The sequence below is a fragment of the Myzus persicae genome, unplaced genomic scaffold (assembly GCF_001856785.1).
Source record: "Myzus persicae strain clone G006 unplaced genomic scaffold, MPER_G0061.0, whole genome shotgun sequence".
NCBI classification, from domain to species: domain Eukaryota; kingdom Metazoa; phylum Arthropoda; class Insecta; order Hemiptera; family Aphididae; genus Myzus; species Myzus persicae.
This window is the reverse complement of record NW_019101136.1, coordinates 160084-232172: the sequence shown is the minus strand read 5'-3', so window position 1 is coordinate 232172 and position 72089 is coordinate 160084. Positions and strand designations below refer to the sequence as shown.

General features: G+C 33.6%; 2 protein-coding genes and 1 pseudogene across 10 annotated transcripts; 1 reads left to right on the top strand and 2 right to left on the bottom strand.

Annotated features, from left to right (window-relative positions):
* The first annotated feature begins 7708 nt into the window (after window positions 1-7708).
* Window positions 7709-19641, top strand: LOC111027904. Its single transcript, XM_022306403.1, has 4 exons — window positions 7709-8068; window positions 14597-14773; window positions 15960-16074; window positions 19206-19641. The coding sequence occupies exons 1-4, from the start codon at window positions 7996-7998 to the stop codon at window positions 19357-19359; spliced, it is 519 nt and encodes a 172-aa protein (XP_022162095.1). The 5' UTR covers window positions 7709-7995; the 3' UTR covers window positions 19360-19641.
* A 16632-nt stretch (window positions 19642-36273) lies between these two features.
* On the bottom strand, window positions 36274-71378 carry LOC111027894 (UDP-glucuronosyltransferase 2B7-like). 9 transcript variants are annotated; one of them, XM_022306391.1, is made up of 5 exons: window positions 69366-70634; window positions 66073-66292; window positions 65774-65993; window positions 65644-65662; window positions 54802-55492 (listed from the first exon to the last, which is right to left on the bottom strand). In XM_022306391.1, the coding sequence occupies exons 1-5, from the start codon at window positions 70188-70190 to the stop codon at window positions 55241-55243; spliced, it is 1536 nt and encodes a 511-aa protein (XP_022162083.1). In that variant the 5' UTR covers window positions 70191-70634; the 3' UTR covers window positions 54802-55240. The 9 variants fall into 9 exon arrangements, with proteins under 9 accessions (XP_022162084.1, XP_022162080.1, XP_022162081.1 ...); XM_022306392.1 differs by lacking the exons at window positions 54802-55492; window positions 65644-65662; window positions 65774-65993; window positions 66073-66292 and adding exons at window positions 36274-36847; window positions 36965-37184; window positions 37274-37493 and having other exon boundaries at window positions 69366-71378; XM_022306388.1 differs by lacking the exons at window positions 54802-55492; window positions 65644-65662; window positions 65774-65993; window positions 66073-66292; window positions 69366-70634 and adding exons at window positions 36274-36847; window positions 36965-37184; window positions 37274-37493; window positions 62563-63671.
* On the bottom strand, window positions 48764-52639 carry LOC111027896 (annotated as a pseudogene).
* Window positions 71379-72089: the final 711 nt, after the last annotated feature.

Genomic DNA, 72089 nt, shown 5'->3' with positions numbered 1-72089 from the left:
GTTATCAAAAAAAAAAAAATTCTACACTTCTAATTTTTCATTATTATAACACTTTACATTTCTTATTACTTAGCACACGGGGTCCACGGAACGAAAATTGCTACAAGTATGTTACGAAAATGAGGTAAATTCCAGGTTAATAAACAAAGGTTAGGTTAGGTTAGGTTATATATAGAGGACCATTATTTTAACAGTAAACAGTAAACACACAATATATCAAAAAGTGTTTGTACCTTGCGAAATATTTTTAATACCTACAAAATGTAAAGCATGTAGCCGGTACCTACTTCTCGTTCCACGAAATGACATATTATATATATTATACGATGTTAATGGGAATTTCTAGTCACTCGTATAACATTCGTCGGTCGATCGGAATTCGTGCACACTTCACTAAATTCAACTATACTATGTATATTGACATAATATAATAATAATATAATTATATTGTACAATGAATTTTATGTAGCAGTAAGGTGGTGTTATTATAACGCATATCATAGGTATATTTACCTTCGTTTTTAAGACATTTAAAGACTTACAATGCATTATTAATTATTTTAATGAACAAAGTACTTATCTACGAATGTCAAAACCGTTTAGCTGATTATTGATCGACCTAAAGTAAGTATTATTCAACTCTATGATAATACTAAAATAATATTTGAGAAAACAGATGTTTATCGTATACTAATTTAGTAATATGTACGTAGGTACTCTTATAAAACAATAATTGTATTAAAAATGTTTCAATTAATGTGATTGAAAATATTAATGTTCATATTATACAGACGATGACATCAATGAGTGATGAGTTTACTTAGTATTTTTTGTCATAATTTTTTTTTCCAAAGTTTTAACAAAAAAAAAAAAATGCAACATTATGATGGAATATGAGAATATGACCTATGGAAAAATCGATAATAAATAAGTAAAAAATGATTTCTAGCTATACACTATTAAATAAGCCAACGATTATTATTTACTGTATAATGTATAATATTTTTAATCATCAGTAATTTCTATCTTTAAAAAACTGAATATATGACATATTTTATTAATTATTATTTATGGCTAATGTATTGAACTGTTTTGAAATGTTTTTAATGTTTTGAAAAAAGTTATGATTTTAACGGTGTATTTAACATTTATCATAACAAACAGTTAATAAGAAATGTATTTTCAATTACCATCAGTTCGGGATCCTATGGAAAATGTCCAATATTGTTATAACCTAGTTAAAATAATAGAAACTGTTGTAAAATGTATATTACGTAAATAAATGTTGTATTTATAAATTGTATACAGATTCGTATTAAATGAATAAAACCAAACGAAAATATTTTGTTTTTCATTTGTGTTTCAGCATTATAAAAAAGTTGTGCCATAGAAACACTGGTTTTATTAGATCTTGTTGCGTATACTGTATTTATTTATCTTATATAATTTTCTTTGTTTTATCATAGAAAATACAATAACTTATAGAACTTGTGCGCCACCGATGAATTAATTATATTATTAGAAACCTCAGTGTTAGCGTGAACAATTATTATTGAAAATTGATACGTAACGTTACAATAAAAACATCAAAAAATAAGGTCAAATAAATTCAAGACACATCAAGTTCGAAGGATTCCACAGATTCCTGATAAAAGTGATATCATTCTTCCTTATTAAATTTGTTACATTTCTTTTACAGGTCCCGTTTATTTGTTAAAACAATCCACCCGATATTTTAAGACTTAGTATTTCAAACGTTATAGAACCAATAATAATTCGAGAAACCTATTAGAGAATTTGAAAAGTGTCTAATGTAAGTGAGTTCAACACTGAATGCTCGTTCGAGTACGTAAATGAAGTAAGTAGTGAGGGCCTCGCCTTATTCAAATTACACCGGAGAAATCAAGTTGTAGAGCATAATATTATGCAAGAAATTAAAATAATACATTAAGCTTATTTTAAACACAACTTAGCTCTGAAGAATTTTCAAACTATTCCAAAAACTAACTTACAATTACTTACAAATTAAACTTTGAAACTTACATTTTGTCCTGTATAATTTGGACAAAGTGGTGATAGGGGGCCTAGTGTGAAGTTAGACCCCTTCTTTGAGTTAATTTTGGTAACAACTTAGCTCCGAGGGACTTACAAATTCCAAAAATCAACCTACAGTTATTTTAAAATGAAGCTCTACAGATAATATAATATGGGCATAATAATTGATACCTACATTATACGTATTGGTAGGTACCTAAAACAATATGATATATTAATTAATATTATTATATATTATAAACACGTGTACCAAAATCGGGGCGAATATGCAAACCTTAAATACTTAAATCCTTATTACCACACCACCGTGTACACATGACGGTAAATCCTGAAAAATCCTAAAAGGATTTGCATTTCAACTGTTATTATAGCTTAGCGCGTTTATTTTTTTATATAATATACGCATATATTATGTATACACACGTACGCGTCACTCAAAGCTTTTGCAAACACGCCTTACTCCAGACATGTCGGATTCATGAGTTTATTTCGTTTTACCTAACCTAAAATAATATACCGTTTGTACATACGTGATTCGTTTGTTTTTTATTTGTTTAAAACCGTTTATATGACAATAATGACAAGGATACGTTTTTGAAAATCGTCTGACTATACTATACGAAAATTTCACCTATGTGTATGATACGTCATTAGGATTACGATTCGACGGGGTTATAATCATAATAATAACAAAGTCTATCTCCGAAGGGCGAACTCACTGAATGTTAGTCACGGAAGCAGAGGAAAATCCAACTCCAACCGCCATCAGTATACTAATATACAATATTATAATATAATCTGGGTGATCGACAAAGTATCCTGCATGTCTTGGATAACAATTTTAGACCAAAATATCCAGCAGTATACTAGTTTTAAATCCATCAATGTTTTTTTTATCAAAGTCAAACTCTCATCAGTGATAGTTTGTGATATTGTATATGATGAGTGGAGTGCTCAGGAGAATTTTGTACATGGGTGAGGAGGGGTCGGGGGGAATGTGATAAAATAATTTATGTAAATAATATATAATATAATAAATTATTTGTACTACATTTAACCAGCTCGGCTATCCAGTTGTATTTCTTACATATGTTTTGTAACGTTTAAGTGTAGAAAAACGTGCCAAGTCCGATCACGTTTAAGGAATAATAAATAAAAAAATGCCCATAACGGTATATATCTCTCATTAAAGCCTCCCTCTCCTGCGCACGCCGCTTATCATGATTATTTTGTGGTCTATGACAGCTTAACTAAAAATTCCATTTAATTTTTATAGAGACTAAAAGATTCCATCGTTTTGATGTATACATTTCATGGTTTTCAAATAGGAAAACGGGCGATAAAGTTATCAAACAGAATATAGGCACAAAATCAAAAGCGGATACATATGATCAGCCAATCTCATTCTGTTACACCTCATGGTCCTAATACTGTTGAATTTTCCATATTATCTTCTCAACTTTTCATTTGTCCATATTTTAAATTTACCTTATTCATTGTTTTTTGGTTCGAACGTTTTCCTATGTATTTTCGTTTTGAAAACACCCAATAGTTCTTATCCATTTTAGTGGCTCCCACGACTCGCACGCGTATAATGCTATGGGCCTAATTACAAATTTGTAGTTTGTACAGTGTTATCTTTGATGTTCTTGAAAGTAGATTTAATTTGAACAGTGTTGACAGTCCAAAATAGCATCTGTTTGCTGTTATCAATCTTTCTTTTCTTTTTTCACTATGTTTTGGGTTTTCATTCACCCAAGGTATTTTACATACACTACCTTTTCAAATAAGAAACCTTTTAATTCTAATTTTCTCACTGAATGACGTTGTCTGGATATTAAAAGGTATTATTTTTCTATTATTTTATGTTGAGGACAATTCTTTCTCTACCCTTGTTAACTCTTTTGAGGATTGTTTAAGGTTTTTCTCGTTTTCTATATTCGCTGTCTCTATAATACAAAATATTTTTGATAAAATAAATATTTGATAAATATTATTAGATAAGCGTTAGGTGAGTCTAAATTCCAAATAGTATGTTATGCCACATGGTAATGGCGCAAAAAACGTCATCGCAGTCGTCGAAAACGAGAGCCACGCGCCTACGCATGCACATCACCATAATTAATTATAATATATGACATTATTTACTACATAGTTTGTACACATCTCCATGTGATCAGGCATACCTCAGGAAAACGCAAAATGTAATAATCCCTTATTGACGAGACGTGTACACATTGCGAATACAATTGAAGATTCTAAATGGTTCCCTCGTTTTGGCTGTTTGGCTCAACGAGTAGGTTTTTCTATAATATAGACATCTGCAGACATATATTTCTATAAATGTTATACGTACACAGCCGTCGCTCAAAGCCTTTGCAAACACGACCGTAGTAATATCTACGCGTGTTTATACAAAACCCATCAATCCGTAGAACATTTCCGCTTGATTTATTGTTCCGTCCCAGAAGCGCTCAAAAATCATATACACTTATATATATATATATAAGTATTATATATATATATATTATTATTATTATTATTATTATTATATCCTCTCGTCCTTTGTATACAGGATGGGCTCAAGCGTTTCCCCGTTTTCCCGTGTCGGTTTAACAGCGGAAGGACGTGGCAAAGCACGGCGGGTCGTCCTGTATATATTATTATATACTGTACGTCATCATATGCTAGCGGTCGAATCAAATCATAATTTTTCAAATTATCCTGTATAACTGCAATCGCAGCTGTTTCAGTGTTATGATTAACATAATTTATCAATCTGCGACAACTGTTGTGTACCTACGTATATCCACTATAATTTATAATGCCCTGTAGACAACGTACACAAAAGTACAATAGTGCAGTTACATTGTGCACGCATGTATGGTATGTATGTATGTATGTATGTGTGTATGTATGTATGTATATAGATATGTATATATGTATATATGTACCTATGATATATTATATAATATGGTCCTCGTCGCAGCGGCGTGCGCGTGTTGTGTAGGCAGAACGTATTTTATTTCGAGCGGGGATGCGGTTTTCCACAGAGACATCGAAAAGGATGATTAACTATACTATACATATATATTTTATCATGTGCACATTTTACGATGCCATCAGAATAATATACGCGTCGCTGTGAATGGGATTTGTCGTAGTTCACTGGAACGAAAGAATCGTGGGCTCGTATAGCTTTATATTTATTTTATATTATGCGATCGATTCGGAATAATAATAAAAAAAAAAAAAAACTAAAATTTATAGAACGAGCGATACGTATATAGATGGGCAATTCGAATAAAAAAGGAGACGGATGTCACACCTGTCGTATTTCGTATTCTGAGTGAAGGTAAAATCGGGAGTTTTATAAGTATAAATTATATCATCTTATTCAGTGAGCAATAAATTATGGTAGTTACTGGCGGAGTAGGAGGAGCGGGGTGCTCATAAAGTTTTAAGTTGTCCTCCGTGTAATATTATGTAATTATATATGGACTCGAATATTTTAGAAGAAGTCATTTTCCGATTTATGAAAGTAGGTAGTTTTTGGGACGAAAAACTACAGAAAACCTATTCAAACAGCTTCGGTTTTCAAACTAAAAATGTCTGCAAAGTTTATCTACATAATGTGTATTATTTTTTTAACTAATCTCAGAATCGTCTGGAGAACTTTGCTCCCGCAACGATCGATGACCTATAAATACGTATTATTATTGTATCGCCGCTTTCGAATAATTTAAAATCACAACACGCCGCACGCTAACGACACGCGTCCTGTAGACGTGAGCTAAGAGAAATGATGTATAATATTTTATATATTAGTGTCTTGTCCGATCTTTTTTTGTTTCTTCAATCGTTCGTATTTTTCGCACTCTCGACAAAGTTTTCTGTTCGATAATCGTCTTACGAGTTGCTATCATGCGGCTCACAGGCTTCTACACGAAAATGCATTGTTCCGGTAGTGAGGCAGAGCTCGGTAACGCCGAGAGGAAGCGATGAGGCCGAAGCGGGGTAGACATTTGCGGACAGGAAGGCAGCCGACCGAGGCACCTTCGAGACTTCATAAATGATTTTATGTAGTATTTTGCATTCACTGATTCACCTGCAGTTGTTTCGAACATCGTACACGAGGGAACGCATCTAAGTACGCGAACTTTTTTCATTTTTTTTTTTTTTTACGAAAGCTATACCACTAAGCTGAGGTTTATATCAGACAACTCAGACATGTCGAAATTCGTGTGTGTTTATTTATCTTTTCAAAAAGAAAAGAAAGAAAATAGAAACTCTATTTATAGTTGTATATTACATGTATGTACGATTTGTTTGTTTTCGATTTTGTTTTAAACCGTTTATCTATATATTAACAAAAGACAATGTGTGTGTGTGTAAGCGGTCTACGGCTAAGTATATTGCACTATAACTATTGGTTCTGAAATTTGGTACATAGGTATATATATATATTATATATATATCTTATATCTGAGGATATACATCTAGAAGCCTTTTTTTAAATTGTACATTTTTAAGGGAGGCTTATTTGTTGATCCCGAAAAACGAATAATTTTTTTCGCTTGTAAGTACAGGGTTGCCATTGATAACAGAAAATAAAATAATTAGTAAAATTGTTCATAATTTTAAACTCGTATTTGGTCGAAATCAACCAAATGACTGTGTTAAGTGTAATTTACTTTTAACGGAGACGTGGTAAATCCACTGAAGCTACCTAATTTGTCACGAGCAACGTTGTGCAGGATCTGCCAGCTACAGTACTTTTTAGATTTTAATAACATAACCATAAAAATACGACGATAAGTTTTTGAAAATCGTTTCACTGCTCGTATATATTTTATTGTGTCGTAACGATTACTTCGACTATAATACAGGAATATCGGGAATAGTTGAAAATCTCACACATCTCTCTCTCTCTCTCTCTCTCTCTCTATCACTCTCCGAGGCGGTCGTCCAGGGCACGAAGGGTGGAAAGCCGACTCTCGCAGAGACCAGTTTAATACAATGATTACAATAATATGACGGAAACGTTCATATAGAATCTATATTATAGATGGACACGTTCGTTATATAGGTGCGAGCACAGGGGTCGCCGGCTCCACTCACCCATATAATATTATATAATATCAACACACACACACACACACACACACACACACACACACACACACACACACACACACACTCCCGGGTCGTACGGTATACATTATATTATTATTATGTACACACGACGGCCGGACAAACGATAAAACAGATAACGTAAACCGCCACCGCCACCGTAGCCGTCGCCGCGTCAGGTTTTTATTGATCACTGACGGCGGCGGCGGCGGCGTTGGCGGGCGCACATGGCGTGTGCGTTTTACTTATTAACTGTTGAGTCCCGCACACACACGTGCACGCGCACACGCACGCACACACTCGCACACTCACGCACACTCGCCGCACACTCGCGCACACCGAGTCTCCACATGTAAGGTACACACGCTCGCGGCGCGCACATTATAATGCATAATACGCAAACCGCACGCAAAGGCCTCGCGGAGGTTACGCGCGAAAGGCAGCGCGGTGGCGGCGGCGGCGTAAGTGGCGCGACGCGACGGTTTCGCGCGGCGTGTACGCCAAAATCGCCGCGCCGGCGTCACAGCACAGTCGCGCGCGCCGCAGTGCCTTTGCCACGCGAAATCCGCCGCCGCCGTCGCCGCCGACTTCAGTACCGTTATCGCCGCCGCCGGACGCAGTCGTGGTCGCAGTGTGAGCGCCGCAGCGCCGTGTCCCCTCGACTGCGTACACGCGTACTCCGATATTATAATCGCACGACATAATAATAGTATACGACAAAATCACAGTTCGAATTACGATATTATAATATAGTTGCCGACCTCACGACGACAATAATATTATTATTATTATTATTATTATTATGAAATGCTCTCGGCCAACAGCATCACGTCATTCGTCACCGCTCTCATCTGCACCCTGTCCTGCATAGCCGACGCCAGTAAGCCACCATAATATTATATTGTATTCACACACACTCACATACCTACCCGAGTACCTATAGTTTTATATACGTATGACTCGTAAGTCCCCGACCGTGATTTGATGATACGAAATTATATTGTGGTATTGGTTTGGTCGCGTGATATTTTAAAATCCGCACCATTGATTTGTTAATTAATGTTATAATCGGTCAAACGCATATTACACGCGATATTATGTATAGATACAGTTGAACACCTATCAAAACCCGGGTCGTTTTACTGCTCTTAGGTCGTGGGTATCCTACCCACCCACTTTGTCGCTCACGCTATGATATTATATACATAGGTAGGTAACCTATTAATATAACGATTTGCATCCTCAAACGCGGAAAACGAAATTTTCTAATCATTTCACTACCTATTAGCATCTAGGTGGGATAGTTTAGTGTTTATAATTGTATTTGGAACAGCGTTGTAATATTAATCACATACGATTATTATTTACGCAATGACAAAACGTCTTTGATTCCTATTTGAATAACGAGCGAATATTGTCACTTCGGAGACGTCGCATTGTTCTTACTGCAGGAGTAATGTATTTGGCTGTCATGTTGATAGTAATTATCATTCGTTTCAAAATAAAATATAGCTTACAAAATAATATAATATACAACTCTGAAAATGGATTATTATTTCCTGAGACTTTGGTTGTTCTAGCAGTTGTGTCGTTATTTTTTCATGGTTGTGAATTTTAATGCCACTTGTATTCCCAGGCGAATAAAAAAAAGAAATACCCGGTCGTCGTAATTTTAAGTTATATTAATATATTTTACCGTTTCCCCTCTTTTTTTATTATTATTATTATTTAATTTGCTCGCCGTCGTATAGCAGGTAAACACTTAAATTGTTATCATGGAATGTAATACGTCGTCCGCTAGTCGAAAACTCAAATTTATGAAACGGATAACAAAAATAATTATATACACACACCAAATTGTACTAATAATAATGTATCGATCTACTATTTCCGTCGGCACGATCCGTAAAACAACAATAACATAGTAATATATCAACTGTTTTCGAACGAGCTACAACAGGACACGCGTATACATTCGAATCCGTCAGTATTGCGTTCATGCCAGTACGTAATCGTATTTGTTGCCAAGACCTTAACCCTTGTCCGACAACGTGGACCTTTTTTTTCACTTTGTAATTTAAATGTACTTTTAAATGTACATTTATTTTTTGTTTGTTTTTTTTAACACCCGATATTATTACGCGAGCGGTCCGAAAATAGAAAACCAAATTTCACTATACCTATTCTCCGAATTCGTGTTACGGCGACGGCGGGGTGGAGGTACAACATTTTGTCGAGGTTGATGTAAATATTTTGGCATGTTCTGAACGCGCAACACCTGCTGCGAAAGCGGTAGTCGGGAAGGTAATTAAAACGGACTGCTGTTGCAGATATAACCCGTAAATATCTAAAGATCGACCTAGGGGTAAGATTACATTTTTTTCAAATACAGTTTTCGATACGGATGGCTCCCCTTCGTCCAAGCCCACATCAATCGATTTTAATTTTAATGACATTATTCGATGCCACTGTTTAATTTAATGCTAGTTTGGCGATTACATCGTTGTGGCCTATAACGGTACAGTAATAATAATGTCTACACAAAAATAACCATACGCGTAACTCCTACACATTATATATATATAATGAGTGAGGGGCGATCCACTCATCGACCTCTCCTTCGAAAAAGTCTTCACTGTTGGGTACAACGCAAATAAAATCCGGTATTCCTGTTAAAACTACTATTAAATAAAATATATTACACCGAAGACGATTAATAGTACGAAACAAATAATGTGTCAACGTGGTTCTATTATATTGTGGTTGTCGTGCAATCTGCACAATTCGGTACAAATCGCTTCATATGAGACAAATGCCACGTCTAATCAGTCAATTCCACCACCAAACGGAAAATAAAATATGCCTATTATTAATACTTACGAGTTAACGACATGAAAATAATTTTGCTGTCATTCTTCGTTTTTTTAATTTTTAGCCAACCCTTGTGTGTTTTTTACATTTTAAACGGATGCAGTTGCATGGTTGTAATTTATTTATACTATCCGTGATCGTATGCATGATGAGTTGTAAATCTTTTTAAATTATGTATACCGAATGTTAAACAATAAAAAAAAACGATCCCCTTGTTAGGATATCAGTGACGGGATGAAAATAAATGTGTACAATTCGGGATAATAACATTAAATCACCGAGGGATAAACAAAACGCGTGAAATCGGTCGATGCTCCTTGTGTGGTATGAATCGTCCGGTAAAAAAGTCCAACCCGACGGATATGGACAGGTATAATATGTTATGCCGCCGATTCAAATTCAACTATTAAAATAATTTGAAAATAACGTAAGTCAACACCGTTTTGCTGACGGGCAGACATTCGAAATAGGGTGGTCATAAAAATACTATCATAATTACTATATTGAAACACAATATTATCGTGGGCTTAATTATTCAAAAATACACTTAATTAATTATTTCGCATTAATAGTCAAGCACGTGTACTGTGGGACCGTATAACAGTATTGTTAAGATTTCTAAACAAACTCTGTACCACTCGTTGTCGAAGTGATGACTAAATATGCAGCAGGAAATATATCATAGTATCAAACTATATTATGTCACTATGTCAGTGGCGTATTTGTTAGGGAGGGGGGATTTTTCCCCAGACCTAGTGCTTTTTTTACACTAATGTCCATGATGGTGTATAAATATTATATATATATTACCTCTCTTAAATAGCATATAATTTAATTTATTAAACATAAAACATATTAAATCGTCTATAAGTTTGCATCACTGCATATTGCTTTAATTGATATTAAATACTATTAAAAAAACAAACAAAAAATGTTTGCCAAACATGGAAATTGTACTTGGGTATCCATAGTGTATATTATACACTCTGGCACTCATAATATTTGCATATGATATCATTTGTTGTATTATTATACGCAAAGAGCGAGTGAAACCTTTTATTAAAAAATAATAACGGTATGTTTGTATAATATATTATGTGCCTATACGGTGTTCAAAACTACAGTAAATTTATATTTATTTTGCATTATCTGAGGTTACAACGTGTATGTGGTACACAAGACCAGGATAAACGTTAATCCACTTAAATTATATTATTATATAATAATAACTGATATGTTTATAAACATAATATATCGATGGATACGAATAATTAACTTCGTAAAACTTATTTACGAACCAAAGTCAATTTTCATCACTCGTATAATACTACAAGCAGTATATTGTATATCGATACAGCTGAAGGTTTATGAATAATTATAATAATAAATCGCGATAAATTAAAAATCATAGCAATCATTATAGATTGAATAGCAGCTAAGACATGTGAGTAGGCACACGATTGGTGGGTAAAAATTAAAGCGTTTACCGAGGTAAAAATAAGCATTCTAAAATTATAATCGAGTTGTCCAATGCAGGTACAAATTTTAAAGCGTCTAGAAAAAAAATTAATTTAAGCAACGTCATCTTTATGTTATATCGTATGTATTATGTAAATATTTGCCTAAAACTATTTTGACGATTCTGTAAAAAGTTAATATTATTTTGTATACTTTATAAATTTCTAGCGCGTGTGTTATTTTTCCAAACAATATGCTACGCTTGCAACTACTTATACATATAAAACGGCGGTAAACCTACCGATGATGTTTATCTCCGTACATAAGTGCAAAGTTAATAACAACACGCCTGGAAAAAAATTTCGAATTTCAGCCGCAGACGAGTTATATTAATAATAACCGTAGAGTAAGAAAACTAATAAAAAGTCTACAAGTTTATTTTATGTATCGCACGACGATAAGTCGATAGACATAATAAGTAGCTGACAGCCGAGGAATGTTTAATTAGTGTTCCAAAAAAGTTTTACTTCCGAGCATTATATAGAACGGGATTTATCTTCATATTTATCCGCATTATAATATTCTAATAGAGTACCTGCTGGTGGGTAGGCGAGTTTAAAAAAAATACCGTGTACAGAACATTAACATACCAGCTACATAAAAAACAGGTATATAGGCTGAACTCTAACTTTTTTTAATATTCAAGCGCCATAAATACATGACACGATATCATTGTATCAAATTTTTTATATATAAAAAAAAAAAAATAATATCATATTTATCTGTATAGCACAGTGTTTCCCAACCTTTTTACCACCACGGACCACTTCCACAATATTTTATAGGTCGCGGACCACCTCAATTTTACACAAACTAGGAAGACCTTTTTTTTTTTTTTTTGCTCATTAACAAGAATACACAAAATTTATTGAAAATTTTTTATTATTTTACTGTACTATTATATATAATTATTTAATTATTAAACTTTACTAATAATTTACTTAGTGTGATTTTTGTGGCTGCATTTCTTTGACCAGTTTTTCAATTCTCGGATGAATGTTGCTAATGGCTAAACGCATGTCGTCACTTACGTCCAAGCGATTTCTCTGTTTATTTTTGATCACAAGTAGACTGGAAAATCCTTGTTCACACAAATACGTAGTTGAAAATACTACTAAATAACGTAAGGCAATTTCCCGTAGTTGAATATGTAATGTTGCCCTTCTGCACCAAAATTCCTCAAGGTTCATACCAGAATCAAACATATTTTTGCAGTCAGAGTCATTTTGCAGTTTTAATAGAAAACTAAGAAAGGTACCGCGGACCACCTATGACTGGCCCACGGACCACCGGTGGTCCGCGGACCACCGGTTGGGAAACACTGGTATAGCATCATTGAATACGTATTAGTGAAATGATGTATTTTACATAACAAAAAGGGTGTGAAAAGGTATGCATAATGGTTTCCCGTGCAAATGGATTTTTTGCGATATTTTGTAAAAAGAGAAAAAAAGGGATATTGAATTATATTCTATTTTCGACGTTTGCGGGTACATCATATACACATTAAACGCACAAAACATGCTTTTCGCTCACCGAGGAAATATTTTTATTTGTACTATTGGAAACCTGGTGCGATGTGATTTATTCAAGCGTTTGTTTCTGCACATGACAAATTAATCCAAAAAAATAGCTTGGGGCTAAAGTTAAACTAATATGTTGCAATAATAATAATATCGTTTTTGGTAAAAATGGTTCGACAATTGATTGAATATTAATAATAACAATAATATTAATAATATTTTTTATTTATATCACGTATAATTTATTTAATCAATGGTTCGGCTATTGTGTAGTTGTTATATTTTTTAGATTCCATCAACGCGTACAACCTAATACCTATCTCAAATCGTTTTTTCTTAGAGGATGTGACATGCCATTTTAGACTTTTAGAGGTTCAATATAAGATATTTTAATGCAATTAAAAAAAAAACAAAACCGAAACTACAGTTTTTAGATATTATATTGATAAATAAATTTTAAGTAACGTATAAGTGAGTATCATGCAGCCAGTATTCCTTTGATAGTTACTTGAGAAATCACGAAATACAGTTCAGCAGTTTAGCCAGGAAAAAAACCGAGACCGCTATGGCTATAGTAAGATAAGATATCACATTTTCACTAAAGACAAAACTCTAAATGTTCAACATTGTTTTTATATTTTTGATACCAAGGTTGTAGAAAAAGTTATTGAAGTTCGAAAGACTTGAGAAAAATAAAGAATTTTTAAGCAATAATGACGTTTTTATTGATATCAAAAAAATATCAGCGATATTCCAAGATCAAAGTTCTACTCTTTGTGTGGTAAAATAGTGGTTTTTCAATAAGACTAGGTATACGAGTATAGTCTGAGTGGTTAAACGCATTTTAACAAACGATTTCCAGACGTGTAGTGTTCTTTGAAAGAATACCTACTCATCGACGCAATAAATAGGTACCCATCTATGTCGAATAAGAGCTTATTGCGTAAGCAATTTACCAAAACGTATACTTTATGAATCGGCATTTTGACATTTAGTTAAATATCTGTGATAACCTTTTAAATCACTATTATTGATAAATTTTAAGATGGTAATATTTTTCAGATAATTTCGTATTTTTATAATATTGTCCAATGAAAAAGTCAATGCGTTTTGCATTTTCTAATAATATAATACAACCTACCGTTGGACAATGAGTATAACTAAAAGCATATAATATACTAGTACGATACATTCTCTCAAAAATATTTCCCTCATTTTCTAGGTAATAGATGTTTAAGCTCCGGTATTGACCTATGTATTATAAAAGTCGCCGCTGTGTAAGCCCGATGGACAGATAAATATGAGCAGGAACAGAATCTCTTAACACAGTCCCATACTATTCGTTTCGAATTTCAAGTCGACGACGACAAACACGATAACACACGCGTCGTATAATATTATTATTTACAGGCGCAGACCGAAATTCTTTTATTATTATTATTATTATTATAATTATTATGATGTCCATAACCGGCACGCCATCCTATCGTTTTCAGACGCCGGTATCGATTGCTTCAAGTGCGTTTCACTGGAATGGCAGAACCGTGCGTGCGACGATCCGTTCCACAACAATTTCAGCTCGGGACTTTTGGAGTCGCCGTGCATGGGTGGGCGGAAAGGCCGCAACGGTTTGTTTCCGGCTACAGCGTGCATCAAGCTCACCGGTTACTACAGTGAGTATTTTTATATAGTACTCTATTATGACGGAATGTCACGACACGAAATCATATTACTTATTACTCGTGGCTGCTCTTGGGTTATTGTACCCTGCCCTCCTCAAAAAAAAAAAAAATAAATGAATCAGAATATTCCGTTTCAATGTTCCATCGTGTAGTTTAAAATAAATATATAGGTTGGTATCAAAAATATACAAAAAACAAATTACTCTTCTTCCTATGTCATCTGATAAATGATGGTGAAATAAGGCTTACAATATATTTTAGTATTTTGTAGAGCAGAAAAATTTATTTATTTTGTATCCTTTTGCCCGGGTAAATATTCAGAAAGATAGCAGGAGTCGAGCATGACCAATGAGTTCCGGAGGGCCCCTTTTGTTTCTCCTTTTCGCCGGTGGCCGCAATCACTTGGTTTCACAATCTACGGTTTGCATATGATTTGACGACGAGATTGATATATTATTTAAGTGACCTATATTTATTTTAAATTTGTTATTAAAGATGATAAAGATAGTAAAGAATATGATATTTGCTTTTGATTTTTTTTTAGAGGGGGAAGGGGCATCGTAATATTATTATAAAGTATAGTCTACAGGGAATCAACTTATATACAATTGTCCTGTAAAGTATATAAGTATTACTTGTCACACGGCTACTCGAAAATTGACTCCAAAACGAAACTAAACTTTTAGAACTACGTATTATTCCGAAACTGGCCAATAGTAGAAAGCAGAGCATCATCAATTGTACCATGTCAGTGTGGCTTTTTTACGATTTTCCAGGAATTTTCAAAGCAATTTATTTTCATTCCCACTATTATTTTATTATTATTTAATTTATCTAATAGCAGATATTTCGATTCAAGACTAAAATATTTGTTATTTTTACATATTTACAAACATTTATTTTCCCGGATTGCTTGAATACAAAACTATCACATTTGGATTTGTGACAGTCTTGCACTTACTATGAATTGTACTCAATCACGTCAAATCACAAACGTTCTTGATGTCTTGTCGTTTTCTATACCACAATTTCCACTCACGTTTTTTGTTTACTCACGAACTTTGCATCGGTGTTTCTCTAAACCATATATTTTGAATTGTAGACCGTCTTCTTCTAGGTCTGCGCTGTATTATTCATATTATAGTGGAGTGAAATTGTAATATTATTTATTTTTTAGAAAGTACCGGACAGCACGTTACAGTTAGAGGATGTGCATTGGATAGCGGCACCTTGACCACAGACACAGAAATTATTCGGATGTCGCATTGCGGAGGATTCTATTTCGATGACAAGTAAGAATTCAAATTTTCTTATATAAAATGAAGATGTCTCGAGGATATTAGCTGAGCATGCCAATTGCCAACTCACTTTTATCATTCAAATTCTGATTTTTTGGAAAAAATGAGGTCCATTATGTTTGGAAAGGTACCCTGTATATATTATAATGTACTTTGTAATAAATATTACCTAAGCTAACCTAACCGATTTATAAGAGATGAGCCCGAGTCGGTTGGTCGGTTGGTCGATTGTTTTTTTTTTAAACTGAGCAAAAAATAGTTTACAATGTATTCCCCTCATACACTTTTTTGGAAATTGCTATAATATAGAAAAAAACGATTTAATAATGAAATAGAAAAATGAAGTCAACCAATAAGCCATCAAAAAATAGCTTGATTTTAAAACTGTTTTTCTTGATGGCCTTAACGCAAAAAATAAGGATGGAAAATGTTATCTGTTGAATAAAACTATGGTTATTATAACCTATAACATATTAATATTTTTCAGCGCGGTTTTGGTCAGTTATTATTTCATATTGGAGAATCATAATATTATTAAAACGTATAACATTTTGTTTTTGTTTTCCCGAACTCAAAGTAAAAATAAATAACTTATATAAAAACGTTGTTTTCTATTATTTTTTTTTTTATTTAGAGCTAGAGATAACCAATTTACACAGGGTTGATTTATGTAAATACCTTAAAAGTTTGATTACTAATTTGACTTGAATATTCAAACAGTCGAGTATACGTTTGTTTGGAGTGTAAGAGTGTTCTGTCCAGCTAGTTTTGCTCATTATTCTTCTGTAATATTCCCGTTCGGATTCACGAACTTATTAATATTTCATTTTCTATTTTTCCTGCAATCCCACTCCGGCCAAATGGAGACTTAAGTTTTCAATCGATTTTCCTCCGCTCTTAATTTAATACATTTTTTTTTCGAACACGAATCGCGCATTTTCCTCGGTTTATTATACTTATTTTTTTCTTTTGTGCGTCACCAGCCACCGTGATACTCATTCGCCGACTCGATTTCCTGGCTTCCTACAATAGAGGTATAGTCAAATTCATTTGCTCGCTTCAGCATACGGTAGACGGTGTTTTGTTGTTGCATATTATTATAATACTCTATATTGCGATTGGTGACCAAGGACGAGGCCATATTTTTCGCGTCTCTCGTATATTGTACACCGTATTGTTTTCGTACTTCGTTCCCGTTTTGATGTTATTGTTACGTCATCCGTAAATGGAAGGAAGTTCGTCGTACCGTGACGGTATCAATCAGTCAGTCCATCAGTATTCGAATGTCGATTGTCTGGTTCTGTATAGTGTATGAAATATATAAAAAATAAAAGCATATATTATCTATTGTCTTATTTCAAATTATTAAACTTTTATTTTAACTCGGAGAATATTTCGTTTGCAATAATATAATTTCAAATTTAGTGACAAAAAGATGATGGTGGGGTGTACTTTCGTCTTTCAAAACCTTATTTAGAATGACTATAATACATCTGATCGTTGGTACAATACGGACTTCTTCGGCATCCCTATTTTACCTCACTTGCAGGTTGTACATCACAGCATTATAAGTTATTCCACCTGCGTCCGTTTTTAACAGTCTGGATTAATTAGGATTATTATTTGGAAATGTGCGCATTTTCACAATGTATTCCACACAAAAACAACGAATTCGTGTAATCGACAGGGTCCGAGGTAGTTTACACGGATATCCGTTGTTCGTATGAATAGGCCGTGGAATACAATAAAATAATATGATAAAACTAATTAATCAATGGGATTAGCACGGATAATATATCATAATATGAATGTCCTGTCGTTTTAATAAAAATATTTAATACTGAAACTCGGTACTGACGATTGCCGCTAGTCCTGAAGCGTACTCTACTCAAGATGTCAAAGTTATATCTATATGTCTGTTACATTAGTCGTCAACACAAAATTAAAATAAAATAATAATAATATTGTTTAAAGGCTTTTGATATGTATATTGTATAATATATAAGATATGTTGTGCATATATACTCATGAGGTTCAAAGTTGAGTTATATTTAATTTTTTAACTTCACTTTTTGCATTTAATTGTTTTAGCTAAATGTTTAATTTAATTGATTTCTAATGATATAAACTTAATAAACATCGAGTAACTATTACTCAAACCATGATACGTGTATTCATACACAATTATATAATACAATTATTATTGACTATACATAATATAAAACAAATAACGTAATCTTAAAATTTGCATCTTTTAGCCTTCATAGTCAGAATCGTTCATAAAAAATAACTTATTTTAACATAAACATGTTTTTGGAGTGGCTAAAATGTTATTTTTTGACCGATTTTTGTAACTCTCATAACATTAATTATTGTTGCCATAGTAACGTTTCCTCTAAATACATATTTATGATTCATAGATTTTCCTTGCATACCAAAAATTGCGTGCTAAGTTTTACCAACCTACTAATTTTGAAACCATATGATGGTATGCGGACATCTATTTTAAACCATCCATTGGCTATAGTTAAATTTACAAAAAACAAATTAATTCAACTTAAGATAGGTAGTACATTTTGGTGGTTTATACACAATACTGTTGACTTAATAACGAGTAAAAAAAAAATTATTAATCATTCAACTCTTTTTTTCAACTTTTTTCGATTTTTTTCAACTTTATTCGGTTAAAAAATATCATCAACTTGCCCAGCCTCGGATTGAAGATTGAAATAATGGTCGGCCAAACCTTAAGTGGTGTTTCGTGCAAAACTCAAATTCGTGAGCCGCGACACATCGGCTATACGAAACGTTTTCGTTGTAATATTAAAGCGAGCTCCAGAATAAAATATAAGTAGGGCGGCGCATATTAGTCTGTGTTTGCCTACGAAACGACCGCGTTATATCCGCCATTGCACCTCGCGGTCGGTGCATACAATATACACACCATGCGTATATTATATAAGTTGTAATCGTATACCGTCTGACGGTCTGCAAGTCATGTTTTATTTATTTTTATTAAATTCGATGGCATGTGTGCTCAGGACTTTACACAGCCGGTGTATAATATTATTATGACACACAAATGCAGTATATGTGTACGGTTTTTTTTTTTTTTTTGTTACTAGGTACGTCGACGGCTGTTTGCAGAGTTGTGACGACGCGGACGGTTGCAACCCCGCATCGCCGCCCAAGTCTCTGGACATGACGCTGCTGATGATGTTGGTCGTGATGCCGCTCGTCGTCCGTTTCATGCCGCACGAATGGGCGCCGGACGCGTGACGACTGCTCGTGCGCCAACCCAATACCGCATAGGTGTATATTTTTTTTTGGAAAAAAAAAACATTCGTTCGAGGTCATTCTGGCGCGTTTTCTAGCGACGAGACCGAGGGCAAACACGCGACGATCAATTAAACGGGGTGCCTTGTACATAATATACGTATACGATGCAATGACATAACGCCGCCATGAACATCAAATTTCCACCCCCTCCCCACCAACCGCCCACGAAAACCCGTACGATACAATATCCCGTCATTATACTGCCTCCCTTCACTGACCAAATACAAGGAAACGGACGTCGAGTGTTTGTATTCAACTTGTAACGTGCTTTTCGCGTGAATTGTTAATTATTATGATTATTATTATTCATTAATTATAATTATAGATTATAATATAATATATATTGTAACGATTTATGTAACATGACATATCCCAGTTAAGCATATCTTACTGACGAAACTATATTTCCATTTAAAAACACTATTATTACATTATGTAGATGATATTATTATATTACGATAATAAAAAAAAAAAAAAACGAAATCATATATATTATATACTATTGTAAACATTCTATACAAAATATATAATATACGATATACGTCGTATATATTATATATAGATGACAGTTACGTGTCGGACTTATTAAACAATTTGATTGTATTGCTGTATTGTAATTTTATTCCACTTTTTGTCACTTCTTCGAACTTATAGTAACGGCTCTTGTTTACATTTGTTTTTTTTATCCATTATATTAAAATGTCGATAAAGGGTAAGTATTAGTGAATATTTTATATTAACGTCTACTCAAAGTGATTCTTTTGAAAGTAAACACTCGTTTTGTCGAAAAGTATAAACGTTTCTGGAAATATTTGTTCTTAAGTACCTACATAGTTCGAAGTCATTATAAACTACATTAAAAAAAAATTTTTTCTTATTATTACTATTTTTATAATTACTGTTTTTTAACTTTTATCCACTTATTGATGATAGCAAACATTTACTGTAGGTACATAATTTTATACTTCAGAGCCACCTTAACAGAATTTAAGAATTTCAATGCATAAAAATGGAATTTCCAACGAGTAGTTAATTAGGTAGTTAAATTGTATAAACTTACAACTTATAACTTATAACTACTGATAAATATATTTTAAAATTTTGATGACTTAAAACAGACTTTTGAAGTATTTATTTTAGTCTACTGCAATGTTTGGCTCATCTAAACTTTAAAATGGGTAGGTATAACTTATAGCTAGCAATCTAATCGTTTAAAATTTAATTTGTATACATTACAATTTTCAGAAAAATATTTTGATTTATTTTGACCTACCTGTCTATCGTCCAAACCCTTCAAGAATTATAAAGATAAAAAAACAATGATACGTATATAAAGTATTTTTTCGAAAATGACGTTTCGTAACGACTTCAAATTATGTTTAAAAAAAAAAACATGTACCTATTTTTTTTAAATCTGTTAATTTATATACTCTTCGATATAATATTCTATGTTCAAAGAACCACCTTCTATATAAATAGTCCACGTGACATGGCCGTGCGGAATGCCAAGCTACAAATTTGTCACTATTTTCTGAAAATTAACTGTCGTGCAAAAAACGTTAACCCCGAATCGAACGTGTACCGCAAAATTTATACCATAAATATTTATTGTAGTTTACCGAGTGAAACGACTGTGTGTGCATATACACCTACCTCTCTCCGTGTAATATATAATGTAGCTCGTTCCGTGTGACGGCATTGCGTGCGTCGAAGACGAGGCGGAGCCGAATTTCTGAATGGATTTTTCTCGACGTATATAACGGCCAAAGGTAAAACACCACCGAGGGTTGAACACAATTTAGGTCAAAACCGTGGTTAAAGTTTCGACGGCGTACGCGAGTAACAGTTTTATTAGCACGGATAGTTTTGTAAAAAAAAAAAGAAAAAAGATTTGAATATAATATAATATACATTTGAATATTGATTGACAACAATAATTGCGGGAGGTTGAAACGAAACGCGAGCGTATACCGTTGGAAAATAAATGCGTTTTGTATTTCGACCGTAGTTATATTGATTTATTATTATTATTAATATTATTCATATAACTCTTTTAACTGAAGTCTTCGACGTGATTTCATATCATACACATTTTAATCATTTCGTTGTTTTTCACGTTCGTAATGACCAAAAGCAGCTGCTGAGAAAGGAATGAATGTATAGAGCGAACTCTGTAATAAAATAACTTCGCATTTGCCACACAACTCGCAGCAGGTAAGTCATCGTGGTTCATCCATTTTCCTTATATTATTAATACCTACCTACCTACCCACCCATGTGGCATATATGCCACGGTGTCGTGTGGGTTTCCAAAGTCTTGGTATATATATATGTATATGGGTAAGCGTTATACGCACGTATAATTTATAGTGGTCGATATCGAGAATAAGGGCTCGCCGACCACCCCCTCCGTGGACAAAACGAAACACGATTTCGGAAAACAATATTATATTTCTATAATAGTTATTTATCGATCGCGGAAAATTGATGTCGTCGGCCTTCCTGAAATATGTGTGTTTACGCAGTGATTCCGAGAGCTAATGTGGTTCAATCAGAACGAGGCATATAGGTACTTTCGGACTTTCCAAACCTTATTGACGTCTCGAAATTCTCGGTAATAATATAATATTGAATATAAAAATTCTGCTTCAGACGCGCCGCAACACTTGATTGGTTTTTGGTACCTCGACATTTTTAATAACTCGAATTTTTTTCTTTCCCCTTGAACTCTGAGTTATCGACGAGGGTCGAACGAGTATATATTTAATGCAATAATATTATTGATTTTCAATAATATCATTATGATACGTACACATCACAGAATCATAACAGACCTACAAAATTGATTTATTTTTTAATTGAACCGAGGTAAATAATAATAATATTTGTGATTCATATTCATTTGGTCGTTGGACATTTTTAATTACGCGGGTTACCTACTGTTTTATCGTTTTTATAATTATAATTTTTTTCATCACATTTTATTTTTTTTATAGGATATTACAGTATCGAAATTTGGTTTGGAAATACCCGCAACCTAATAGCTGGTGGGTAGAGTTTAAATTCGCAAATAGTAAATTATTTTAAAATGTTTATAATATGTGCATTAATATTATTCGTCATACTAATTATAATTATAGGATTATCTTTAAAATGTATTCTTTCGGTTTACATTTTAAATTATTGTCATTCACATAATATAGTTTAAGTGCTGAGAATACGTAAATATTTTTTAGTTGTTTGAAATTTCATCAAACATAGCATATCAAAATTAGTTACTATAGGTGTCTCCTTAAAAATATACGGAACATTATAATTACCTATGTAATAGTATCTGTTGCATAATGCATAGTGAGGTTAAAGCAAACTTGATTTACTAAAATATATTATCATTCATCAATATTGGAATATAAATAACGTGTTGAACATATCAAATATGATTTAATATTATTTTTAAAAAAAAAGTACAAGAACATTTTAAAAAAAATTTAATGATCATAATGTAACTGATTAAACGCAATTCGAAAACAAAAATACATGCTCATCCCTATCCACTTATAAAGGTAGGAATGTCTCAGCCCAATTCTACTTTAAGCAATTAAATTAAAAATGTATAATAATGTATAAGGACTGTCAGTGGCAGTTTTAAAGATGATCGCAATAATCTTCGCTTTACCAAATTGTTCACAAAAGATATTGTTTAATTGATAAATCGACTATGAATTTTGTCATCGCTATTACACTTTTCAGTTACACGTTCAATCGGATTATATTAATGAAGTGCATCATTAAAAATATTTCTAGACGATTGTACACAACGGTTATTTCAGTGTTCAACAAAATATGGCAAGCGTTCAAAATAACTCAATCCATCATGGCGCGAAATAAATATAAATGAGAAAAGACTCCGGAGACAAGCTAAAAGGTGCGAACACCGTACTTAGCCAACTCGGCACGAACAACGGATTTTTTTTCGTTTCACGTGTTTTTGCTCGACTTAACATATTTTGTTCGATCTCACGAAAAACAATAAAAAAATAAAGTTTGGTTCGTCTTTGAACACGAAATTCTTCGCAATATTGTGCGTTTGCGTTCGATAAAATAACATAATACACACAACACTGAACAGCGAAACACATTTTATTGTGCGACCGTAATTTCACTTCGCTCGAATCATGCCGAGATTTATGTATCGCGAGAATTCATTTTCCGCTGATCGATCGAGCGACGAAATTGAAACCAGCATCATCATAAGATAACAGAAACCATACGCCAACTCTCACGCCAGACAAAACCATCAATCGGTCGATGAATTCATTAGACAATGGATATTCCGGTGATATCTTGGCAAACCCCTCCTCCCACCGTCTCTTTGAACGATATCCTCCGGTGAATTCTTACTTGATATGATTTCCACTGGAGTAATGTACGTCTCCGGGTAGACAATATTGTTATAATATTCTGTAGGGAAATTTGGGGGAAGAGAGAGAGAGAGAGGTACAATTATTCACTAGTACTTTTTTATCGGTGGAGAAAATTCATCGGCTACATATTTTACAGAGGTTGCAAGTTCACCGGTAGAGGGGTGGAGATAACCTCGCCAACGCCGGAGAGCACATTTTAGCGCAGTAATTATTATGTATTTTAATTTATCGGCGGTTTTGGTCGTCGTCGTTATTAGTCCAATGTTGTATCCAAAAACAATAGCGAATTCGAGGCTTTATAGGTACCTCTACCTCATATTGATTCTTCGCCGGAATACAATCAACCCGATTTCCAATCTATTGGGCCGTGTTTGCGTAATTGCCCATAAAATCAGTTACTCGACCAAAAAACTCGTTGTTGTTTTTTATGTACAAACAATTTAAAAATAAAGGCAGCCCGAGGTCAGACGTCAGAGTCGGAAACAAATTAAGTTTCTTTTTTATATTAAAAGTCTATGTTGCCCATTCGATCGAATAATCGGAATAAAAAAAATGCGTTAAAAAATATTGTCGGATATAATATGCGAACAATACGTTGTTAAGACTGACACACGAATAAAATTCAACGAATGTGACAATCTGTTTGTTCTATAAACGACACAATATAATATTTTATCGACCAAACCAAGGGAACATATAGCTTTGGCAATTTTGTAAATTACACGTAACATGATAGTTGTATAGGTATACCTTCTATATATTATACCTAATATAACGATGAAAATAAGGAAGATATGATGTCATATTGTCACAACGACATTGTATAATTTAGACAGTATGTATGATATCATCATAATTCATAAGCATCCGAAAACGTCGTTTACGTTTAGTTTTTTTTTTTTTTATTGCATTAAAACTTTTTCGAAATGTGTACATTCGTTTCAAACTAACTATTGTTTTGTGTTTTATTGATGAAACTGTCATTTCGGCGTAATCGGTTTATTGTTTTTAATGCATATACGCGTCGCTATTTATTACCTTTCACTGCAATAATTATTAAATTATGGGCATACATCTATAGTGGCATCGAAAGCAATATATTGTACTTGACTCGTTGTGGTAACACGATATCACATATAACTTATTTTTGGTGATATTCTGACAATCACTCGCGACCGAGTGGACCATTTTGTCCAAAATAATATTACGGGAGAAGTAGAACTGAGGACCCCCATTTACAGTGGTAAATGAAAAGCATAAATTAGTACACGACTCTGAAGCAACTTGGTTCAAAGCGTTCATTTTATAGACCCGAAAACTGTAGAGAGGCGCCATATATCCAGCGAATTGAATGAATGTGGCGTAGGCGTATACAAAACGAAAAATATGATGTACACGGCAATGGCTTCTCCTTTGATTGCAACGCATTCGGAAGAATAACGTCCGAGACCTATCTTGCACCCGTAAAAAACTACTCAAAGTTCAAAGATTTTTCTGAATGACGCGAAAACAACCTTTTGCGAGTAATTTTTTTAATTATCACATTTTTTTTTTTATAGTAACAACATTTTGTTACTTACAATATTTTTTATAAATGTAACAAGATATTCTATGCTAGTATTTAATAAGGTATTTTAGTACATAATTGATACATCTTTTAAACATTTTTGTAAGTGTTTTTTTTCGTTTTTTTTTTTTTTTTTGCAATCATACAAAAATCATACAAAATATATTTGTCTATTCGGTCCGCATATATTATAATAAAGTCACTTGAAACATGAACAAGGTTAAAGTCTAACAATGTCTCGAACAAAATCTTATGCGGCATTATTTTAATGTGCGCCATGATGTATTACGACATTAATTATTGCGCTTGACGATTACTACATTAATTATTAATGATTTATATTTTGTATAATATATCGTACGCTAACGAGCTTTTGAGTATATACATGCAGGCAAGTACCAATGTTCGACGTACGACCTTAGATGTTCAGTCGTCACATTTCTATAATGATAATCGTATATTATTATCATGCCGCCGAGGCAGAGGTATCATTTTGTAGTATCAATGGAATAATGAAATACGAAAAAATCACAAATAATGCGGCGGTCATACTTTACTGCAAAGTCGCACGATATTATTATTACCGCAATTACAAGTGGTAGCCATATGCTCATATGGGATCATCGCTCACGGTCATCGACGAGTTTAATTTTTTTTTTTTTTTAATTTTACACTGCAACAATCCGTTTAATTATTGGATATTCAGGCCAAGACTAAAGGAAAACATCGCGTGGCCGTAAAGTTAAGCCCAATCGGTGTTTTGTGCCCGAATGCAATATTCAAATTATGTCGCCAATAAAACCGAAAGATATATTACTATTAATTTTATCTGATTGTTGTTGGTACAATCGCACTACCTACACATTTTCCCGTTGCGGTCGAGTGTACCAAATCGTGTAAATACGCTTCCGGCGTTTAGCGATATGACAAAATATTAAAAAATAATACTACATTAACAGCTATGTAGGTACTTGCGCGTTAATCAGTGATAAATATGATTTGTGTTTATGCGTTTCGATAAGAACTATAATATTACAATACCCTATTGGAAAAATGTAGTTCGTATATAATTATATTGTAGTAAGTATAGCATGCTACAATAGATATTTTTAATCTTCAAGGAAAATTGAGGAATCCAAGGTAATGTGGTGGAAAAATACCTATATAGTAGCGTGCTAGCGTGCTATATTTTGTCTGGAATTTAATTATTATTATTATTATTTTTTTTTTTTATTGTTGACCCGTATTTCTGCGACATAACTTATCAATGTTAAAAAATGTTCCCATATATTAATATGATTATATTATTAAATTATAATGAGATAATGACAAGTTTTTGAATCTTAGCATTGAAATCGGATTAACATCAATTTATTTTTTATTTATACATTTATCATCTTGTTGGGTCGGATACAATTATAATGCATGTACTGTTTAGTGGCATCTATGCCGCCTATACTTACCGACTTATAATAATTTCATGTCGGACAAAAAATATGTTCTATATAATTAACGAATGGCGTTGTTATTTTATTGATAATTTTTGTTCATATCAATGCATATTTAAAATTCTGCCTAACAATACAGGTGCTCCCAGTCAAAATAATAGCACGTCATAATTTTTTTTTATACTTATTAGAACAAAAGTTATTACACTATGTAGTACCGTAGTGCTTACACAGTCATTACTCATTAGTCATTACATTTCTAAGCTCTTTCATCACAACTCGTATTTGTATGCCTACTCGTATACCTATTGTGACGTCGTTTCAGCCCGTCTTGGCGGCGTCCGTCTCTATGGTTACTACACATTGATGTGGATGTTTTATAAAAAACACTGTTGTGTGATTATTATATGAAAAATTCATCGATAAATTTTCTCATATTCAATTTGAAGGTTATAAATCACGTGGACGTGGGTAATCGAATCCGGAAATACACAGCAGCGGCACTCGCTCGTAAAAAGTGCAGTGCTTTTACGCACACATTTTTTTTCTTTTATCGTACGAACGTTTCAATGCATTATATAGGTAGGTTACTTATATAAGAAGTATTATAAACTTTTGATCCTTCGGACTTGCGTAGTCCGATACACGTAATATCTTAAAGTGACCGTACACAGTATAAGTACCTACAAATATAGTATTCGAACACTTTTTTTTTTAAAAACGTTATTGATCATTATTTAGGTACATACGTTTCGTCAGTACTCCTAAATGCAAATTTTTTCATTCGGAGCCCGAGTTCTCGAGAAACATTAGACGCTTTCAATCCGGCAGCCCTTTTGCAAGAAAGTCGAATATATTTTCAAATGTTGTTTTGTTTAAAATAATCGAAAAACCGTAACGTTTTAGTAAAAATCGTGTTATACTTGCATCTGTGATGTTACCGAAAATACAACGAATCAAAAGTACTTTGAAACACCAGCCCATGCTTTTTATTTGTATTGTGGGTTCTATATTATGCGATGGACGAAAATCTATTTAACTAAAAACGGATATAGTAACTTATTTGTAAAAAATTAATATGTGTGAGAGAAGTCACCCTGCAAGTATAAACCATGACCTTTATAATGTTCTATTTGTTGCCTTTATTTCGACAAATTCTATGAGTATAGACTTAATCGTCTGTTACATGAGAGGAGGGACGATTTGGCTGCTTATGAGATTTAGAATTATACTACACACGTTATATTGTATTATTTAAATTAAAGGAAATACATTTAATCCAACATAATGAATTGAAAATCTGAAACACAATATTATTTAGGAATACAATATTATTATGATCTGTATTTTTTTTTTAGATTTATAATACATGATAATTTCATAAGACATAAATCATTTTTGTCATAAAAAATAAAATAAAATATACACAATGAACATTAAGACATTGTTTTCATTTTCTCGATTATTGATAAAATTGCTGATATGCAGTAAGTCACAAAAAATCAATTTTATTAAAAGACACTTCAGTTTCACATAAAAAAAAAAAAATCAATTATTTATAATTTATAATGATCAAATTAAGAGCCAAATACCAATATAATATAATATGTCGGTATCAGAAATTACGATACGCATTGTATTGATTTAAAAATAAAATTACACATATAGCAAACGCTTTACATTTGTATAGGTACCTACTTAAAATATTGAAATACACTCAGTTCATACTGTGGGTTACATAATTTTATTTACACTCGAATAACTTATGTGCAGAATACTACTTAGATTATGTAACAGTGGCGTATTTGTGGGAGGATCGCGCTTTATGGCGGGGGAGTGACTTGGTTTTTTTTTCGGAATTAATAATATAAAAAAAGAATTTCTAATTTCATTTTTTAATTAAAAATTGTAAGTCGCCGGGTGCGGGTCTTTGTATGAAGAGTTTAGAATTGTATTCAACAATTTTTTATTCGCTCGTAACCCCGTCCCCCGCCTATAGTAATTGTATTGGCACCGACTAAGTAAACATGGCAGAGTTTTTAATTACTGTAATAACTTTTTAAAAACGTATTTGAATTCAAACGCCAGTCGGCCGAAATATTAAAATACGTATACACCGCAAGTCGTTATTAAACGTATCAAACATGCAATACAAAATAAACTTTAACTTAAATGTATGTTAACCCGATTTGGCATGACGTCTGAACTTGGTTACTGGATAATAATATAAATTGTATCGTTTCGTCCTGTCACCGTCGCCACCGAAGAACGTTCTGTCGTCTGTAAATGGAAATTTATCGAGAAGTGTACCTACACCTACTTATTATCCCACACACATCGTCGCAGCGAGAACGACGTGGACGGACACGGCGTTATTGCTATCAATTGAACATGAAATACCTGACCACAAACGTCGAATTGGAAAAAGTTTTCGTTGGTTCGACGATAAGCTCCCGAAAAGGTCGGATTGAAATTTATGTTATCTCGGGTAAAAGCTCATCATGTCGAGCGTAACACCATCGCCGCCGGTTCGGCTTAGGTGCCTGCATGTGGTCCGCAGAGCTCGTCGAGTTCCGGAAACTGTTCCGACGACGGCGGCGGCGTTCGATCTTTAGTGATTTCGACGTCACGTGTTGTAATTATTATTGTTATTATTATTATTACTATGGCGTACCTAAACGCTGTTGGTAAATCCTCTGACGATTCGGAAAAACAGTGTCGTCACCGTACAATATTTTTTTTGTTTATTTTTGTAAGCCCGGCAACTGTGGCCACTAGCTGTTTGCAGACGGGGGTGCACGGTTAGTTTGAACTGAAAATCCCGTACGGTCACCCATCCGGGAGCTAGCAACACCGGCTGGGGTACGTATACACTCGGATGGGCGCCACACCAAGCCACAGTTTAATATTGTTCAGCCTACCCGTACACATAATAATATTATATATATAGCAGCAGATAAGCCGCACAAAGAATTCCTTATCGAGTTCCGGCGATGTCGACAAACGGTTTTATAGCACGTCACTGCTATACTATTATTATATTCTTTGCCGGATTATAAAAGAATGTATTATTTGCGGTGTGCCCATTGTATACTGCCAAACTATAATTATATGCGTTTGTTAACACGGCACAGGACACGTGATGAATAATATTATTAAACGTCGCAGGAACGCGGCTCGGAGATTATGAGAGGTCGTCATACATAGGAATAGTATATATATTATATACATATAACCGCATACACATGATAATAGATTATTACGGCAGTGTCGTTGAGTACTGTCTAAGCACCATGTATCTACACATAAATAATAATTATTATCAACGCGGGAAGTAATTATTTGCCGAGATTGCTACGGTTAATGGACATAACGGATTCACGTACCTACTAGAGGTACTCGAGTTGATAAAATATTTATTTTTTATTTTCTAAAGATTTCGGGTTCGTGTCAGAAATTATACATTATACGGTACAGACATTTCGTAATGGTAGTACGAACTCACCAGATCAAATGTCCTAAAATTAAATGCCCCAGCAAAACCACTATGTTTTACATAGTTTATGCTATTGTTAATACTTATGACGTTCGTACGATGAATTTTAATTTAGGTGATTTTTTTCTCATACATATAATTTATTATAATAATGTTACAATAATCATATATATTTGCACATCGTAAGCTGCTAATACTTTTTTATTAAGAAAAACGACAATTTACAATCTGTATAATCAAAAACGATAAGTGATTGTATAAATATAAAACAATTTACTAGGTTTGAGAAGTTGGTTGAATGGGGGTGCTACTCCAACATTTCTGGTGAATTTAAACAATTAGCTTATCAGTTATTTAATGACCGTGCAATATATACGGCCGGGCGATTGTAAGCTCCGCCAGAATACCAGTTAGATAAAAAGGTAACGAAAAGGCATGATGTAAACTCCGCCAGTGCTTGTGTAGAACTTAATAATATATTTCAACTAAAGAAGCTAAAAATTCAAAAATGATAGTGTCAGAAAACGTTATAAATAGTTATGATAATGGATTTGTATTAGACTGAGATGTCAAAATAATACCTACAAATTGTATCCCATTTTAGTTCACAGTTCCACATATTATAACATAACATAACATACCTACAGGTATGCTAGATACAAATTTAAGATTACTACAATTATTTATTATGATGATACATTATTATTTTTATTAATTTTTGTATATTTTTTGGGATATTATAGTAATGTACATGATATCTGTCCTATACATTAATTTTATACCCTGATTTGATTTTTTTCTCTGGTATGATAAATTGCCAATATGATATTGATTTCATATCAATGAATCACATAATAGTTTAAACATTAAATGATTATAGTTAAAGTGTCCATTATCTATATTACTATGTGGATATTGTCTTACTAATGCTGATTTAAGTAATAATGTACCGACTTCGATAAAAAAAAATAATAATTTTGAGAAAGAAAAATTTATAAACACATGGACACAATATAATCAATTATGAAATATAGTTTAAGTGCCCATTATCTATATTATTATGTGGATATTGTCTTACTTGTGTTGATTTAAGTATTAATGTACCAAATTCTATCGAAATCTTTAATTTTTTATCAAGAATATTCAAGTTGTATTAGAAATTGCAGTGTATTCCCATAATATTTGCTCATTTCGATGATTACAATGTATTTAACTATCAAATTATTAAACAGAAAATTAACAAACAAAGCTATTTTTTTTCACAAAATTGTTTATTTTCACTTTCATTTAATAAGTTATACTAACGTTGACAAATCTATATTACTTGACCTACCTACACACTGCAATTCTGTTGTTTGATATAATAATTGAATTTTCATTTAATGTTTAAGCTATTATAAGTGATTCATTGATACGAAATCAATATGATATTGACAATTCATCATAAAATAGTGAAATAATTATAATGAATAAAACATAATATGATAATTTATAGGCTTATAGCTATTCTTTTTACACAAGCTGCACATCTACATTGAGTTATATTGAGGGTACAGCTGTAACTGAACTCAGCATTTTGACATTTCCAAATGCCGTGTCTGTAAAACACATATCGGCATTTAAAATCGGCTTTAGCCAAACAAACGAGGAATATTTTTAGGCAGTGGGCATACATGCATACAATTATTTCTTTTGTAATTTAATTTGGAAACTCGTAGTACATTGATTATATAATAGTACCGCCAATTATGCTCATAGTAGCTACATACGAAAACGCTCCGGATGGATATATGTATAATTTATTATGTAATCGGTAATATATTATACAATGTCGGACTGAACGAATTTTTGGCATTATTTTAACAATCACAAAGATAATTTTTTTTTAAAAGTACACATTTTATATCGTGTGCCCACATACCGTGATAAAGGTTCACGTATCAATTATACGACTCGACCGCAGCTGTTGCAGTTCGAGTCTGAAGCTCTTCGCAAGCTACGAACGCTGTCTACGTACCTAAGTGGCATACACCTGAAACCCATCAAAACCATGCCAAAAGTAAGTAATCGATAAGTTATTGTGATACTTTTGACTTTATAGATTTTGGGTGGAGCGATGAATGTATTGATTTTATAATGATGTGTGTGTGTGTTGTTGTTTTTTTTGTATCTGTCATCACCTTTTTGGGGCAGTAAAAGTGCTTCGATTTTTTTCGACAGCATCTTGTCAGGTAGGAAGTGAATCTAGTCGGTACTCTGGGGGATCAAAAATAAAAAATTCCAAATAGTTTTCAAAAGTGGCAGGAAAGGCGGGAAATTTTACTGGAACTAGGTTTTTGATATGTTTCTAAAAAAAAAATACCGTTCCTCTTGCTCAGTCGAGAGGGTACTGCCGGCTGAACCGCAGTCGGTCGTACATTGTAGTCCAGAGCGCCGTCGAGAACCCCCCTGCAGGATCGGCGTCCTGGTCCGACAGTCCTGGTCTCCGCAAATCCTTTTGTTGGCGTGCATTATGTCTGAAATGAAGAGTCCCTGATTTCATACCAGAGTTTCTATCCAAACATTTATCCGGTTTTCTGAAGTGATTGACGTCTAAAAGCTGTTGCGTTTTGAAAATATAAATAAAACATTTTTTAGATTTTTATTTATTATTTATATTTTCTTTTTTTTTTGTTCATAATTTACAATAATATATCTATAATTAATATAACTAATATGGAAATACCCGACAGGCCATTAATAATTATATTTAGCACAAAATACAAACCCAATAAACCTGAAGCAAATAAGTATATAATAGAATTGTTTTCAAGAAATATCAATAGGTATTTTTACACACACTCGTAGATTTTACAACACAAAGAATAATAAGAGTATAAGAATAAATCAGAGATAGGCACAATACTTTCAAAATTATATTAAAATACAAAATACATTTGATGTTTACCTAATTGCCAAACAAATGATACCTACTGCATTTTCAAAAACCTATTTTCAGCAGAGCGACAGCCACTTATATGCTTTATATATTGCTAGGTATATTATTGCTTTATTATTGCATTATTAAATAAGTTAAAAATGTTATTACTTCTTCACTATTCATTAAAAACAAAACTATACATTTTAAATAACAACCAATAAAGACCAGTCAAAAACAACTAACTAATTTTATACTGTAAGCATTTTCAATTTTTCTAATAATCTTACATAATTTATAAAATTAATTTTTAATAATATATCATTACTTTTTTTTAAATTAAATATAATACTTAAAAACGTTCTTTGGAATATCTAATAATAAAGAAAAAATAAATACAATGTATACAATCTACAAAATGTAACTAAAAATGCCCATTTATATTAAAATATATGCAAAATATAATTTACTGTAGGTGATTGATTTTATGTTATAACCTAAACATTTTTTAAATTTGGTTTGCACTATGAAAGACTAAAAGATATAATATGTAAAATCTATAAACGTCTGCGTCCTATAATAATAGTGATCATAGTTATAATATTAACTAAATGGGTAAATAATGTAAAATGTTATAACTTGAAAGTATATTCCTACCTATATAATAGGTGTATGATACTTCAACAATTGTTATTTTTTCTTTACTTAATTGAGTATGATGACGGAACAACAAAAACAATTTTATTTTATTTAAGAATAAGAAAAAAATGAGTGTACAACCTGTTAATAACCAATTTATGCATGCTTAAATGTACTAATATTTGAAAGAATAAAGATGATTTCTTTTGTATTCAAAAGCGTAATTTTATTTGTTTCTTACAAAAGTCTGTGATCTTTCTGGAATACAAACAAAAAGTAAAAAAAAAATGTTTTTTTAATTAGGTACCATTATAATTTTAAATTCAAGGACATATTAGATTTATCGATAATTCTTCCCAAAGGGCATTTTTTTCACATTCGGTTCCACGGTTAAGGTGTAATCGTTGCCTGAACATAAGGAACGGTCGTTTAAAAGAACGTTGGCCGCCGTTCGTCGGAGAGTTTTGTGGAAATACGAAGGTGAAATGTAGAACAAACCGAAAAACGTGATGACGAAAAAAATTGTTTTCATGACGAGAAATACTATGTAAGTATACTTTTATGATAAACACATTGTGTCGTTCGTTCCTGAGAAAAATTGAAACATATTCATCCGAATGTAAAATTGTTTATCAGTCACTGAGGTAGTTTTGGATTGAACGAATCTGTGGATGGCGGTACTTCCGAAAGTGGATACAAATGTTGTACGATCAGTCGAGAAATATTGAACATTTGGTCGCAGCTGGAATGTCGATGTCCATGGACCTGCTGTCGACGACCAAAAAGAACAACTGTCTAATGCCATTTCGAAACTCTTCAAAAACGAAAAGTAAGTGTTGACATTAATTATGAATTAGACGTTTGATCCCTACTCCATTTTTAATAGTCTTTGTTCAAAATGTATATGACGTTATGACGTTATGTTTATGTTGTTTATTGCAGCTGTTCAAATAATTTATACTTCATAACATATTATATACGACTACATGTCACTGAGACTAGGAAATTCTGTATGCTTACTTTAAACACACGACAAGTTGTGCGAATGATTGTACAAACGATAAGACATTAACACCTACCTCATTGCGCCCACATCCTGATGATGTCATCTCTAGAGTTTTAAATAGGTATCAAGTACCTATAAATTATTAAGTGTTTAATCTATTTTTCAACAACCATAATACGTACCAAGTTCATTGCGAACCAGCATTTTTTTTTTGCCACTTCATTATTATACAAGCACCACTGTGGTACGTACTTAAACACACATGACACATACCTATTATTATTTTAGTCCTTGAGTATGTATATTTCTTTGACTTAATAATTATTGATAATATCATTACAGTGATTAATGATTATATACTATAGATATAGGATTTTACTATCCATCTGTTTTTTAAAATTTTTTTTATTAGCATTCCGTATACAATTATTATAACTTAACAATTTAATGTTACGTAAATATTAAAAAAACAAAATACTATTAATAGAGTAGTGCTTAAATATTTAATGTAAAATATTAATATTCAAATTAACCGGTTTCGAAATATCAGTCAATAAGATCTAGCTGTAATCTGCAAGTTAACGAGATAGAGATAATTTGGACTGTAGTCTATAGAATATATTGTTCTAGCAGTACAGCTGTAAGGAGGAAAATTAGTGAATTTACTCAGTTCTGAGGTAAATTTGGAAAATGGTTTTTCGTTGTCATAATAGAGCTATTAGATTTTTGGATATTATAAAAATCGGCGACGGAGGCGTAAGAAGCTTTGGAAAGGTAAAGTGGTGATTTGAGAGTGCAGGGAGACGTGAGTTCTGTGTTTGGATTTTGACGATTTAAATGAGTTGCTGTGCAATGTTTGTGCCGTGTTTTGTATTTTGAATATCCTTTGTAGCTGGAAGTACGATCACAAGCGCAAAAGGCGCACATAACGTGAAAGATGAAGGTAATAATTAGCGGTGAAAATAAGGTCTGACAGTGTTAACACTGGGTGTACCACTAATAGTCTTATGAGGTATACTTTAATTTTGGTATACAACATTACTTAATTAATAATCGCGATGGCGGAACGGAAATTTCATTATTGCTCGTTCGAGTCATCAAGTTGCAGATCAACACTTGACTGATTTTAAAATATTAGAAACACTACAAAAATAAATCCATAGGAAAACAAAAATATATCTGTTACATTTCATTAAAAATCAATTATCCATTTTTTATCTTTTTAATAATTGAATGGAATTAAATACCATATCCCGGAAATCGGAAGTGAACAACCATGCTATCTGATTTATTCTGTTTCATGGATAAAATAAGATTTTCAGAACGAATGTGCAGGTACATAATCTAGTCTCAAACGTTAGTCCTTAAAAACGATTTCTATTATACGGTAACATCTATAATTATAATGCACAAAACAGTTTTTCTTTTCGATTTCAATTATATTTATTCTTAGTGATCCGTCCATCGTGGGATGCAGAACAGTTAACAACCATAACAATCACATCAAAACAATAATAATAGTAAAAACAAATTTAAATAATAACAATTTAAAAACTAATAGGAATAATAGTAATAGACAAATACTTAACACTATTCGTATCCAACAGGCAATAGTGCGGTATTTGTTATCATGACAAATGACAATCGTTGACTACTAGACTCACTGAGTTTTAACTTTGTTATTTTTAAAAGCTTTTATACATTTGAAAACCTTAAAGACAACAAATGTGACTAGGAAAACAAAAATCAACAATACGGCCATTACGTCCAACAGAAGGTATTGATACCACGTAAGGTTCAGAGCGTGAGATTTCAAGTGTGGCGCGCCTTTGTGACGGATCACATATTCCGTCCAATAAACGACCGACTGTTGTGGGGTCATCGGTCGGTCTTTGAATCGGTCAGAAGTAATTTTAGCATTTGTCAGGTATCTGTAAAAAAGATACGCACAACATCATATTATAAGTATTCAACAAATCCTACAGTAGTACTATTGAGAACGAGTGGTATAGAAATGGCGTTCTTAATTACTACCATCTGAGACTTACTTTTCGTCGTCGATGAGTTCCGAAATGGCATTAGACACTTTTTCTTTGGTTACCGACAATAGGTCCATGGATATCGCCATTCCAGCCAAGACCAAATTTTCAATATTTCTTGGCTGATCGTAAAAAATTGGAAATCCCAGTACAGGAACACCGGCATCCACAGCTTCGTACACTCCGGATATACCTCCGTGACTGATAAATAGTTTAACTTTCGGATGTACTATAAACAATTTATTATGATTTATCATATTTTTATATTTTTTTCAGGAACGATAGACGATGTGTTTATCTATCAAAACGTGTACTTACATAGTATCTCTCGTTGAGGAAACCATTTTCTCGTCATCACGTTTTCCGGTTTGTCCTTCATTTCACCTTCGTATTTCCACAAAACTCTCTGAGGAACAGCGGCCAACGCTTCTTTAAACGACCGTTCTATATATTCAGGCAACGATGACACTTTAATCGTGGAACCGAATGTGAAGAAAATCACTCCTTGTGGTGAATCTTCGATAAAATCTAATATGTCCTGGAATTGAAAATTATAATGATACTCAATTAATTTTTTTTTTATAGTTATGTATTCCAGTGATTTGACAGACTTTGTAGTAACTAGTATAAAAACAACATTACGTTTTTGAATATAATTTTTTATTATTTCAACACTCGTTAATTGAACACGAATAAGTTACAAATCTTCGAATTGTTCACTAATAATTATTTTTCATCTTCCCTTATCATACTTATGTAGTTTTAGCAAATAATTTTTTTTAACTTCATCACTGTGTAAGTGCAGAAAAAAATAACAACTGCAGTATTATACTTCTATTACCATTATAAGGGTATGAACATTAAATTAAAAAATCACATTTTAAACTTTTTACCTCTATACGAGTACATAATATGTATAACATATTATGTGGCATTAATGAAAGAAATGAAAATGATCTACGTGCATATGAAGTCCAATTCTATTATTTTTGATACTGACATTGCAATTGCAATACATCGTTTGTTGCATGTTTTGAAATTATATAAAACTGGGTCGATATTTCAAAAATTAAAAAAATTAACGTAATTGGATTTTCTAAACACAATAATATGACTCAACTAGTTATTTCATAAAACCTATCTCATTTCATATTGACTTTTATACATTTTCTATATGTTTTTAATGTTCTTAACTTTTATACATTTTCTTTTCCAGTAGTTCACATTGCGGACCAAATTGTAAATGGGTTTGTTATGTAGCGGTTTGACGTAACCTCAATTAAATTAAATTTGATACATCAATTGCATCTACCTATTAGTACATTTGTAGGTATTTTTTATCATAAACTTATATTTATGTCTTCAGAAAATTGTATTATATCCTTCGTCATTTCTTTGTAATTTGCATACATTATAAATCATTAAGTATTTGATTTCAAAAAATATTTTTAAAAACCATACCAACCGTATAAAAAAATTATAAAACATTATTAAAAATTAAAAAGATTCGTACTATTAAAAATGGTCGGTAATTTTTAAATAGTTCTAGCATTCTAAACAAATGTTATCTCAATGTTGAATGTTGATTTCTATTTATTTATTGCAAGTACCTACATAGTTACATAGTTTGTTTATTCATAATATAATATATAGTTTTCTTTTATTAATTTATTGTCCGTAGTTACTCTACATACATTGTTTATGGAATTATAATTTTATCTTTTGATTTAAAATAAGTTTAGAAACCGTAAATATATAGCACTGAAATAATTCCTTCTTACTTTTTCTAATGTAACAGTGAGATCGACAACCGGCGATCCGCACGGCCGGAGACCCTAACGACCATTCTTATGGCTATTATTTTTTAAATCAAGGATGAAAATGTCAGATCTTTGTGTGACAAGACCCACGAAACTTTTTTAGTCTTAGAATAATTTGCCTTCAGGGTCCAAAAAGGTTGCTGACTTCTGATGTAATACAATATTTAATTTAAAATGTATATTCTAACCTAATTCTAATCATGTTTCAAACGTAGACATTTCAACCTGTTGATAATATTCAGCTGTCAGTATCTTATATAAACAATCCCATAATAATTATCTATAATAAGTGATACTAAATTCCCAAACGTATATTTACATTTAAAAATTAATTTTTAGACATCCTATTATTGGGTAATGTGCATAATCAATGTTAATAGCGGATGATAATAATGTTTAATGTTAATATATTTTATAATCAGAGTCAGAACTGCATCTAAGGTAGAACGAGGTCTGAGCCATTTTCTTTAAGGTGCTAAATCAGAATAAAAAATTGTATACAACATAACGCTGACTCTGAAATTAGCGTTTAGAATTTAAATATTAATAAGCTTAAGCGGAGTGTTTTAAGCTCAGAGATCATAACATATAATAGTGCACATAATAATCAGCCTGGTTTTATCCATAGCTCTAATTGCGATCATCGATTTGATTTATGTGTACATTTCTTATTTATATTCAAACAAACGATTTATAAATAAAATAAATAGGTATAATACAATAATATCTCTTGTAGATTTATACCTAACGCCTTTCAGCGTATAGCTAGTAAAGAAGGTAGAGAGTTAATATAAGTATTTTAAAGTGTATTACGTTTGCTATAACAGGTTATTTTGACACAATTAGTAATTATATATAAATAAATAATTAAGTTCAATAGAATTAAATTCAAAATCATTAATAACTAAAAATTTTAAAGATTTGATTAACTCTTGGCAATGATGATTGCCCATGATTATTAAATTATTCTATACTTAATAATCACCATTTTTTTAAAATGTTTTTGTAAAATTGAAATACTCTACACCAAGGTAATCTATGAGCCAAAAGAGTGTTAGTCTTAGTATAATTGATTTTATCTCTGCTTTCCCTAATTTGTTTAGATTTATCATGATCTTACCGATTTCGCAAATTTTTTACCACCCAAAATTATGCTAATTTCCCATGAACTGACTTAACTTGAAGAGCATTAAGAGGACGCTACACCCTCGTGTGTTGGCTGTATCTCAAGATGTAGTGATTATAACTGTACGTCTCAAGTCAATAGGAAGAAACTTGCACAAGTGTACTTTCTCCAAAAACAGTGGTATGGAATCCCTTCACACCGTCATTTATTGATTACTCACTTTTGGTATAGTTTTGGCGGGTGTCAGGTGTATACCACCAACGTAGACAACGTTCGGAGTGACCGGTCTCGAGGCTTCGCTGGCGTAATGACTGTTCTGGAAGATGATGGAGGGGTTGATAGTCGGTGCCAGATCGTACGGTTTCGAGTCTGTAAGCCAAGTGACCATCCGGTCGTACTGTGCCCTGGCCAAGCCGTATGACAACAGAGCCGTGTTGGTAAACCTCTGGAAAAATGTTCCGGGCACGGCGTGGTTGGCCAATAAGTTGGACACGGAAGCCGGGTTAGACAGGTGACCGGTGAACATCCGCTCGGCATAAGTGATCATCGGCGACGGAATTGAGTAGATCACAGGTAGACCTAGATCATTGGCCAGGTACGAAACACAGTCAAAGCCCAATGGCTCGATTAATAGTAGATCGTACCGGTCGCGTGCCTCGGAAGCCATCAAGTCGGCCAGTTTTTGGTTGCCGTATACCGCGTCGCAGTAGAATCGAATCGCTCCGGACATGGCATTGATTAATGTGAAGGGGTTGCCTGCTTCCCGGATCATCTGCACTACATCCAAGTCGAGCTTCATCGGAAAGTCTCCTGACGTATCCACTTCCGTGTAGTTGGCCCGGTCGCCTTCGGGAAACGGCGTGAAAACCGTGACCTCGTGTCCGGCATCCGTCAGCGACCTGAGCACCGATCTCATGAAGTACCAGTGGCTCTTGCCAGCTACCGTTTCGACTGCCAGAATTCGGGCAGCCTCCCCGAGCGGCAGGTCAACCGACAGCCACAAGATCAAAGAAACCGCGGTCCATCTTTTAACCGTCGCCATAGAAATTATTATCTATGCGAGAAATACAGCAAGTGGTTTATGGTTTGATTTGGTTACGATATTTTCGTAGAAAGGATAGGTATCGGACCTATCGATTAGCACCGCTCGTTTGCCATGAGCGTTAGTACTCATGCGATGAGCTCCGGACTCGAACTACAGCAGAGGACGGTCGAGTTTCGTACGTACAATAACGTTTTGTGATTGACATGAACCGGTTAAAATATTGCAAACAATTTGAGCATTCAAACGTTATAGGCCTTGACATAATTATCATTCTCTAAATAGATTCGAAGTGTTTTCGTATTCGCACCTATAATAATACTAAAAGTGTATGGTGTTTACAATGTGTGTACTACGAGTTATCAATCAAATTACACAGGAAATAATTATTCCTGCAATTATTTTTTAGCCAAAACTGGTTCCCAATGCCGTTTCGATTCCTTCACCACTTCTGAAAAGTCTAGTCAATGATTGTACAAATTACGAGCCGCAGTAATTATCGCGGTACCTCATCACGCCCACGTCCTGACGAGACAAGTACTTAAATAGGAATGAAATACATATTTACTTTATTTATCAACAACCATTATACGTATATATACCAAGTTCATTGCCAAACTAGAACTTTTTTTTTTTGCTATACGTACTATTATTGCAGCACGTACTTACACATACATGTCGGTAACCTATTATTACACTAGTCCTTGCGTCTGCCGTTCGACTTGATAATTATTGATAATACCGCATTACACTGATCATATACCTAACTATATCGATATGATTTTAATACTTAAAAAATTACACAAAAATGTTGAAATAAGCTAAGTTACTGGGTAGAAAAAAAAACGTGTGTGCTGCAATAGTACTCGCGGACGCATTGAGACGCCTTTACCGTGAAAAGAACATTTATCGAGGTCAATTATTAAGTTTGCAATGGAAAAATAAAAAAATAAAATTTTCAATTGAAAATAATGTATTATTATTATACAATGATTAGCTGATAAAATAAATGTATTAATGTTCATCAGTTTATTACCATATGTTATGTTATAGACACTTTAAGGTCCAAACCTTAACACGGCGGGTGACGTTTTAGCTTAAGAGTCAGTTCACCCAGTTCGCTAGTGATGAGCAAAATCGTCTTGGTCTTGCTGCAAGACTGCAATGGCTCTGCAAGACTAAGACTGATCTTACTGATACAACAATCGAAATAGTGTATAACGTATAAATATAAAATCGTGGTGTGACATTATGTAGAATTGTCAAATCCTTATAATTAATCACGTATATCTATTATAGAATCTTAGCTTCAAAGTAATAAATTATAAAATATTTCCAAGCATAGACCTATAAACTAATAGACAACGATTAGAGAGAGAAAGGTCAGTAGTATAATATAGAGTGAGTGAGAAAAGAATCTAAATAGAAAAATGTATACCTATTACCTACAGTTTTTTATGAGGGCTCCTTCACTAATTTATGTTTTTTCTCTCTCTTCTTTTCTCAGTTATATGGTTCTAATATATTCGCCTAGTATTTATGGCAGGGCGAAGTGGATTGCAATGTCAATGAGTCTATAGGTTTATGTTTCCAAGTATTATGTAAACATATTGGAATTTATTATTGTTGTATTTTTTTATCGACTGATCAGTAATCGACGCCAGACGACTGTTGCCAATTGCCACCAGTTTATTGTCAAGTAGGTACTCAAGTCAACTCTATTCTCATTTTGATTTTACTTAAAATAACATCGGTACAGTTCTGTCTGTTAATTGTATGAAAACAAATTGGTCTGGTCCGAATTAGTCTCATTTCAAATAACATCGGTTCAGTTCGGTCTGTGAATTGTTAAAAAAAAAAAATAGTCTGGTTCGGTTAGTTCAAAATGTTAAGCAACAGGAATCGGTTGGATTCGCTTCAAAGTTCAAACTGTCCAATTCTAATTCAGTCTGGTCAAGTTTCGGTATAAGCTCTTATTAACTGGTCTGGTCCAGAACAAAAAAATCACGTACACAGCAGTGGGGTTCTCCCTATCACTGTCGATGGATTCAAAATAAACTATATAATAAATTAAAATATTTTTTCAATATTCTCATTTCAATGAGAATCAAATCAATACATTGCAACTAGCCTAAGTGTATTTTCCAGGGCTTGCATTTGAAAAATAAATTTTGTTTTACGTTATTTACAATCAAAACGTTATACAAATTTTGAGTTTATCGTTATTCAAAATTTAAACGTTATTCAACTTTTGTGTTTATCGTTATTCAGAATTAAAACGTTATACAATTTTTGCGTTTATCGTTATTCATAATTAAAACGTTATACAATTTTTGCGTTTATCGTTATTTAAAATTTAAAAGTATACGACTATGACCTTTTTTTGGGGACATAATTTCCCTATTCTGAGTTTTAAGTAGGTATTGTTTAATTTTATTTATTTAATTAAATGGGTTAAACTAATATAAAGAAAACGTATGCACGTTAAAACTATAAGTATATTAGTATAAAATATAAATATTAAACATTTGACAACAATTAGACAAACACTGACGAGTGAATAAATCTGAGCAAACTGAACACCGAACACAATAGTTGAATAACTTGAGTGGTATATATTTCGACCGTAGTACAGATAGTACAGTACAATATTATCAGAGCATCACTATTATTAGCTATTGGTAATTAAATTATTCTATTAATAACTTCTTATTAAGTTTTAAAATAATATCTAATACGGGATCTCCCGGATAGGCCGGATACGGAATAAAATTAATTCTTGGATTGAATAAATAATAAAATAGTACTAAGTATTATTAAATAATTGGGAATTAATTATTTCGTTTAATGGAATACAATATATACCGTTTTGCGTTATGTTTTGTTTAATGATACATCATATATTTTGTTAAACGTTACGTTTTGTTTTATGTTATTTATTTATTTACGTTTATCGTTTTCCGTTATAATTACGTTTACAAATTTCAATCGTTTTTTATCAAATATAACGTTATAATCATAACGTTATTATAACGTTTGCAAGCCCTGGTATTTTCCACAAAAAAAAAACTGTGGTGTGGACTTTTTACCAGTAATTTATCGAACACTCACTTTTGGTATTATGGTTTTGGCGGGTGTCAGGTGTATGCCACCAACGTCGACAATGTTTGGCGTGACCGGTCTCGAGGACTCGCTGATGTAATGACTGTTTTGGAAGATGATGGACGGGTTAACGACCGGCGCCAGATAGTACGATTTCGGGTCTGTGAACCAGGTGACCAGCTGGTCGTACTGAATTCTAGCCATACCGTACGCTAGCAGGGCCGTGTTGGTGAACCTTTGGACGAACGTTCCGGGCACGGCGTTTTGGGCCAACAAGTTGGACACGGTTGCCGGGTTGGACAGGTGACCGGTGATCTGCCGCTCAGAGAAGGTGAGCATTGGCGACGGAATCAAGTAGATCACAGGTAGTCCTAGAGCGTCGACCAAGTACGAAATGCAGTCGATGAATTGAGGCTCGATTAAGAGTAAGTCGTACCGGTCACGCGCCCCGGAAGCCCTCAAGTCGGTCAGTTCCCGAATGCCGTTGAGCGATTCGCAAAACAATCCGATCACTAAGGGCGAGGCATTAACTAACTTGAACGGATTCCTATATTCCCGAATCGTATGCATCACGTCCATATCGAGTTTCAACAAAAAGTCTCCGGAAGTATCCACCTCCGTGTAGTTGGCCCGGTTGCCTTCTGGAAACATCGTGAAAACGGTCACCGTGTGTCCGGCGTCCGTCAGCGATCTGAGCACCGATCTCATGAAGTACCAGTGGCTCTTGCCCGGCACTGTTTCGACGGCCAGGATTCGGGCAGCCTCCCCGGCGGGCATCGTCCACAGGTCGACCGACAGCCACAAGATCAGCGAGACCGCGGTCCATCTCTTCATCGTCGCCATGGGAATTATTTTTTTATCCGATTTTACGGTGAGTGGTTTACGGTCCGGTTTGGTTACGATATGATTACAGACAGATTACTCGACCTCGGGAGTAGATTGATTGTGCGATTTTGTGAAAGCCTGGAGAGCTCCGGATTTCACTACTACAGCAGCGTTGGTCGAGTATCGTACTTAAATAAGCGTTATGGATTTGAACCTTATAAAATATTGTAAACGATTGGGGCAATCAAACAATATGCGTCTTAACATAATTACTCGAGTAATTACATCATACCTAAATAGATCCGAAGTGTTTTCGTATTACTAAATAAAATAATATCTAAAAACATATGTGTGAAGCGTGTTCAGTGTGTTCTAACTGTTATCAATTAAAATACACACGAAATATTTATGCCTGCTGCAGCATAATATTACCTACTGCAAGCCATTGTTTGTTCAGCTAAATCTGGTTTTCAATGTCATATCGATTTCTTCGCTGCCTTCGAACGTCCCAAAATAGTTTATCAGTAATTGTACAAATGTTGAGACATTATCGCCGTATCTCATCACTCACACAACCCGATAACAAGGTGTTTTAAATAGGAATGAAATAAAAACATACGAAGTTCATTGCTGAAACTTTTTTTCTTGCCACTTCATTCTTACATATTCACTTTAATTGTTGTACGTACTTACGCATACATGGTGCATTTCTATTATTAAGCGGGTCCTTGAGACAGTCTCTTTTTTCGAGCTCTTACCAATTTATACAGGTAACTTAATGCTGTATAGTATTTCATTCAAGTAATTATATTAGTATAGATGTAAGATTTTATGGTCTTAAAACTCTAAGCAAAATTACCTAAAAATGTTAAAATAAATTAAGTCAATAGGTAAAATAAAAATACTATGCTTAAATTGTATATTAATAACATTGATTTTCTTCTTTTTAACAACTTAATGGAATTAATTAACATCAGAAATGGAGTATTGTGCTATTTAATTTATGCTGTTGAATTTATATTTTTTTTCTTTTTAATTGCACTTATTTAAATGTGTATATTTTATGTAATTTTTTTTATTTATTTTTCATACATTTTTTTTACTAAAAGCTTTTACACATTTAAAAAAATTAAAGACTAGGAATTTGACTAGGAAACAAAATCATCACTACAGCCATTGCGTTCAACAGTAGGTACCTATTGATACCACGGAAGGTTCCGAGCGTGAGATGGCAAGTGTTGTATTATGTTATTTTGTACTTTTTGAGAAACCAACGAATCGTGTGATAGAAAATCACAGATTACTTAACATTTGGGAACTTCAAAACACATTGAAAATAGCAAGTTGGAATCAAACAAAGACCAAGTTGATCATCAGTTTATAAAAACTTCGCTTGATCAAACTAGAACAAATAATCAAAATCCGAATGAGTTTAGTATAGATATTCCAATATTTGTACCTTACTCGTACATTAATAATCTTAATAACGGAACGAACATTTCAGTATCGCACTTTGTTGCTGATCAAAACGTGACTGATTTTAAAATATTAAAAACTCTAAAAAAACTGTCTCGCCAAAAATGTTGAATTAAATTAAGTCTATGGCTAAAAAAAATGTATCTGTTCAATTTTATTAATAATGACTTACTAATTTTTTCATCTTCTTAATAATTTAATGGAATTAAATAACATACCTGGGAAATCGGAAGTGGAGCCCAATACTATGTGATTTATACGGTTTTTGGTGTCCCCTGAGTTTTGGCAGCCGGACACATCATATGCCGAAAATCCATTTTCGCAGCGATAACGAGGCAAGGTCGTCCTAGACTATCGTTGTCCAGCGCACCTTGCTCGATCCACTAGTTGCCCGTACGGCCTGCTTCCCCCGTGGCTTTTAATCCGGTTTGGTATTGCGAGCCTTTCTTACCTTTGTACATTTCTTCTTGACGACGACATTTTTCACGGTTGAATGTGCTTCGCCAAAGAGTCTCGCCATCGTAATGCGTGTTGCGTGTTCACCAAATCGTACGCATAATATACTTACTCTGAGTGCTATCTTCCAGGATACCGGCCGCATGGACGTTACCACAGTTTACGCCACCTTCGGGCCAGCCGCCAGCGTCCTCCAACCACCGGCCACCGACATCGTCCGGTCACCAACTTCATACCAGCCCAAGTCGCAGCGTAAAGGTAAGGTCAGTTGTTATTACAATATGATACCTATGTTCGGTATCACACGGTTATATCAGTTGGTCATTGCCGCCACATTATGTAATTTACTATTTGTCCATTTTTTTTTCCTTTATTGTTGTATACACAATCTGTACCTCAGGGGTACAATAGTCAATAGGAGTATTAGCTAAAATACAAACAATTATGACATGAATAAGCTTGATAAAAGCAGCCAACCAGTGATGACACTTTTAAGTGAGGTTACACATTAATTTATACATATATATATACTTTTTTTTTTAGTCAACATGTCTCTACACCAGTTGCGTTTTAAGCGCCTTAGAGGATTTTCCGGAGTACTATTTGATGAAAATGCTTTAATGAGAGTGTTGGAATGTAATGCTAGATGGTTGTAGAATCTTTTATAATAAGATACTGCTTCTTTTTTAATAGTTCTGATTTTCAGATCTGTGTGAAGGGTATAATTTGATATATACGAGAGAGAGTTCGTTAATTTCCTTAAAGCAATATTTTGAAAAGCCTAAATGCGATTAAAATTTGATTTTTTAGCATTTGCCCACAGTTGGAGACCATAAGTCCAGATAGGTTCGATGAGGGATTTATATATTAGTAGTTTTATATTTAGATTTGTGTGTTTGTTATTAACTAGTAAAGTTTAAGCATATGAAGTCGACGGTTTAGTTGAAGTATTTTTACACGCGTATGTTGGGCTCAGGTGAGTCTACGGTCAAGGGTTTATCCAAGATATTTTACTGTTGGAGTAGACGGAATATGAGTACCGTAAAGAGTGACTGCCGGACAGTTACCTAGCTTAAAGGTTAAAATTTGTGTGATTTGATTTGGTTTGATTTACCTTAATCCTCCAATTATCATCCCAAGTCTCCATAAGAGAATTATACCCATTTGAGTGTAATTTTATTTATCATTTGTTCACCTGATTAGCGATACATCATCATACCATACAGATATATAGCATAAACTAGATTGCTAACTGTGATAATACTTGGAGCTACCATTCGCCATTTAAAAGGAGGCCTACGGGATCTTATCACACTTATTTAATGTTGATAATATGATAACATAATTGATAATACACATATATAATTTTTACAATACCAATAATTTAATGTTATCTCATAAAGACGAATGATAACGAACATACGCATCGATTAAAATGGCAGCCGGTAGCTTCAACCAGTTCAACACAGGTGCTGTATCACAGTTAGCAATCTAGTTTATTCTATATTATATCTGTGCAATACCATATCTACTGACACTATGCGATAAGCACTGTTTATTTTCACTTATTATTATTTTGAATTCTTACCGTATTTTTTTAAAATTTTAATTTCGTGTCTCCACTACTTATAATCACCATCGTATTGTGACATTTTCCTAATTTCCTACAATTTTCCTCTGCGTCTCATATTATCAGTCCATTTTATCATACACAGGTAGTGCCCGTACATCACTTGCGCATTTTATCCGTACGAAAGCGCCCGCCCGTGAGTGGCCAATACCTGACGACACGAACACGGCGTCGAACCCACGGCTGCTTTAATCAGGTTGCCCCTCACACAGCTGTATAATTGATAAAATAATATTTTCAGAACGAATATGCAGATGCATCAAGTAACAAATTCTAGTCCTTAAAAACGATTTCTACAATAAGTTATCATTAATTATGATGAAAAAAACAATTTTTCTTTCACATTACAATAGTATTTATTTTTAGTGATCCGTTAATCACCGGATACACAACAGTTAACAACCATAACTCGCACATTAAGACAATAATAATAGCAATAACAAATTATATAATAACAATATTAAAATAAATAGTAATGGATTTACACTACACGATTCGTGTCCAACAGTGCAGCATTTGTCATCATGACAAATAACAATCGTTGACTAGTAGGCCTCACTGAGTTTTAACTTTGTTGTTCATAAGAGCTTTTATACATTTAAAAACCTTAAAGACTACGAATGCGACTAGGAAAACAAAAATCAACAAAACGGCCATTACGTCCAACAGAAGGTATTGATACCAAGTAAGGTTCAGAGCGTCAGATTTCAAGTGTGGCGCACCTTTGTGACGGATCACATATTCCGTCCAATAAACGACCGACTGTTGTGGGGTCATCGGTCGGTCTTTGAATCGGTCGGAAGTAATTTTAGCATTTGTTGAGTATCTGTAAAAAATATACGCACAACATAATATTACAGGTATTCAACAAATCTTACAATAGTACCATTGAGAACGAGCGGTACAGAAATAAAATAGCATTCCAATTAATACCATACGAGGCTTACTTTTTATCGTTGATGAGTTTCGAAATGGCATTGGACACTTTTTCTTCGGTTACCGACAATAGGTCCATTGATATCGCCATTCCATTTAAGACCAAATTTTCAATATTTCTTGGCTGATCGTAAAAAATTGGAAATCCTAGTACGGGAACACCGGCATCTACGGCTTCGTACACTCCGGATATACCTCCGTGACTGATAAACAGTTTAACTTTCGGATGTACTATGAACAATTTATTATGATTTTTTATATTTTTATATTTTTTTCAGGAATGAAAGACGATGGCTTTATACATCATAAGATTTACTTACATAGTATTTCTCGTTGAGGAAACCATTTTCTGATCATCACGTTTTTCGGTTTGTCCTTCATTTCGCCTTCGTATTTCCACAAAACTCTCTGAGGAACAGCGGCCAACGCTTCTTTAAACGACCGTTCTATATGTTCAGGCAACGATGACACTTTAATCGTGGAACCAAATGTGAAGAAAATCACTCCTTGTGGGGAATCTTCGATAAAATCTAATATGTCCTTGAATTGAAAATTATAAATTATAATAATACTCAATTAGAAAAACATTATCTTATATATATTTATATATTCCAGCGAATTAACAGACTTTCTAATAACTAACATAAAAACAAAATTACGTGTTTGTATATAAAAAATATTTTTTTAATTCAACACTCGTTAATTGAACATGAATAATGTATAAATCTTCCATCTCCCCGTATCATACCTATGTAGTTTTAGCAAATAACTTTTTTCAACTTCATCACATGGCAAGTGCAGAAAAAAGTAACAACTATGGTATTTACTTCTATTACCATAGGTTTATTAATTAAAACTTTTGTAATAATTAGATATCTGTCTATTAAAAATACGTTTAGAAAGCAGGAATTACCACTGAAATAATTATTTCTTACATCTCCTAATACGGCAACCAACGACCCGCATGATCATTCCATTACTTTTTTAAAATAAGACTGAAACTTTTTTAATTTTAGAATGTGGCCTTAGAGTCCAAACATGTTGCTGACCACTGATTTAATATAGTATATAATTTATCATTAAAATAGTATAATCTAACCTAATTTCAATCATGTTTCAAATGTAGACATTCTAACCTGTTGATAATATTCAGCTATCAGTATTTTACATAAACAAAACCATATTAATTATCTATAATAAGTAATTGATAACTGATTCTAAGCGTCCAAATGGGTATTAAAATTTAAAATTTTTTTTTTTTGGCAGCTTCTAATAATTATGCAATGCTAATAGCCTATGTTATAGGGTGGTAATTATGAATGATATTAATATATTTTATGAACAGAGCCAGAACCAACTCTGAGGTAGAGCGAGGTCTGAGACATTTTCTTTAAGGTGCTTAAGCAGAATATATGTCTGAATATAACCTAAGGAAGACTCTGAAAAGACAGTTTAGAATCTAACTATAGACAAGCTTTAGAGGAGTGTCTTAAGCTCAGATTTTATAACATAATCGTGCACATCGGCATTAGCCTTGTTTTATCCTAACTGCCAAGGCGATCATCGATTTTATAATGTGTATCTCTCTTATTTATACTAAAATAAAAAGATAAATTGTACACACTATAGTAAAAATGAATAAATATAAATATAAAAAGGTACAATACAACAATATCGCTTAAACGAGTAGATTTATATTAAATTATTGTGTATTTAATAATCACCATCACCATTTTTTTTAATGTTAATGTAAAATTGAAATATTTTGCACCAACATAAAATTTGAGCCAAAGAAGTGTTTGTACAATTCATTTTGGTTCTACTTTCCCTAATTTGATTAGAATTATCAAAATCATACCAATTTTGCAAAATGTTTAACACTCACAATTATGCTAATTTCCTATGAACTGACTGAACGTGAAAAACATTAAGAGGACGCTACAGCCTCGTGTGTTGGTCTCGTCTGAGGATTTAGCGATAATATAGCTGTATAAGACTCAAGTCAGAACATAGGAACTCGCATAAGTGTGCTTTCCCTCAAAAAATGGTGGTGTGGAATGTCTTTACCAGTAATTTATCAAACAGCACTCACTTTCGGTATGGTTTTGGCGGGTGTCAGATGTATGCCACCGACGTAGACAACGTTCGACGTGATCGGTTTCGAGGCCTCGCTGACGTAATGACTGTTCTGGAAGATGATGGCGGGGTTAACGGATGGCGCCAGGTAGTACGGTCTCGGGTCCGTTAACAATATGACCAGATAGTCGTACAGACTCTTGGCTATGCTGTACGTCAACAGGGCCGTGTTGGCGAACCTCTGGACGAACGTTCTGGGCACGGCGTGCTTGGCCAATAAGTTGGACACGGTCGCCGGGTTGGACAGGTGACCGGTGAGCTGCCGCTCAGAGAAGGTGAGCATTGTCGACGGAATCGTGTAGATGACAGGTAGACCAGAGCGTCGGCCAGGTACGAAATGCAGTCGATGAATTGTGGCTCGATCACGAGTACGTCGTACCGGTCACGTGCCCCGGAAGCTATCAATTCGGCCAAATCCTGATTGCCATTGATCGCATCGCAGTAATATCGGCCTATTTTAGCCATGACATTGACTAAATTAAACGGACCGCTATATTCCCGGATCGTCTGCGTCACGTCCATGTCGAGCTTCAACACGAAGTCTCGCGAAGTGTCCACCTCCGTGTAGTTGGGCCGGTCGCCTTGCGGAAACATCGTGAAAACGGTCACCGTGTGTCCGGCGTCCGTCAGCGATCTGAGCACCGATCTCATGAAGTACCAGTGGCTCTTGCCCGGCACTGTTTCGACGGCCAGGATTCGGGCAGCCTCCCCGGCGGGCATCGTCCACAGGTCGACCGACAGCCACAAGATCAGCGAGACCGCGGTCCATCTCTTCATCGTCGCCATGGGAATTATTTTTTCACACGAGTATGCGGTAAGTGGTTTACGGTTCGGCCGGGTTACGATATTTTCGAGCAGGTAAAATATACAGGTACCTCGTGTATGTGTTATGCGATTTTGTGCGCGCCCGAAGAGCTCCGAACTTCACTACTGCCGGCAGCTACGGTAGAGCTTCGTACTTTAATATTATGCGTTATTGATTTGAACCTTTTAAAATACTATCGACAATTGACGCAATCGTACGTTGTATATCTTAAAACATAATTACATCATACCTAAATAGATTCGAAGTGTTTTCGTACTATTGTAATGATGTTCTAATGTGTGTAGTGTGCGCGGTGCGTACTATAAGCGTTATCAATCGAATAACAAATGAAATAATTATGCCTGCCGCCTGATGCTATTCCTATTGTTTGTTTAGCTAAATCGGGTTTTCAATGCCGTTTTCATTTCGATAAAACAAATACATGTTTACTATATTTATATCAACTCCCGTTACAAGTACCGAGTTCATTGCCCTAGCCAAAACTTTTTTTCTTGCCATCACTTCATTTTTATATACGCACTATAATTGTTGCACGTACTTACACATAAGTGGCGTATTTCTAATATTATGCGCTGGTCCTTGAGTCAGTCTCCTTCTTCGACTTACCAATTTATATTGCTAGTTTAATACTGTATGTAGTATATAATTTAAGTGATCATTTCGGTATAGGTGTAAGATTTTACTTCAAAACCGGAAGCAAAATTACCTAAAAAATGTTAAAATAAATCAAGCCAATAAGTAAAATTAAAATATCTCACTTTGATTTTATTAATAACGATTCATTGATTTTTTTTCTTAATAATTTAATGGAATTAAATAACATATCGTGGAAATCGGAAGTGGAGCACCAGCTATTAAATGTACGAGTATGCTGTTTAATTAATACATTTTTTTTCTTTCCAAGTACACAGATATTCAAAGCTATATATTTTGAATTTTTTTTTTCATACATTTATTTATTACTATATTTATTTTCATTTATATTTTTTGTATCGCCGGATGCGCAAAAACCATAACACGTTCATCAATATAATAATAATAGTATAGCCACAATTTATATAATTACTATATTAAAAAAATACTGTGACCTGGCGTAAAACGTTGGCTGCTACCAGTTGCGAAATGCAATAACAGCTACTAGCTCCCGGATGGGTGACCACCTGGGTTCATACTTTCATAGTAGTTAAAAACTTTGCCACACATGTATATATGTATGGTAACACGTGTGTGTTTTCTACCTACCGTAACGACTGTAAGTCTGTAACAATCGTAAAAAACAACCTACCGTACTAACCTTGCCCCTACCACGGTTCATAACCCCTACAACAGCTGATGGCCTTAGTCACCGGGCTTAAGTGCAATAAAAATAAAAACAAAAATATTAAAAATAATAATGATAATAATATCAGATAAACATTACTCGGCATTTTGGTATTGGGATGCATGGGTGGCAGAAAATGGAGGCAGTAAATTGTACGCATGTGTTGTAAGTATATTTTGTGGTGAAAAAAATGAGCTCAGTAACCCTAAAAAATATGCACCCTTCAAGAGTAACAAAATCCTAAATATGCCACTGCTACACGATTCGTAACCAATGGTGCAGTGTTTGTTATCATTAAAAACCCGTGATTACTAGAGACTTGCAGAGTTTCAACTGTACCGTTTTTAAAAGCATTTAAATATTTGAAAACCTGAATGACTACAAAAACAAAAATTATCACTACGGCCATTACGTCCAACAGTAAACATTGATACCACGTTAGGTTCTGAGCTCGAGATTTCAAGAGTTATATTATATTATGTTGTCCTTTTCGTGAAACCAAAGTATCATGTGATACAAAATCACAGATTACTCAAAATTTAAGAACTTCAAAACAAATTGAAAGGAGGAGTAAATTGAAATCAAACAAACACTAGATTAGTCAACAGTTAATAAAAACTACGCTTGATCAAACTAGACCAAATAATCGAAGTCTAAACGAGTTTAGTATACATATTTGTACCTTAATGGTGGGAAATGATACCTAATGCAGCTTTTTACCATGGTAAAATCTTTGATAAGGTCAAAGGAGATATCAACACATTTAATGAAAACAATGCAATTTCTATTCAAAAGTTCAAGATTTATAGACAAGTCAATAAAAATAAACTTGCAGTAGTATTAGCCAATTTTCAATGCATCAAAGAAACCATTTTACAAATAGAAAAATCGGCCACTAACCTACGAGAAAATATCTCGTTGGTTAAAAATGTTGAAATTGGGTTAAGTGAAGCAGAAATATACATAATATTTTCGTGAAGACGTTTCTTGTTTTAAACATGCACCCATCGTGACTGGTGACGCAGAAAGAAGTTTTCTCAAAATATAAATATATGCTACGTTACAATCGTAGTAATTTCGAATTTGAAAATATAAAATTACATTTCATAACTTTATGTAGGTACTCGTTCCAAAATTAATATACCATTTTTCGCTATTAATTTTGCATTTATTTAATTAAGCAATAGGTACAAATGTATAATAATGTATACAAATTTCTAAGCAGAAGTTTACTGATATTTAACTTGTATTATTTTCGACATAATAATATATTTTGTAATTATTTTAAGATATTCATTTTTTTTTTAACACACAATAAAAAATACTATACGTTATCATAATATTATTATGATCAAAATAACATTTTTTTTCTCTTGGATTACAATTATATTTATTTTTAAAAATCCGTCCATCACCGGATACACAACAGTTCACAACCATAACTCACACATTAAGACAATAATAATAGCAATAACAAATTATATAATAACAATATTAAAATAAATAGTAATTGATTTACAATACACGATTCGTATCCAACAGTGCAGCATTTGTCATCATGACAAATAACAATCGTTGACTAGTAGGCCTCACTGAGTTTTAACTTTGTTGTTCATAAGAGCTTTTATACATTTAAAAACCTTAAAGACTACGAATGCGACTAGGAAAACAAAAATCAACAATACTGCAATTACGTCCAAAAGAAGGTATTGATACCAAGTAAGGTTCAGAGCGTCAGATTTCAAGTGTGGCGCACCTTTGTGACGGATCACATATTCCGTCCAATAAACGACCGACTGTTGTGGGGTCATCGGTCGGTCTTTGAATCGGTCGGAAGCAATTTTAGCATTAGTTAGGTATCTGTAAAAAAGATACGGACGACATCATATTATAGGCATACAATAAATCTTACAGTAGTACTATTGAGACCGAGTTGTATAGAAATTGCATTCGTAATTACTACCAACTGAGGCTTACTTTTCGTCGTTGATGAGTTTCGAAATGGCATTGGACACTTTTTCTTCGGTTACCGACAATAGGTCCATGGATATCGCCATTCCATTTAAGACCAAATTTTCAATATTTCTTGGCTGATCGTAAAAAATTGGAAATCCTAGTACGGGAACACCGGCATCTACGGCTTCGTACACTCCGGATATACCTCCGTGACTGATAAACAGTTTAACTTTCGGATGTACTATGAACAATTTATTATGATTTATTATATTTTTATATTTTTTTCAGGAACGAAAGACGATGGCTTTATACATCATAAGATTTACTTACATAGTATTTCTCGTTGAGGAAACCATTTTCTGATCATCACGTTTTTCGGTTTGTCCTTCATTTCGCCTTCGTATTTCCACAAAACTCTCTGAGGAACAGCGGCCAACGCTTCTTTAAACGACCGTTCTATATGTTCAGGCAACGATGACACTTTAATCGTGGAACCAAATGTGAAGAAAATCACTCCTTGTGGGGAATCTTCGATAAAATCTAATATGTCCTTGAATTGAAAATTATAAATTATAATAATACTCAATTAGAAAAACATTATATTTTATATACTTATGTATTACAGTGAATTAATAGACTTTGAATAAATTAAATAAAAACAAATTACGATTTTGAACACAAACAAAACCACTAAAAAGCATTTTTGTTATTTCAATACTCTTAAATTGAACACGAATAACTTATAAAGAATGACAAATTGTTTACCAAATAATTATTTCCCATTCTTTCGTATCATGCCTATGTAGTTTTAGTAATTAGTTTTTTTTAAACTTTATCATACGGTAAGTGAAGAAAAAATCAACAAATGTAGGTATTTTACTTCTATTATACTATTACACAGGTATGAACATTAAAATGTTAAATCTTAAAATCACATTTTTTAAATTGTTCTCTGTATGCTAGTAGATGAAAATTATACACGTGCATACGAAATTCAATTCAATTATTTTTGATACGTACATTGCAATACATTGTTTGTTCTGTATTGTTAAATTTTATAAAATTAGGTCAATATTTAAAATATGTAAATATTTTATATAAAATTGCAAAAAATGAACGAAATTTCATTTTTATGACACAATAATATTATGATTCAACTAGATATTACATACAACCTAACAACCTATCACAATTTATAGTAACATTTACCTTTCACTTATGAGTATTGTTTTACATGAATATTATGTTTATAACTTATATATTATATTTTATCTTTCAGTGGTTCACATTGCAGACCAAATTAAATTAAATTAATAAATGGGTATGCTTGGTATCGTTGATGTAATCAAATTAAAATGTACATATCAATTGCATATTTTAGTATGTACAGTAGACGCCGCTTATAAGACTCACGGATATAAGGTCCAGTCGCTTATTAAACTCAAAATCGTCTGGAACGGTGTGAACGTATATAAATACATAAAAAAAATCGGTTATAACTTTATAAGGCTCAACACTTCGGTTATATATTGAATTTAATATCATTTTTAGTTATTTTTTTAATATAAACATATATTTATGTCTTTCACAACATCAGGATCTCTGAGATAGAGCGAGGCCTGAGCCAATTTGTCTAAGGCGATTCCTCAGAATGTATAATTGTAACCTGGTAAGACCGACTCTAAAAAGAGCGTTTCGAATCTAAATATTATTAACTTTACCTTAATATTATATTATATAATATTATGCTTACGACAAAAGGATATTTTAACACGATTAGTAATTCTATAAAATACATTAAATTAAATTACAAGTAGGCTGAATAAAATTAGTTTAAAAATCATTAATAATTTAAATTAGATTCACACTTGGCAATGATGATTGATAATGATTATTAAATTATTATAATCCTTCAGCCAAAGAAATCATTGTATAATTGATTTTGGCTCTACTTTCCCTAATTTGTTTAGGTGTCAAAACTATGCAAATTTTGCAAAATTTTTTATTACCCACAATTATGCTAATTTTCCATAAGCTGACTTAACGTGAAGAATATTAAGGAGACGCTTCACCGTTGGATGCATCTGAGGATGTAGTTATTATAGCTGTAAGACTCAAGTCAGAATGTAGGAACACGTATAAGTGTATTTTCCTCAAAAAACGATGGTGTCAAATTTCATTATCAGTAAATTATCGATCACTCACTTTTGGTATGGTTTTGGGAGGTTTCAGGTGTACGCCACCAACGTAAACAACGTTTGACGTGACCGGTCTCGAGACTTCGGTGATGTAATGACTGTTCTGGAAGATGATGGTGGGGTCAGCGGTCGGTGCCCTGTCGTACGATCTCGGGTCCGTGAAGAAGATGGCCATCTGGTCGAACCGAGACTTGACCATACCGTACGTCAGCAGGGCCATGTTTGTGAACCTTTGGACGAACGTTCCGGGCACGGCGTGCTTGGCCAATATGTTGGACACGGTTGCCGGATTGGACACATGACCGGTGAACAATCCCTCGGCGAAAGTAAGCATCGGCGACGGTATGGAGTAGATCACAGGTAGACCTAGACCGTTGGCCAGGTACGAAATGCAGTCAAAGCCCAGGGGCTCGACCAAGAGTAGGTCGTACCGGTCTCGAGCCCCCGAAGCCATCAAGTCTTTCAGTTTTTGGTTGAAGTAGATTGCGTCGCAGTAAAATCGGCCCATATGAGACATAATATTGATTAATTTGAACGGGTCGCTAAAATCCTTCATCGTCTGCATCACGTCCATGTCGAGCTTTATTGGGAAGTCTCGGGACGTATCCACCTCCGTGTAGTTGGCTCGGTCGCCTTCGGGAAACGGCGTGAAAACCGTGACCTCGTGTCCGGCATCCGTCAGCGACCTGAGTAACGAGCTCATGAAGTACCAGTGGCTCTTTCCGGCCACCGTCTCGACTGCCAGGATTCGGGCAGCCTCCCCGACCGGCATCGTCCGCAGGTCAACCAACAGAAACAAGATCAGCGAGACCGCGGTCCATCTTTTCATCGTCGCCATGGGAATTATTTTTTTATACGAGTACACGGTAAATGGTTTGCGGTTGGGTTGGGTTACGATATTTTTGAGTAGGTATAATATGCAGATGCCTAGCTTAGTATGCTATTTATTGAGCGTTCACAGAGCTCCGGCCTCACTACTACAGCAGCGACGGTAGAGTTTCGTACTTTAATGTGCGTTATTGATTCGAACATTTTAAAATATCGTAAAAAATTGGCGCAATCAAACTATACACATCTTAACATGATTACATCATACCTAAATAGATCAGAAGTGTTTTCGCATTATCATAATACCTAATTGTATATATGTGAAGTGTGTACAGTGATGTGTTTTAAGAGTTTTCAATCGATTTACACACGAAAGAATTAAGTCAGCTGCCTGCTAGATTTTGTTTGTTTATCTCAATCTGGTTTTCAATGCCGTTCCGATTTCTTCACGACTTTAAAACAACTCGAAATGTTTAGTCAGTAATTGCACACATGATGAGACATTATCGCCGTATCTTATTAAGCACACATCCCGATGATCAGGTATTTTATATAAGAATAAAATTAAGACTATGTTTACTATATTCATATCAAATATCATTATACGTACCAAGTTCATTGCCGAAACTTTTTTTCATGCACACATTAATAATTATTATATACACACTATTATTGTTGTTCGTACTCACACATACATAGCGCATTTCTTTTATTGCGCTGGTCCTTGAGTCAGTCTCTTTCTTCGACTCACCAATTTATACAACTATGCAAGTAGTTTAATGCTGTATTGTATATCATTCAAGTAATTATATTAATATAGATGTAAGATTTTATCGTCTTAAAAACTCTTAGAAAAATTACCTATAAATGTTTAAATAAATTAAGTTAATAGGTAAAATAAAAATATCCCGCTTAAAGTTTATTAATAACGACTCGTTGTTTTTTTTCTTCTTAATAATATAATGGAATTAATTAACCATTCGTAGATATCAGAAATGAAGTGCCGTGGTATCTAATTTATGCTGTTTAATTAATATATATTCTTCTTTCAATTGCACTAACATTTTTAAGTTTATATTTTAATATATACAGAAAAATCTCAACTAACGGACACCTCCCAATATCGGACGTTTTTTTTGCATGGGGACATTTTCACTAATTTTCAATGGGAAAATCTCCGAAAGCGAACATTATTTTTATGTTTATTTGAAAATAATTCATATTCACATTCGTGAATACTCTTGAAATAATATAATTACGATAACAAACTCGCTATGGAACGATAGAATTACGATGAATTCAGTTATCGATGAAACAGTTAAGAGGGGTATGACAAAAGTATGCCAGTTAGGGAAGTGGCTTTCGAAGCGATGACTACGTTAAAACGAAAGCGGTTGTCGCATCGCGAAAACTTTGAAATTTTAGATTTCCGTGAAAACAAATGAAACGTAGGAATTCGTGCACTCCCAGAAGAGTTTCAAGTTGGAAAAACACAGTTTGTGGATAATGTGTCCAACACAGAAGAAATTTATATAGAGTGGGTTGAAAATGGAAATGAAGAACGTAAATTAACGATATTAAGAAAATGTGAAGGCAGGATGATTGATGAAGAATTTTTTGTCTGGTTTAGCAAAACTCGGGAAAAAAATTTGCCAATTTCTTGACCAACGATACAGGGAAAGGCTAAACAGAATGCTGAAGTTCACGGATCTTAAGCTTCAAACGGGTGGCTGAAAAATTTCGAAAAATGCATAATATTATGTATAAATCTATCTATGGGGAAGCTTCAGCTGTTGATAGAATAGCTGTTGGTGGCTGAGAGAAAAAATGTTCATGCATAATCCATAAATATGATGAGCAAGACATCTTCAATGCCATCGAGAGTGGACTATTTTTACGAGTTCTTTCCAATAAAATTATGGCATTTAAAAATGAAACGTGCAGCGGTGAAAAAGTTTCAAAAGAACGTAGGCCGTGTTATTGTGCTGTAATATGATAGGTGAGTTGAAACATCCTCTCGTCATAGGTAAGGCAAAATGACTTCGAGCTTTCAAAATATTAGACATAAATAAATTCTCCGTTAACTGATGTTAGAATAAAAAAGGCCTTGATTACGACACAGACTGGTTTACGAAGTTCGATAAACAAATGATAAAAAGTCAAAGAAAATTTTTATCGACAACGCAGCTCCTCATCAATATCTTAAATTTAAAAATGTTTAGCTAGTTTTTTTTCCACCAAGTATGACATCTCAAGGCCAACCTCTGGACCATAGCATAATCCAACAATTTAAAAGGCTCTATAGTAAGCAACTGTTACAAAAAGCTATTGCTGATTTAGATTATGGGGATTCTAGAGCTATAGATGTTTTAGATGCTGTGTATTGGATGGCTTCTGCTCAAACTCAAATCAAGCCTGAAACTGTAAAAAAATACTTCTTGCTATGTGGTTTCAATCGCCAAGACAGTCAATACGATGAACAAACAATTGATACAAATATACAATTGATACTGGAAAACTGGCTATAGACAGAGAACTTTTAGCTCTCATCACTTGAGAGAGCAGTGTTGAAGTAGACACCAATTTTGAATTAGACAAAATCGTTTCCACTCATGACACCAACTTAACGAGCACCGATGATCCCAATGAACCCAAAAATGAGAAAGAAGACTAGCCCGAAGAAGCAGAAACTTCAAAATATCAAATAACAAGTTTACAGGACGTTTTGTCTACTGTAAGTAGTCGTTTTTTTTTCATTAATAGAAATAAAAAGCAGTACTATTTTCACTTCTGCTGTAACATTAGGGAATGATATTACTAATTAAATTACACAGAGATGGTGTTATTATAAACTGACAAAGCTCACCGATTTTTTCTCACAAAAATAATTTAAAAAAATACTTGTATTCAATTAAATAAATATATAACTATTGATTGTAAAAATATAATTTAAATAATAATATGTTATTAATAATAATTTGCAAAAATGTAAAAATGTAATTATTTGCAATAAATAATAACATTATACACACATACATACTACATACATACATACATAGTGCATTATTTTATTTTACGCTTTATGAATTTCAAAAATGTATCTCCTCTGAATAACGGACACTTACGAATAACAGGCAAAATTTCGGAGACTAAGAGTTTTCACTATTCAGAGGTTTCGCTGTATTCTTTTTTAATACATTTTTTTATTAATTTATATATTTATTTTTATTTATCAACCTAACCGTAATATTTAGGTATTTACGGCCATAAGCACATCTCTACATTAATAAATTACACTAATAACAGGATTTACGTATAGTTTGTACTTTGAGTATATATAAATATTATATACATATTGTATCAGCAAAGTTAATATAACTATTCGTTATATCTTAGAGATATTAAGCAATTAAAAAATGCTACAAACTCCTAGAAGATATAGGGGTGTATCACTATTTTCTTTAAATTTTAAATAACGCAAGAGGCTTGTTAGAAAACCAAGCCTTGAAATGCAAGACCAAGACTGAGTCTGATAGAAAAATACGAAGACCAAGACTTCTATAGTCCTGGTTTTGGTTTGCTCATACACCAATGTGTACAACGTCCTAACATCTGTTTTAGGTAGGATAGAACCACTCAGGCTGTAGTGATAGCTGAAAGTCTCAAGTCAATACATTGGAACTCGTTTAGATGTGATTGATTTACAACATTTCTCTATAAAAAAATGTTGATTCTAAGAGTTTTATAACACGAGAATGTGAGTAACACTAACCCGACTTTCACTGTCGATGGATTCAAAATCAACTTCATAATCATTAATTAAAATATGTTTCCAATTTCTCATCGGGATAGGAATCAAATCATGTATATGTTTCTATAAAATACTATGGTGTAGATTCGTTGTACACAGTAAATTATCAATCACTCACTTTTGGTATGGTTTTGGGAGGTTTCAGGTGTATGCCTCCAACGTCGATCAGGTTCGGAGTGACTGGTCTCGAGGCTTCGCTGGCGTAATGACTGTTCTGGAAGATGATGGAGGGGTTAACGGTCGGTGCCAGATTGTACGGTTTCGAGTCAGTGAACTTGATGACTAGCTGGTCGTACGTCGTCCTGGCCAAGCCGTACGTCAACAGGGCCGTGTTGATGAACCTCTGGACAAATGTTCCGGGCACGGCGTGGTTGGCCAATAAGTTGGACACGGTTGCCGGGTTGGACAGGTGACCGGTGAACAGCCGCTCGGAAAAACTGATCATCGGCGACGGAATCGAGTAGATCACAGGAAGACCCAGAGAGTCGACTAGGTACGAAAAGCAGTCGAAGAATTGCGGTTCGATTATGAGTAGGTCGTACTGGTCGCGTGCTCCGGAAGCCATCAAGTCGGCCAACTTCTGATTGCCGTAGATCATGTCGCAGTACAATCGGATCGCTCCGGGCATGAAACCGACTAACGTAAAGGGTTCGCTAGCTCCCTCGATCAACATCATCAAGTCCATGTCGAGCTTCAACGGGAACTCACCGGACGTATCCACCTCCGTGTAGTTGGCACGGTCTCCGTCTGGAAACATCGTGAAAACGGTCACCGTGTGTCCAGCGTCCGTTAGCGAACTGAGCAACGACCTCATGAAGTACCAGTGACTCTTGCCCGGCACCGTCTCGACTGCTAGTATTCGGGCGGCGTCCCCGACCGGCATCGTCCACAGGTCAACCGACAACCACAAAATCAGCGAGACAGCGGTCCATCTTTTAACCGTCGCCATCGGATTTATTTTTTTCGTACTAGTGATACGCGGTTTGTGGTTTACGGTCCGGTTGGGTTACGATATTTTCGAGTCGGTATGATATTGAATAGGTACCAAGCGTATATCATGCGTAGAGCTCCGTACTACACTATACTATAGCAGCGTCGGTCGAGTTTCGTACTTAAATATTTGTGAATGATTTGAACAGTTTACAATATTTTAAAGAATTAGCACAATCAAACATTATACCTATATCTTGACATAGTTACACGAGTAATATTGCATCATACCTAAATAGATCTGAAGTGTTTTCGTATAACTACAATAATATTATATGTGTGTAGTGTGTACAGTGTGTACTAAGAGACTGCCTCGTGCAAAAGGGGGGGGGAGGGGAGGGTACCCCAATGAATTCTGCAGTCTCCAAGACCTAGACGGCTAGACTAGTTTATAATTTATACTCGCATAGTTACATACGATCTACGTTTAAAATATGTGAAAAAATAAGAGTAAAATGTGAAAAAATTTGTGTACGAGTATTTATTTAAAGTAGTTGATTCATAGGAAAAAAAGCTCACCCTCTCACTGCTATAAGAGTTATCAATCAAATTAGTAATTACACACGAAATATCTATGCCTGCTGCCTACTGCTAGATTTTGTTTGTTTAGCTAAATCGGATTTTCAATGCCGCTTTGATTTCGATGAAATAAATACATGTTTACTATATTTATATCAACTCCCGTTATAATTACCAAGTTCATTGCCCTAGCCAAAACTTTTTTTCTTGCCACTTCATTTTTTACATACGCACTATAATTGTTAATTGTTGCACGTACTTACACATACGTGGCGCTTTTCTATTATTATAGGCTAGTCCTTGAGTCAGTTTCCTTCTTCGACTTGCCAATTTATATTGGTGGTTTAATATTGTACAGTTTATCATTTAAGCAATTGTATCAAATAGATGTAAGATTTTATAGTCTTCAAAACTCGAAGCAAAATTACCTAAAAATATCTGGTTAAAAATGCCGTTTCAATTTCTCCACTACCTTCAAACGACCTGAAATAGTTTGTCAGTTATTGTACAAATGTAAATGATGAGACATTATCGCCGAATCTTATTACTCACACATCCCGTGACAAGGTGTTTTGAATAGGAACAAAATAAAAACATATTTATCAACAGCCATTATAAGTACCAAGTTCATTACCGATACCAGAAATTTTTTTTTGCTACTTCATTATTATATGCGAATTATTATTGTGATAGGTACATACTTACACATATATGGCGCATTTCTATTATTACGCTGGTCCTTGAGTCAGTCTCCTTCCTCGATTTACCAATTTATATACGTAGTATAATCCCGTATATAATATACCAGTAATTAAATTAATAAAGTGATAACATATTAACGGCTTAAAAACTCTAAACAAAGTTATCGAAAAATGTTTAATAAATTAAGTCAATAGATAAAAAAAAATTATCTCACTTAAATTTTGTTAACAACCACTCATTGAATTTTTTTTCTTGATAATAATTTATTGGAATTAAATAGCATACTGTGGAAATCGGAAGTGGAGCAACGTGCAAAATAATTATGATGTTAAATAATACATTTTTTTTTTCGATTGCATATAAATTTATTTAAGTTATTTAAGTCCACCGCTGGATACACTACAACCTTAACACTTACATCAAAATAATAAAAATAATAATAGTAGTAACAATTTATATAGTAACAATATTAAAAATAATAGTGATAATAATATTCGTTAAACACTAAACGTCATTGGCGTATTAAGGGGAGACATGAGAGGCAGCAAACGGGGGCAGCAAATTGTACACATGCGTTGTAAGTAAATTTTATGGGTGAGAAATAATGCCTCTGTTACAACCCGGTGGGGGGGGGAAGAGGGGATTAAAAAAAATGTGTACCCACGACAGAAATATCTTAAATACGCCATTGCTGCACAGTTCTTAACAAATGACTACGTGACTATATGATATACACTCACTGAGTTTTAACTTTGCTGTTCATAAGAGCTTTTATACATTTAAAAACCTTAAAGACTACGAATGCGACTAGGAAAACAAAAATCAACAATACGGCCATTACGTCCAACAGAAGGTATTGATACCACGTAAGGTTCAGTGCGTGAGATTTCAAGTGTGGCGCACCTTTGTGACGGATCACATATTCCGTCCAATAAACGACCGACTGTTGTGGGGTCATCGGTCGGTCTTTGAATCGGTCGGAAGCAATTTTAGCATTTTTCGAGTATCTATAAACAATATACGCATAACATAATATTATAAATATTTAACAAATACTATTTAAAACGAGTGGTGGAAATCAAATGTCTCATTCTTAATTGATACTATCGAAAGCTTACTTTTCGTCGTTGATGAGTTCTGAAATTGCATTCGACAGTTTTTCTTTGGTTATCGACAATAGGTCCATGGATATCGCCATTCCATTTAAGACCAAATGTTCAATATTTCTTGGCTGATCGTAAAAAATTGGGATTCCCAGTACGGGGACACCGGCATCCACAACTTCATACAATCCCGACATACCTCCGTGACTGATAAACAGTTTCACTTTCGGATGCACTGTGAACAATTATGATACTATATATTTTTTAATTTTTCTGGGCAATGAAAGTTTTCCTATAGTAAATTGTGTACTTACATAGTATTTCTCGTTGAGGAAACCATTTTCTGATCATCACGTTTTTCGGTTTGTCCTTCATTTCGCCTTCGTATTTCCACAAAACTCTTTGAGGAACAGCGGCCAACACTTCTTTAAACGCCTTTTCTATATGTTCAGGCAACGAAGACACTTTAATCGTGGAACCGAATGTGAAAAAAATCACTCCTTGGGGAGAATCTTCGATAAAATCTAATATGTCCTTGAATAGTAAATAATAATATTACTTAATAAAACATCACGTTATTTGATTGTGTAAATTATGCATTCAGTGGATTCACTAAATAATTTTAATCTTTTAAATACTCGTATGTAAATTTGACAACGAATAAATTATGCATCTACAAAATGAACACTATTACATAATTTTTTTTCTATCCTTTTGTAATAAATGTATACTAAGCTAATGGCCGTCGTGGTTAAAATAATAAGTTTCATAATAATATGTTCAATAAAATAAAAATAAAAAAATTTATTTATTTTGTGGCTGTCTCAAACACATTGAAGAAAAAATGTGCACTGTAAAAATGTAATTTTTACTGTTGTTCTATACATATTTCATACTTTTATTATATATCAATTATATTATAATACAGGGACCTACATCAATATAACAGTTTTGTAGCATAATTGAGAGGCAATCAAAACGCCGACAGTCGGAATATTGACATGATTACGATATAGTATAATAAAAGATTAATATTTCAAAAATTACTACAAAAAAAACGAAATAAGATTTTCTAAGCACATGTTATGATTTTACTATTTACTTATCACAATTCATAATATTAACTGTGATCACTTTTATTATTGGAAGCATGTGCTTATAATATTTAGATATTTTATCTTTTAGTCGTACAAATTTCAGACCAAATTTTAACTTATAGACATGTTTATTCATTTTATTTTGCATATTTTAGTTTTATTACCTTTTTTAGGTATTTTTAACGATTAACTAATTTTTTTGTTTTATATTATAGACCATTTTTTGTAAATTGCATACATTGTAAGTCATTTCTATTGAGCATTAGATTTCAATAAATATTTTTAAAAATCTTAAGTAAGTAAAAAAAAATAAAAAAATATTGATACTATGTATTGTTAAAACTAGGTTTTATTTTTTTTAAATGTATGGTATTGTTTTGAATACATCAAGTAGGCTCTAAAATGTTGTACGCATTTTACAATGCCATATTTGATTATTTTAATTAATACTTAGATATTTTTCGGACATATCCGTACACACTTTAATATTTCTTAAGATTATAAACATCCTAATAATAATTACAAGCATACTATGATTTCATATTTTTTATCATTACATGTTACTAATTAGGAATTGTACTTAAGGGTTTTTTTAATATTACACTATTATCTATGTAATTATTTAGTACCTATACTCGTAGTATATACGTAGAACTTCTAATACTCAAATCAAAGGCATTTTTATAACATCATTATTCGTTATGTAAATGTAATGATAAATTAAAATGATAGATAAGTTTTCAACGACTTTCTTATTTTAATATTTGTATACCTAATTATATTATGTTTTGCATTTATGGTTACATTTTTCGTTTCTGATTAAATAATTATTTCAGATGATTTTTGATTTCGTGATTTCTTTACTTCATAATGTTTAATTAATTATAGTCATTATAATATGTATTATGTAACCTATTTTTAATCATGTTTCAAACATCGACATTTTGAGGTGCGTTCAAACAGAGCGGGTACCGTATTGGACGGATACGCGGAACGCGGCGGTCAGTTACCCGGTTACAGTATTTTACACAGACCACGCGGTCAGCCCGCTTTCTGTTTGCACGTGCCTTTATCACCTGTCGATAATTTGATTGTCGGTGTTTTGTAATAATACTATATCCGTACAATAATAGTGATAGCAAATGTATATTAACATTAAATAATTAATTGTTAGGCAGTTAATTATTGAAATAATAATATATTTTATTATAAAAGCGATCAGAGCACCTACAAATTATAGAGGCGTTATTTAAAGTCAAAAGTCATATCGAAATCGTACACATCATCAACAGCGTGGTTTTACCCTAAAACCACGATCACGATCGTAGATATGATTATGTGTAACCTATGTACTATCGTACTAAATATCAAAATAATTATAACAAGGCTATTATAATATATAGTGATGTAAGGTCACTTCCGATTTTTCGAAAACATTTTTTTAATTTATTTAAGTATTCAAATACATTTTTATAGGTACTTACAGACAATACAGTGAATGAGCCATTCTAATAGAGTAGGAACAGAGAATATATTATATTCTAAACTTTGGGAAGATTATTATGTTCTGTTTTGAAAATATAAATTTTGTTCAGTGGCGGTTATCTTCAAAATAATATGTGTGTGGCTGAGGAATGAGCATATTTCTATATAATTGTATATAGTCGAAAACATAAGAAAATGGGCAAACAAAAAATCAGTATGATACCCGCTATAGTTATTCAATTAAAGTGTCACATAAACTTATTTTTTTTTTTTTAAATTTTAGATGACGTAAAATTATGATTTACCTGAAATGTACAAACAATTCCCCTGACATTTTATAGCAAAAAAAAAATGTTGAGCTTCTATTTTGATGGTAGTGCATTGTAATAAATTGAATCTATAATTGCTATTCTGGGGGTCAAAAGTGAAAACTGTCCAGTTTCAGATTCTGACAGGTAAGTACTTGAAAATGTCATCAAATGTTTATTTAATACTTTTGTATTTCTGTATTTAAGCAGTTAAAAGAAATTTTTAATTTTTAATTGTTTTAGTTTTTTTCCTATAAAAATAAATATTTGTATATATTTATATACTGTCAAAGTTTTTGCTTGGTCGAAATGCTTGAAAATGTAATACAATGTCCCTCATAAGTATTTTTATCTGTGCTATGTATTTTATATCCTTAAATAATAAAATTTTCAATTTTCATACCTAAGGATATTATATTAATTAATAAAATATAAATTAACAATAAAATAATTCGGGAACAACTAACATAAAGACCGTCCCTATGCTAAACCAATTGTCGACATATAATCTATTATTATTGTTTCAACAAAAAAAATGATACAATATCAAACTGCGAGAACGCGGCTTACAAAACAATACGCAATTTTCACGTTCAAAGTGAATATATTTCGCGTAATAATATTTCGATCTTTGAATTTCCGACCACTAACATCACTGAACACAAACGTAATACCAGGTAAATCGGATATGACACGGTGATGTAACCGAACACTTACTTTTGGTATGGTTTTGGCGGGTTTCAGGTGTACTCCGCCCACGTATACGACATTCGGCGTGATAGGCCTCGGGGACTCGCTGACGTAGTGACTGTTCTGGAAGACGATCGACGGGTTGACGGTCGGCGCCAGGTCGTACGGTCTCGGGTCCGCGAACAGAGTGACCAGCTGGTCGTACCGAAGCTTGGCCATGCTGTACGTGAACAGGGCCGTGTTGGTGAACCTCTGGACGAATGTTGCGGGCACGGCGTGATTGGCCAATTGGTTGGACACGGTGGCCGGGTTGGACACGTGACCGGTGAACACCCGCTCGGCGAAGGTGATCATCGGCGACGGAATCGAGTAGATCACGGGCAGACCTATGGCGCCGGCCAGGTACGAAACGCAGTCCGTGCCCAGCGGCTCGATCAAGAGCAGGTCGTACCGGCCGCGCGCCCCGGAGGCCATCACGTCGGCCAGCTTCTGGTTGCCGTAGACCGCGTCGCAGTAATATCGGACCATCACTGACATGATATTGATGAACTTGAACGGATCGCTAAAATCCTTTATCGTCTGCATCACGTCCATGTCGAGCTTCATCGGGAAGTCGCGGGAAGTGTCCACTTCCGTGTAGTTGGCCCGGTCGCCTTCGGGAAACGGCGTGAAAACCGTGACCTCGTGTCCGGCATCCGTCAGCGCCCTGAGCAACGAGCTCATGAAGTACCAGTGGCTCTTGCCCGCCACCGTTTCGACGGCCAGAATTCGAGCAGCCTCCCCGACCGGCGGGTCGACCGCGGACAGCCACAAGATCAGCGCGACCGCGGTCCATCTCTTCGTCGTCGCCATAGGAATTATTATTTTTTGGCTCGAGTAATACCTGCACAACTATACGGTAAGTGGTTAACGGTCCCGTGTCGGGTCACGATATTTTCGAATAGTTATAATGATATCATCGACTGGGGCGCCGCTCGTCTATCATGCGAGTCGGTGCTCGCGCGATGAGCTTCGGACTCGAACTACTGCGGCGACGGTCGAGGTGCGTACGTTACTATATTGTGATTGGCGGGAAACTGGTACACAACATTACACATGTATTTTTTTTTTTTTTTTAACTATCGGGCAAAGCGACAACACTGCTGTAAAAATAGCGCAAGCAAATCGTCTCGTTCTAACATAATTATATTGCACAATACCCACGTAGATCCGAAGCGTTTTTTCATATTATTAGTATACATTATAATAAATTATAATATATTATATTGTAATGAGCGTGTTCGAGGTATCAATCAAATTCTATACGAAATGATTATGCCTACCGCTCGCTCGGTTGTTTAGCTAACATAGTTGAAACCGGTTTTCAATGCCGTTTCGATTTTTTTGTTACTAATTACTATATAGAACGGTTATAGTGGAATACTGCTGCACCGTAGTCCGTAATAATATTCTATTCTATCCAGCAATCATTCACAAAACTTTTCGGCTCTTTAAAGTAAACACGTAAAACTTCCTAGTCGTAGTGAGATAGTCTTAAACGAGTACGTTTTCACTACGCCGAAGATGTTCGGTGTGTTTACTTTAAAGACCCAAAAGTTTTGTGAATGTTTGTACAGACGATGAGATATTACATAATATATACACCTAACCATTATTACGCTCACATCGCAATGGCACGTGTTTTGAATAGGTACAAAATAAAAACATAATATTTACTATTATTTTATTTGAAAAACAACCAATAAACGAACCAAGTTCATTGTCGAAACCAAAACTTTTTTTACGTCTTCATTATATTATAATATACGCATTACTGACTACAGTTGTAGTAGGTACCCACGTATTTACTTTCACGTACATGACGCATATCTATTTTTAGGATTACGGAAATGTATTCGCTAGTCCTTGGATCCGTCTTCTTCTCCGACTTACCAATTGTTATAATATTATATCATTATAGTGATTATATATTACTATTGAGATAAGATTTTAATGTCTTGAAAAAAACTCTAAAAAAATTACATGTTGCAATAAATTAGATAGACAGATAAAAATATATTTTTTCCAATAGTTATTGTTAGTAATAACTCATTCATTTTTTATCTTTTTAATAATTTAAAGGAATGAAATAACTAATCTCGGAAACTGGAAGTGGAGTACCTACGTGCTCTCTAATTTACGCTGAGTACAGTAAAATGTAATATGCTAATTAATAAATATTAAATACAACATCGACCGTATTATTTTTCGTTATCTATCAGTGTTTTTAATATTATATCAGTATACATATTATCCAAAAGTGATAGCTAGAGTAAGGATTTTAAAGCAACAAAAAACTTAAGAAAAGCTCTTAAAATAAAGCAATTAAGTTCTACAAATCTTCCAACAAAAAACTTAAGAAGAACATTCAATTAAAACCATTAGTTTATTAAATTATTAAAATAAAATGTACTGTAATAAAATAGATTTCTAATCACAATAAAAAACTAAAGAAAAGCACTTAAAATAAAGCAATAAACCTCTACAAATGCAAAAAAATGATACAAGAAGAAATGTAGTCAAGAAATGACTTAACAAGTATCTACTTTTATCGATAAATTGATATATTAAATCAAACATGACGAGATAAAATCGATTAAGCATATTATTTAGAATAAAAAAAAATATTAACCTTTCAAGTAGGTTTAGTTGAAACGCATTTTAAAAAAATGTTACGAAATGTTACTTAAGAGCGAACAAAGTTTCTGGAAA

Excerpts from the sequence above, each read along its gene's own strand:
- LOC111027904 (XM_022306403.1), top strand. The coding sequence starts at position 7,996 with ATGCTCTCGGCCAACAGCATCACGTCATTCGTCACCGCTCTCATCTGC. Across the intron at positions 8,069-14,596 it reads GTCCTGCATAGCCGACGCCA|ACGCCGGTATCGATTGCTTC; the intron begins GTAAGCCACCAT and ends TATCGTTTTCAG. Across the intron at positions 14,774-15,959 it reads CAAGCTCACCGGTTACTACA|AAAGTACCGGACAGCACGTT; the intron begins GTGAGTATTTTT and ends TTTATTTTTTAG.
- LOC111027894 (XM_022306385.1), bottom strand. The coding sequence starts at position 44,888 with ATGGCGACGATGAAGAGATGGACCGCGGTCTCGCTGATCTTGTGGCTG. Across the intron at positions 37,494-44,054 it reads CCAAAACCATAATACCAAAA|GACATATTAGATTTTATCGA; the intron begins GTGAGTGTTCGA and ends TTTCAATTCCAG. Across the intron at positions 36,848-36,964 it reads GAACTCATCGACGACGAAAA|ATACCTGACAAATGCTAAAA; the intron begins GTAAGTCTCAGA and ends TCTTTTTTACAG.